This window comes from Lampris incognitus, chromosome 3, assembly GCF_029633865.1.
Source record: "Lampris incognitus isolate fLamInc1 chromosome 3, fLamInc1.hap2, whole genome shotgun sequence".
NCBI lineage: Eukaryota > Metazoa > Chordata > Actinopteri > Lampriformes > Lampridae > Lampris > Lampris incognitus.
This window is the reverse complement of record NC_079213.1, coordinates 101,927,776-101,999,864: the sequence shown is the minus strand read 5'-3', so window position 1 is coordinate 101,999,864 and position 72,089 is coordinate 101,927,776. Positions and strand designations below refer to the sequence as shown.

General features: G+C 47.9%; 1 protein-coding gene across 1 annotated transcript; it reads right to left on the bottom strand.

Annotated features, from left to right (window-relative positions):
- Nucleotides 1–17,516: 17,516 nt before the first annotated feature.
- Nucleotides 17,517–70,688, bottom strand: LOC130109929 (uncharacterized). Its single transcript, XM_056276892.1, has 12 exons — nt 70,501–70,688; nt 67,430–67,642; nt 66,205–66,297; nt 65,854–65,908; nt 61,312–62,235; nt 60,358–60,978; nt 19,182–19,349; nt 18,472–18,748; nt 18,191–18,279; nt 17,976–18,120; nt 17,675–17,784; nt 17,517–17,624 (listed from the first exon to the last, which is right to left on the bottom strand). The coding sequence occupies exons 1-12, from the start codon at nt 70,686–70,688 to the stop codon at nt 17,517–17,519; spliced, it is 2,991 nt and encodes a 996-aa protein (XP_056132867.1).
- Between the last annotated feature and the right edge of the window lie 1,401 nt (nt 70,689–72,089).

The following is a 72,089-nucleotide window of genomic DNA, read 5'->3' as shown; positions in this document are numbered from 1 at the left end:
ACACACACCAGCCACTCCCCTCTCTCCCCCCTCCTTCTTTGTCCCTCTCTCTCTGTCCCCCCCCCCCCCGGTCTATCTGTCTGTCTGTCTGGTGCAGAAGGAGACAGCAGTGCTACAAACATGAGAAATTCTGTGAATTTTCCACCCTGCTGCCCGCCTCAAATCCTCACATACAGATTTGGTGCTCTGGTCTTCTCCAAGTCTAATTCCCCCCCTTCCCGTCCCGACACACACACACACACACACACACACACGCACACACATCCTGTTTTGGATGCAGCTCAATTGGAGAAATCATGGCGGAGTGGTCGGCTATGGATGATTAGGACCTTTCAAACAAATTCTGCACCGGCTCAGATCAGCAGCAATCTGCGATCTGCACTACAGTCCATGTGAATCCAGCAGCAAGGACCAAACACACGACACGGTGGAGGAAAAGAAGGCAGGAGTGAACAGATGTAGATGTACCGACAGACAGACAGACGGATTACTTCTTTAATCTCCTTCTTGAGGAGCTCTGTTGCACCAGCCTGCACATTAACACACAAGTTCACCTCCACGCAAATGTACACATTATACACGTACCTACTTGCATACCCTCACATGAGTACACAGGCACAGTTACATCATCATTGTTATCGACAGTCACTCGGGGTCGAGTATGACCGTCCTCCCTCTGGGGCCCCAGGTGGGTGTAGAGGCCGACCCTGGAGCCGCATCATGGGAGGACGCCTGTGCGTGACAGCTTTTTATGTGGAGTGATTGATGCGTCTGCAGCCACCACACGGTCCTTGGCAGGGGGTGGTCAGAGTCCAATGGCATGGAGAACCAAGACGATTGGGGACCACCCTCTGTTAGAGCCTTCATCCACCTCCACTGCCGTTGTGACCTGGAGACACCTTCCAGCAGTTCCACCGTTGAGGTCTTTGTTGGTTCGCGCTTCATCTGGAATCTCCCCCCTTGACCTATCTGCCCCGGGTGACCCTGCCAGGAGCCACGCTCTGGATGGCATAGCTCATGGGATCGTTTGTACACGCAAGCTTCTCCACCACAGCAAGGTGGCGATCCAGGAGAAGAGGTACAATTACACACCACAACATCCACACGGTGGGACGCAGGGGCCGTGGGTGGATGCGTGTGGATGTTCAGCGGGGTAGTTTGTTTAAAACGAGGGATAAACATCAGCCTGCATCTGCAGAGGTGAGAGGAGAGTCTGTCCTTTGGTCATAATGTGTGCACAGTGCTCAGAGCTTCTTTATCTATTGCGAGGACAAACTTCCTCATGAAAAGAAAATAGTCTCGTCTCTCTGAGAAAGTTTAATTCACAGGAAATTGCATGTACGTGGTCTCAGTCTCGCCAAGGCCAGAATGAGCCCAGCGCATTAGATACGTCCCCCCCCCCCCCCCCATCTACAGGTGCAAACTACTTCCCCTTCTACCATGCGAAGGCCACATACCAGCCATCTTTGTTGTGGGGAAGAGCACTTCTAGACTAAGGTACACATGGAGAAAGCAGACAGTATCTCAGCACCAAGGACGCGCCGACGGCAACGGAGGGGTCGGTTGTAGGCAAAACACGAGTCGAATGCAAACGCACGTGAGCAGTTCGTGACTTCCAACTGGAAACAAGCGGCTGTGTTTGTCTCAGTACCAAGGTTACAGCAGAACCTGTGTAAGTTTGTATTTTTCCATTACACTATCTATCTATCTATCTATCTATCTATCTATCTCTCATGGTGACTTCACCCTGAAAAAGCTCTGGTCGGCGTTTGCTGTAGAGATGGGCCGCAGGTCGCTGACCGTATCTGGGGACTCTCATGCACCTTGATGCTGCAGCACCCTGGGGTTGTGTGTGTGTGTGTGTGTGTGGGGGGGGGTAAACAGGGGTCCTGAACTAACGCACAGGTCATTCTGTCTCCCACATGGGAGACAAAGTGAAGTAAATCCTAATAAGCATCATGGATTATGAAACATCTGACTAATTCTGCTACACATCCTCCGCACCCTTTCTGGCCCACGTAGGGCGACGCTGTTCAGTTACCCCAGATTCAGACCACGTTAAAAAAAATAGATATTAAGGGCGTCCGGGTGACATGGCGGTCTATTCCGCTGCCTACCAACATGGGGATCGCCGGTTCGAATCCCCGTGTTACCTCCGGCTTGGTCGGGTGTCCCTACAGACACAGTCGACTCTGCATAACTGTAGTCCACAGACTTCCTGTTTCTACTGCAGCGGTCATACCAGTTTCCTGTTTGTTGGCGTGTGCTATTGACAACGGCATAATATTTTCGCGATGCCTGCGAGATTTACCATGGATAAATGTCAACGACATGCACAGAACTGTCGACAAACTTTCACCTGCACCTACCAGCATCGCGAAAAATACGCCATTGGCAACAGCACGCGCTAACGAACAGGAAACTGGTATGGCTGCTGCCGTAGAAACCGGAAGTCGGTGGACTACAGTTATGCACAGAGTCTATTGGCTGTGTCTGCCAATGGGAAGCCGGATGTGGGTATGTGTCCTGGTCGCTGCACTAGCGCCTCCTCTGGTCGGTTGGGGTGCCTGTTCAGTGGGGGGGGGGGCTGGGGGGAATAGCGTGATCCTCCCACGCGCTACGTCCCCCTGGTGAAACTCCTCACTGTCAGGTGAAAAGAGGCGGCTGGTGACTCCACATGTATCGGAGGAGGCATGTGGTAGTCTGCAGCCCTCCCCGGATCGGCGGAGGGGGTGGAGCAGTGACCGGGGTAATTGGGCGGACACAGCTGGGGAGAAAAAGGAGAAACATAATAATAAAAAAGATATTAATCAGAATACTTTATTCATCCCCGAAGGGAAACTGAGTAAAAATATTCACATGGCGTTTGCAATACACTGTTGTTAGTTGGGGTATTCAATGGTGTTGTTCATGACTAGAAATAATCAACTTCAAACTGCTTTGTGCAGTAATTCATTTGCCGTTTTAGTAAATGAGGAAAGAAACTTGGCTTTTATCGTTCTTGGAAATTAAATGCGTTTCTGCATAAAAGTTCTGACTTTCCACACACGTTTTAAAGTGTCTGGAAGTTCCCGCATGTGAGGATAGTTTGGTGTGTGTGTGTGTGTGTGTGTGTGTGTGTGTGTGTGTGTGTGTGTGTGTGTGCGTTCACCGGGGGAAAAAAACAGACGTAGGAATAAGAGCAGTTTTACAGCTCAGGGTGACGGTGCTAGCTTCGCACGGCGTGAGTGTTTTGCTGCAGGGAGGGTTGGAGGTGCGTGGAAACACGGGAGTCCACCGTCACGTCGTGTGATTTGCAGGTCGCTGGCGGGTTCAGGGCTGGTTGTAGATCACTGCTACATGCTGTGTGACATATTTACTGGGCCGCGGGACGCATGAGTGCAGAACCAACCTCAGAGGTTTCTGGTCAGACGCGCAGAGCCAAGAATCCCAGACAGCACCGCAATCCCCAGTTCAGGAGAAGAAGAAAAACATATTCAGGATGTATGTGAGATACCGGATCAGGGAAGCTGGCCGACGCCAGGTGAATAAAAAAGCCTTTGTGTTTGTGGAGTCCTGGACTGTCCTGGTTCCAGTTGGATGTCGTCAGACAGGCCGCTGGGTTTTGATTCAGGAGCTGGATTTGTTTTCCACCATGCCGGTAATTAACTGATTGATAATTTCTGGGTTGGTTCCTCTTAATTACGGGTCTGGTTGTAAATCTGAATGGCAGCTGAGTGAGTTGGGAGGGAGCGCCACCTTGTCCAGGTCGGTGCCAGACGTGGTTCCCTCCCTCCTCCCCTCTCCTCGGCCCGCTGTCCAGCTTTTATTATACTGACACTATTAATGTCACCCTGGAAAAGGAAATCTCAGCGCCACGGTGAAAAACTCTTTGTTCATTACAAGTCTGTAGTATTATATGAAGTATTATATGTAGTATTGTAGCGAATTCGGGGGACAACGCAACCACAGGAACTGCCGCGGCCGGGAAGCGAACCTGTATCGCCCGCACCGCAGGAGACATCGCTAACCGCTAGACTAAAGGGTCAGACCCGCCCGCCAGCGGCCAGCGTGTCTTCTTATCCATGCACGTTACAGTATCATATATGGCTTATAAGCAGGAGAAAGGTAAAATAGACTCGCTCCAACTCAATCAATGTAGAACTGGTACACGCCGTCTGCAGACACACACACACACACACTCAGTCACTCACTCTCTCATACACACACAAATATATATAAAATCCTGTAAGTCAAGTAAATTCTTTATGAGACACACACACACACACACACACACACACACACATACATATATATGTGTGTATATATACTCACTACTCATATATATATATATATATATAAATATATATATATACGTGTGTGTATATATACTCACTCACTCACTATATCTATATACACACACAAACACACACACACACATATATATATACTACATATATATATATAATATGTGTGTGTGTGTGTGTGTGTGTGTGAAAACTGGTGTTGTATATGGGGATAGTGGGGGCAGTAAATACAGTCTGGTCTGCCGGTGAGTCATGCCGGCTTGTTTCTTTTGTTTTTAGTTGTTTTGGGATCGTTTACTGTGGGCCCATCCCACCTCGGTATGATTTGACACAAATAGCTTTGCTGTGTACTGTCATCGAACATGTTGGCTATAAAGACGTTTCCAGAGCATCACAAGCCACACGCGCTGCCTCCCCATCACAGAAACACGAGCCCAATCCCGAAGGGCAAGCCGTTATAAAGACTGTTCCACGTATCAACAAATAAATATGCTACATTGAGTTTTCATTGAGAAACAGGGGTAGCACGACCCAAACGCTTGCCACCTGTTTTACCTGGGCAGCCGAGCGCAGCCTCTGTAAGGAGGAGTTGCACAAAGACGGAAAACTGTTACCATCTGCAGCGATGATTCAAGGAGAATGCATGAAGAGAAAAATATATTTCTTAAATACGGCAACTCCCAGCGTCACCCTGTCTCGTTCCCGGGGTGGTGGAAGGGCAAGGGGTATGTACTGATGACATGGTGCGACTAGACACCGGGCTGCATGTGTGCCAGACAGATGGCAGGTGAGTGCGACTGACCTGCGATAGCTGCAACCAGGCCTTTACGACGGCCAATACTCCTCCCAGCTGATGGAGGAGGCGCAAACTCCTCATCAGCGGCTGCACCGTGGGAATCAAGGCCGATACCCGGATAGCGAAGAATCTTTGGCCCAAATATGGCCCACATCTGCAGTTATCTTATGGCTCCACACTCAGCAGGTATACCATAGGCCGTGTTATAGGTTTACAACCCCCTTGAAAGATCTAATTAATATTCGTCTGTCTGTGCTATGATTGGTTGAGTACGAATACTGTCATCATACAAAAGAGACGGAGGGGGATTGCTTGTTGTAGCGGTCATGGCTGGTATAAAAATCTCACATGTATCAATAGCTAACGTTAGCCATCGGCGTCAGAAGGGAAGCAGCATGGGTTAGGGTTAGGGTCTTTTTCTGTCTGTCTCTCATACACACACACACTTCCTCTCTCTCTCAACAGTATTCACGCTCAACCAATCATAGCACAGACAGATGAATATTAATTAGATCTTTCAAGTGGGTTACAAACCATAACATGGCCTATGTTATAGCTCACATTTGGCCTTGAATGACGGCGTTGACTCAGGGTGAGTGTGGCTGCCTCAACTCAGCCACACTTGGGCCACATCTGGCCCACATAGCATGTGCTGTAACCCGAAGTCAAGCCCGGTTCATTACATTTGGGCCACGTTTGGCCCACACAACAGTTGCCAGCGCCGTAACTGAGCCCTAAGTATCAAAAGTGCCCCAGATTAGGCTCAAATGTGTCTGCTATCTGGGTAGTGCCTCCCTTCACGACCCCTGGGCGAACCTCGCACTCATATCCCCACTCAAAACAACACCAACAACCAAGAAAAAGAGAGAAGAGCAGGAAAACAAATACGGCAGTCTCTTAAATGCTCTGCTGTGAACGTTTCCTTTCACTTTTACTCCCCCATAAACGAGAAGCAGCCACGAGGCGAACGTGTTTGTTAATAGGCTGTAATAGAAATATCAATTTCAGCACTCAACGTGCTTCAGAGGTACCAGTTGGCTTTTGTCTGGGGCGTTTTACTCCTTGGCAGAGAGCGCCGCTGAGGTACGCGTTGCGGGATTTTCCCTGTGCTGTTCTTTAGTATCTCTTGGAAAGGTATGTGGAAAATCTCTTGATAAACAGAGCCGGGCGGGAGGGTTGAAATTTCTGACTGCTGTATGGTGTATGGTGCAGCATATGTCTGCAATTCTCCTATAAATCCGCATGAAGTCACAATGGACTTTTGTTTACGGTACCATCAGCGCTGAAGTATGCTTTGGCAGCGCTCGCGTATAGCTGCATCGCCATCAGATAATCTGTTTGCATGTGAAAACGTTTTTCTATATCTGAGTTGAGGGAGAATATTTCCAAATGACTCATTGTTTATTGTCTAAAATAATAACAGTAAAGCTGAGGCAGATTTCGGCCAACTTCTACACAGGATCCCCAGTTGCTGCTGCAGCGGCCGGCTGCGTGGAGAAGGCATGGTTGGGTGGAAGGGTTTTCTTGAGGACAGCCCGAGATGCCAAACACTGAAAAACCCTCTGGAGTTGAAATAAAAGCTTTTCCAGACAGCGTGGCAGGGGCAAAATAGATTCATTGTAGACCTATATCTCCGTGAGGCTCAGCCTAAATCTGACACAGAAAGAAATAAAAAAGAAAAGACCTGCCGGTTCCTCTCAATTCTACATGGGGCCGGGGAGACATCCATCACTATGTTCCGCCAAAATGTTTTGTCAGCATAGAGATGAGCTCTCCGAGGCCGGGCCGAGGAGCCGGCCTCCTAAGGACTGTACATAAGGATTGCACATAAAGACTGTAAATAAAGATTGTACATAAGGACTGTACATAAAGACTAAATAAAGACTGTACATAAAGACTAAATAAAGACTGTACAGGCTGACATATTCTGAACACACATCATCATATTGTTGGTTTTAAGGTTTTCCAGACACCTCCTGGGTTTTTAGAGCTATAGAATTTTTTGTGGGTCATTTTTTTAGTTTATTTATTAGTTTGTTTGTTTTCCATTTTGAGGCTGTTTCATGTAATCAGTACCACCTATTCAGTAAAGATTGGCTTTAAGGGCTGATGTTACAGTGATTTTTTTTTGTCCTTCATGAAAACGCTTACTCATTACAGAAGTATCTCTAGTTTCATCTTGACTAATGCAAATGCTGTGACCAATTTAGAACAGGCCAACCAAACAGAACGGATGCTTGTAGATTTTGCAGGATAAAAAGAGCATCAATAAAACAAAACCAACCGACCCAATAAGAAAAAAAAAATCCTGTAATTTTACATTCATAACGTGAAATCCAGCCAAACCCATACAGGTTTCATCCAGGTCGGCAGGTCTCTTTTTAACGTTAACAAGATCAACAGTAAGTTATACACCGGAACCAAGCTCCTACCGAGACCATTAAAAACCCGGCCTAACCTGCAGGTCAGACAGCACACATTAAAACACACGAGCTCGCATCACACCTTTCCTATTTGTGTCAACGCGGATAATAAGAGCCTCGACTCGGGGGTACGACCTGCACGCATTCGGACACGGCAGCGAAACAAAAACGGGGCTGCTGAGCGTCCCTGTCAAGCGCCACAGAATACAAATACAGTCGTTGAATAGCCGTGCACCCAAATCCAGCACCGCTGGGCCCTCAGACAATAGGCATGGGACTAATCCCCCTTCATGGGGTCTGCATCCCCTGTCATGCCTGCTGGCGGATCACGCTGAGACGCCGCATTGGGTAATGACACCTTCACAAAGGCCGCGTTCTAGGCCGCTGTCGGGCCTGTGTGCACCGCACCACTGTGCGTGGAATCTGCTTTGGGTGACTATAAGAGATGAGCAATGTGTTAAACAATGTGCGGCCTGGGTGTTGAGACCCCCATCAGGAGGATCCGTGTGGCCACCCATCAAATTCCTCCCAGCTCCTCTAGCCTGGCAGATAGTCAGACCAACATCCTGCAAATACCCCACCCGCCTCAGTCTAGTAGCCGAGTTTGGCCCGTCTTGGGCCCGCTCCGCTCTGCTCTGCTGGATCTGACAGCTGTTACCGTGGAAGGTTATTTACTGGACGCATCCCTCTTGACACGCACAATGACCCCTTAGCCCCCGCCTGTCTAGCCGACTGGCCCCGACGCCCGGCGGTCGACAGACAAGGTGGAGAAAAAGAGCTGACAGTGTCACTTGTGTGCCACTTGCATTTCACGCTACATATGTGCATGAAGAAGGCACTTGTCCGACCCAAAATAACTGAGGTGAATGAAAGAGTGCCACTGTTTGTGTGCCGTGTGTTATTTTTTGTTTCTTTTAACACATATCGTACAAGCAGAGCTGACAGAAAATAGGTCAAACGTCGCCAGGATGGGCTGGAATTCAAAATGGTTGCCATGATGTGCATGTTCGCCGGCATGGATAAAAAAAGATGCTGCAGAGAGAGATGGTAGCACACTTCTACTTTGCAGCTCGGCATATATACACACACACACACACACACACATATATATACACACACACACACACACACACACACACACACACACACACATATATATATATATACACACACACACACACACACACAGGTGATTGCCCAATTCGTGTCTGGTTAGGAATCCATTTTGTTGTTGAACTCAATACACACCAGGAAGTCAAGCTCATGCAGCAGCATTAGAAAAGAGCTCAAGAAGGAAAGGTATTGGGTTTGTTTTTTTTCCATTTTCAACAATTTCTTCATTTTCAGACCTGCTTGCGTCAATGTCGTATTTTTGTTTTCTATTTCCGCTGCAGATGCATTCTTTTGCTAATATAAACTGACAAGGTTGACCCGCCTGCGCAGAGATAAGGCTAAAATCATGCCGGGTCAGTTTCCTGTTGCTCTCCCCTGACGTTTCCATCCATACGTATATATATTTTTTCATTCTTGCAAGGTTCAGAATTAGCGTCGTCACTCTTTCAAGGTTTGCAGAGTGGTTTTCAGCCCGCCTCCCCAAGCCCTGGATATAGTATCTCCCGGTACGCACTGCGCTCGCCCTCTTCAGCATTACATACATGTTATCCCTGCGCACCCAACCGAACCGGGGTGGTTTCTCAAACAGCTTATTGACAATGATCTGTCCTCTGTCGACTCCCTCGTTTTTCCCTCCGACTCTCTTGTTATTTACAGATAAGAGAGGGGACGCATTTATAATGGCGTATTTATAACGCTCTCTGTGCCGTTCAATGCAAGGTACAGTTTGCCTATTAGAAAATAATGAGTTTAATAACGGCCTTCCTCTTATTACAGTTCATCTGATGAGTGTTTTTTTTATTATTTTTTTTTTAGAGATAGAGATAAATGAGCAGAAGAAATACGTTATTAGAATTTTATCTTTTGTATTGATTGGGTTAAGTATATAAAAATCACTGCTCTAAATGTGAGACTAGAATATCTATATGTTGAATGTGATGTCCTCCAACCCATACGACCACATGGGTCGTTTGTCCTCTAATAAGACCCACAGGAGCGTTTCCTAAATTAGCGCCCCTACCGGCGGCAGGAGATATGCCACGGATACTTTTCGCCTCGGTGCATTGTGGGTTTTTAAAACAACGCGAGAACAATAGAATGTCGTCAGCGCGTTGTTGTGTTGTTTCGCCGTCTAGTAGAGTAACTAAGATTGCTAAGTATGTTTACATATGAATAACGTTATAAGAGCTAACTTAACGTTAGCCACAGGTTAGAAAGTCAGCTAATGTAGACATTATAACCACTATGTGACAAACTTTGCTTTTGTTAATATTCGTTCTCACGAGAGCTTATGGAAGGAGATGCTTATTGTTACAGGGAAAATAACGTGTTATAATTACGGAGGACCGCGAGGAAGCAGCTTAAAACGTAACTATAGGTCGTAATAGGCTGCTCGTACAAACGACCTATGGGGTCGTTTTTTGGTGGAGGACAGTATCCTCTCCAACCCCCCTTCCTTAACACAAACCCGCTCCATCATCGGCCCAGTCTTATTTTCCTGCTCACTTCCTGTTTTTCTGTTTTCATTTCCTCCGTGCACACATCTCACATACATACACGTGCACGCCCATCCAACCGGTCTGGCATTTAGTCTGCAGACCTAACACAAACATTTTTGGATAGTTTGGTGGTCAGGGGTAGCAAAGAGGGATTGCAGCCATCAACGCCTTCAACATGCCTGTTAATACAATAATTTTCATCATCCTCATCATCCTTTTAATTTCATTATCTGTTATCATCACTCCCCACCATAATGATTAGCAACGCTGTTGTATGATGAGCTTAAGGGAAATTCTGCTTGCAGAGTTGGTACTATCTATCACAAGTTGACTCTCTAGCTCTCCAGTCAGCTGGAGGATGATAACTCTGTGCCAAAACCGATTTGCGCGCGCGCGCACACACACACACACACACACACACACACACACACACACACACATGGAAAGAGCACGCACACGCGTGCACACAGACACACAGACACAAACGCAGACAAAAACATACACATTTATTAATTAGGCAACTATAAAGTTCTCAGGACAACCAGCGGCCTCCTTGTTGGCTTTATGCAAGTCCTTAATCCTCCTGCAAATCCGTACTGAGGGACACACGTACGCCCACAACCCCCCCTACACACAACCCCCCCCCCACACACACACGCGGTGAAGCGCATTATACCTATATACACACATGCAGGTATACAGCAGCAGATTGCGTGCACGCGCGCACAACGCATACACACACATGCACGCACACCGCATACACACATGCACATACGTGCACGCGCGCAAAACGCACACACATGCGCGCGCCGTGCACACATGCGCGCGCCATGCATACACGTGAGAGCACGCGCGCACAAACACACACACACACCGTGTAAAGTGGTGTGAGCCGTCGCACATTGTTCTCTGTGGCTCCATCCCCGCCGGCTGCGCTGCGCTGTCAGTTTACCTTGCCCCGGGACATCTGTGGGACGGCCTATCAGCCTTCTCACCGCTGCCAAAGACATGCTGCCCTGTTTATCTCCTAATTGACTCTCAGAGGGAAGCCGAGATTGACGGTGTCACTCCCGCATCACCTGACGTCCTTTCTAGCCTGACGAGCCCTGCACCACTTCGTAAGCCGTTAATAATACATCACAGCGCGCCCGCTTTATTGATAAGCGCCTCGCCTGACCTCGCCCCTTAGTCAAATCCAGCTGAGACGAGTGTAGTCAGAACTCCATCACGTTCTCTCGTTTGAGGAGATAACTTTCTCCGTCACTTTCTCTCTCTCTCTTTCTCTGATCTGAGGACCAGGAGGCAACGGACATCTTGTGAGAGGGGCTGCAGAGATGAATATGTCCTAACAACCTTAAACAAGCCTCGCACTTCATTTGATTCTTTTCTACCCCCTCCAAATAAATGAATGAATAAATAAAAAGCCAAGATGACCAGACAGATGATCAGAGGAGGCTCATTTCACCGTCCATCTTGGCAGCGCAATTAGGGATGAGCTGCTGCTGCTGCCAACCGCTAATAGAAGCACTCAGATAATGCGATGTGCGTTTGAAAGCTTATTCATTATGCGCTCCGCGGATTGGATAGACGGGCTGGAGTTGCCATAACAACGCTTAAACATAAATGACGGGATTGATTGAGGCTAATTGACAGTTAGCATGAGCAACGAAGGAGAGGGATGACAAAATCCGGTCAGTTTGTTTAATTCTTTTCCTTTTCCATTGTCAATTACTTGTCATCACCTGACAGGAAGCGGCTTCTCCCCGGGGATATCTGGATGAAAGCTACGCGCTGCGCATGTGACGCCTCTCAGATAAGAAAAAAGGTCCCGGTCCAACTCTGCTAGCATAAGCGTGGATGAGTTCGGTGGGGTGGATGGGGCAATTGGAGTGGGTGGCGTAGATGAGGTGTATGGGGTGGATGAGGTGTTTGGAGTGGGTGGGGTTGGTGGGGTGGATGAGGTTTTTGGGGTGGGTGGATGGTGTGTGTGTGTGTATGTGTGTGTGTGATGGGCTCAAAAGACACCGGATGTGAGAGCAAGCCAACATCGGCCCTTTTCCTCAGCTGTCAGGAGATTACTTCCTGGGTCACGACTGGCGCGCAGGTTTGCCATGCGTCACTTGCATGTCACCGAGGCCACCCCAGGGGAACCGCCGCCAGCCGGGCAGGGTCACCGGAGCGCCCGTCGCCTCGCCTCCGTTTAACAGTCTCGGTGACGTCCTCAAATCCCCGCGGGGCGGTTATATTAATAGCGCAGCGCCGTCACGTGATCAACCAGGATATTAGAGAATAGTCGGGAACATTAGAGGGTCTGCTCCGAAGGAGGTAAACAAATTACTCAAACTCCAGGCTGCCAAGAGGAGACGGAAAGAGGAAGGGTCGGCATTTAATCAAGGTTTTAATGAGCAAGTAAGCTTCGCATGCACAAAAGCGCCCCGCCACTCCCTTCCTCCCACCCTTTTATCACTTGTTTGATATCCTTGTAATCTTTATCACCCCCCAACAGTCTTGGATACTATTCCAATTTCTGCGCAAAACTCTCCTCTGCCCTGTTTTATGACTCATCCGGTCCCTGCGAGCAGCGAATCAAAGCCCGTTTCTCGTCCCCACGGTACTCGCTGCTCGCCAGTGGCCCGCGTGAAAGGAGCCTCCCGCAGGTATTATTGCCTGGGCCGAGACGCCTCTCCACGTGCGCGCGGCGCGGCACACGCGCGGCTCAGATCCCTCAGTCGTCCCACACGCGGCACGGCGCCGCGGTGCCGGACCAAGGCTTTGTTAAATCCCCCTTCTCACGCGCGCACGGACTCACCTGCGGGGAAGAAATGGTCCTCTGCGGCGACAAGATCCCGATTTCCCTTCTTTCATCCGCGACTAAGCTGTCCCTTCCTGAGAAGCAGCCCCTCTCCCACGGCCAACGGAGCGTCAGCTCATTGCGCGCTAATGAGCGGCCCCTTGTTTTAAAGTGTCCTCTTTCATTAACTGACGCGGACTTGTACGTTCAGAAACCCGACTGAAGTACAGTAGAAACTTTTCCCTTGAGGGGGAAAAAACCCGAGGGACTCCGGGGGTGGGGGTGGGGGGCACAGCCACAAAGGATAAGCTCATCATTAACATTAGCAACAAAAGAGCCCAACGTTCTTCCCCTGCGCCCTCCAAGATGGGGGTGAAACGTAACGTGCGAGGCAAAGGACGTTCCGTCTTTCTCTCTCTGCAACGCACGCGCGCACGCTCTCCAAAGGACCACTTGCCTGACCTTGTGTTTTACGCGCCTGCGCGCTGCTCCTGCAAGTTGGCACAACGGCACGTTGAGTATTCCTGCGAGTGTGTGTGTGTGTGTGTGTGTGTGTGTGTGGGGGGGGTGCCTGTTGGAGCGGGGAGAGGGGGGTAATCTCATTCTCCTTTTCAATCCAGTAATTAACTTGACAGCAAGACAAATGGACGTGATCAACCGTCTGTGTCCATCAGACAAATACGTCATGTTACAGGCTTCAGTGTGGGACTCCACTCGGCAACAACAACAAACAAGAAGACATTAGAGAATAGCAACTCGAGCAAAATTGGTTTGAGAGGGTTCTCTGATATTTAGAGCCTAAGTTCCTTTCTGTGGTATGCTTCTGCTTAAGATATCGAGAGTGGGGCGGGGGGGCGGGGGGGGGAAATTCCAGAACATAAAAGAAAATACCGGGAGAAATTTGAAAACCAGATTCCAAATTTTCTACTCCTGGATGAGAAAGCACAATGACCACTTATTTTAGGAGAGGGCCAAAGTGAACACCTTGTGGCACAATGTGTCAGAATGCCTTGGCCCAAGGGTCAGTGAGTGACCAAAACACTGTCAATGACTATCAGTTGCTGTTCAAGTGCTGTTCCTTTTTGTTTGGTACTCTGTTGGCCTGTTTTGCTGCCACCTGCTTTGACAACATTGTAATTAATGCAGCCATGCCAATAAAGCATCACTGAATTGAATTGGGAGAGAGGCTGAAAAGGAAAGTCTGTAGGAATAAATGTGAATCACCCTTTCACCCACATACAAAATCACGAGAGACTGTCCTCCACCAAAACTCGACTCTATAGGCTGTTTGTACAAGCAGCTTATTACGACCTATAGTTACGTTTTACACTACATACTTCCTCGCGGTCCTCCGTAATTATAATACGTTACTTTCCCTGTAATAATAAGCCATCTCCTGCCATAAGCTATCGTGAGAAGGAATATTAATAAAAGAAAAGTTTAATGTCTCATAGCGGTTCTAACGTTATGGCAGCGACCGGAGCGGAACCAAAAGAGGCAGCGGAATCTTTAGCCACCGGGAGGGCGGATTAATTAACAAAATTAAACAAGGAAAAACACAAGAATAAAGTGTATTGTGCGTTGTTCGTCTTCTGTGAGGGATGTGTGTCTAAACTGTGTGATGACCATCAGGTTGTATAGGCTATGTGTAAGCAGGGTCCGAAATTAACACTTGCCACCCGCCAAAGGCGAGTAGATTTTCTGATTGGCGAGTAAATCTCAGAAGCCTACCCGCCACATGGCGAGTAACAAAAAAAGTGAAATCCAACCACTTAACCCCCCCCCATCTCTCTCGCTCTCTCTCCTTAGCATCAGCAATCAACAATAACAGAAATGAACCAATCAAATTGCATTAGAACAATAACATAGCAACAACAATAACAGAAATTAACCAATCAAAGTGCATTAGAACAATAACAGAAATGAACCAATCAAAGTGCATTAGAACAATAACATAGCAACAACAATAACAGAAATGAACCAATCAAAGTGCATTAGAATGTTGCTAGACGCTACTGGCGGGTAACATTACGCACACTCGAGAGGAACAACGACAGCAGCACCGTAAAACTCGGTACTGGCCTACTCTATTCTTTTAACTGACGTTAGCGAGCAACACCAGCTACGTGGCGATATTTAGAAGGCGCAAAACCACCATCAGAAAGACAACCATGCGCCGAAGAGGAGGGGGAGGAAGACACCATCACCACCAAACCGAAAAAGGAAAGTTTAGTGAAAAGTGGAGGCATGACGATAAAGGAGCTGCGCGAGGCTGGCTGGAGTATAACGCACAGGCCGTGATAATGAGTTGCTCCGTCTGTCGCCAGGATGCCAAAAACCCGCAGCAACTCATTTGTCATCGGTAAGAAGATAATGAAGGTAGAAAACATCAGGGAACATGAGACCTCCAGGTGTCATATTACCTGTATGAAGGCCTCTCGGGCTCAGGCGGAGCCTGTCCTCGCAACATCCTCCGTAAAGCCGCAAACAGCCATGTCCGAGCAGACCAGCATGAGAATCTCTCCGACTTCCAATGGATGTGCGAGTAAGTGAATTTAGTTGTCATCTCAAAATATCCTTATACAGCGTAAACAAAGTGCTGGCTGTAGCTAACGTTAGCCAGCTAGCACTAGCATTTGACACCTAGCTTGCACTAACGTTAGCTGTGTGCTAGCCTCAACACCAGGAAACAGGTTAAAACTGATTGGCGGGTCCACGGTGGTGTAGCGGTCAAAGCATCGGCTTTGTGTCGATGCAGTTGCCCACTGGGGACGAACCCCGGTCTCGTCAGATCCGACCATGGCCGGACTCGATGAAGCAGCAATATTGGCAACGCTGTCTTCGGGAGGGGGGCGGAGTCGGCTTGTGTTCGTCACATGAATGCGTCTCTGGGTGTGTCGGAAAAATCAGTGGTTCGGCCTGGATTCGCCTTGTCACGAAAGTGGCGAGGCGTCTCCTTCGAGACTGACGGCCGGAGAGATGCAGTTGGCGAACGCATGCAGTACGAGGGTGGATGTCTGAACTGAAATAGGGATGTACCGGATGTAACAAATACAATATAGTCAAACTCGTCAATCCTGAATTTCAGCTTCAGATCCAAATCCTTTGCATTATTTTTCAAAATCATGAAACCTTGCCTCCTATGGGACACAACGTTTTTCAAGTGAGGAGACTGGCAACCGGAAGAGACCATTTTTATCGGGGACACTGACTGTCCGTATCTTGCAAGCTCCTTCTCAAAAGCTGCATTTCTCATGAACGGGGGAGCATTAGAAATGGTGATTCTCTTGGCTGGGTTAACCAGCTGCAGAACGGGAGTAAACGTGTCCCTAATCACCACACCACTTTCCACCACCTGGTTGACTTTATCAATACTGTCAAGAAACATGACTACTGCACTGTTCATTCTGGACGCCGATTTGATGCTTCTATATCCCACATGCTCACCTACCGCGAGGCAGCACTCCTCCACCGAGCATTTGACCACCGGAGCCACTTTAATCGCATGCCGGCGTGTCAACTTCTCACTCGCTGTTCCTCCACCTCCCACAGCGGCCATATTGCCCCGCCGGGCCGGTAGCACCGCTACCGAAAATAAAACAACTCCGTCTAAACCTACCATTGAAAAAACTAACTAAAAATAAACAACAACAAACCCACAGAAAGCACGTGAAAAGGACCAGACAAAAGAAGTAAAATTTTTAGAAACTTACTCACCGAAGCAACACGCTGCTTCTCCGTACACTCACTCGCACTTCGCACTCAGAGAGAGAGAGAGAGAGAGAGATCCAAATTCAAAAGCCGGGAGTTCAAAGTGAGAGGTTAGGGAGAGGGCAGAGTTTGAGGGGTTCTTGAGGAGACAGGGAAAACAGGATAAAACAGGGCACCAGAGCACACGAAGGAAAACTTGGGTTGACAATTTGACTTGAAGGCACGAGTAAACTATGTAGGCTAGATAACGTTACCGACTGTCGCTTAGGCACGTTCTGGCGACGACACAATGGGTTGGCTGAGGTCTTGTAGATTGGCGATGAGCTGATCCCTCGCAGGTGTGGTGGTTGTAGATACTGGAACCCCCCCCCCCACGACGGACTGCAAGGAGCTGCTTGACCGACCAGACTGGGTCACCGTCCTTCAGGACATGGGGAGGTGGAGGAGCTGCCACAGGGGGGACAGGGAACTGGGGGACAAAGGCTTGAGCATCGAGACATGGAACACCGGATGGACATTCAGAGATTGTGGCAGAGTGACACGTACCGCAGAGGGGTTGATGATGCGTTCGATGGGGTAAGGCCCCACGTAGCGGGGTGCGAGCATCCGGGAGGGTGTTTGGAGGGTCAGGTCCCTGGCCAGCAGCCAGACCCACTGTCCCGGATGATGGGCAGGGGCCGGGACCCGACGCTGGTTGGTGCCGCGCTGGGGCCGCTCCACAGATCTAACCAGAGTGGTACGGGTAGCCTTCCAGACGCGGCGATACCTGCAGAGATGGGCACTGGTGGATGGAACCACAGCCTCCAACTCCTGACGGGGAAACATACGGGGTTGGTAACCAAGTGAGCGCTCGAAAGGAGACATGCCAGTGGCTGTGCTGGTCATGGAGTTGAGGGCTTACTCCACCCATGGCAGATGTTTGCTCCACGAGGCGGGGTTGCTGGTGGTCACACAACGCAGGGCCGCCTCGAGGTACTGGTTCACCCTCTCCGCCTGCCCGTTGGTCTGGGGGTGGTACCCGGAGGAGAGGCTGACCGTGGCCCCAATCCCCTTACAGAAGGCCTGCCACACCCGGCAAGGGAACGGGTACCACGGTCAGAAACGATGTCCTGGGGGATGCCATGAAGGCGGACGACATGGGTGACCAGGAGGTCCGCTGTCTTGGCTGAGGAGGGGAGTTTGGGGAGAGCCACAAAGTGGACAACTTTGGAAAACGGTCGACGATGGTCAAAACGATGGTGTTACCTTGAGACACGGGGAGACCAGTCACGAAGTCCAGGGCGATTTTGGACCAGGGACGACTTGGAACCGGGAGGGGACGTAGGAGACCCGCCGGGGCCCAGTGGGTGGTCTTACTGCGGGCGCAGGTGGTACAGGCGGTGACAAACTCCTTCGTGTCGGCCTCCATGGAGGGCCACCAAAAGCGACGGCGGATGAAGGACAACGTCCTGTGAGCGCCGGGGGTAAAGGCGAAGTGACTGGAGTGGCCCCACTCGAGTACCTGGGAATGCACGGAGGCGGGCATGAAGAGGGTTGAGCGTGATGGGCCATTCTTACCACGGAGTCCCCACCACTCGGGGAGGAAGGATGGTATCAGGAGTGCCCTGGGCTTCCCCCAGGAACAAACGGGAGAGCGCGTCAGCCTTGGTGTTGCAGGAACCTGGGCGGTAGGTGTGGGGGAAATTGAAACGGCTGAAGAAGAGAGACCAGCACGCTTGGCGGGAATTCAGCCTCTTCGCTGTCCTGACGTAGGTCAGATTCTTGTGATCAGACCAAACAAGGAACGGCTGTTGAGCCTCCTCTAGCCAGTGTCTCCACTCCCCCAAAGCCGCGAAGACAGCCTAGAACTCACGATTCCCTATGTCGTAGTTGCGTTCTGCGGGAGTGAAGCGCCGGGACAGGAAGGCACACGGATGGGTCTTCTGGACCTCTTCCGATTGCTGGAAGAGGACGGCTCCAATGCCCGTGTCCGATGCATCCACCTCCACAATGAACTGCCGAGTTGGAACTGGGTGGATGAGCACCGGAGCCGCGGGGAACAGGCTTTTCAGGGCCTGGAAGGCGGTCTCCGGGTCCAGGAGAAGCGGTGGAGGGTGGAGGTAAGAGGAGCGGCCACTTGGCTGAAGCCCCTGATGAACCGCGTGTAGAAGTTGGCAAACCCCAGTCAGAGCCGTAGCTGCTGACGGTCGTTGGGCCTGCGCCACTCCGCCGCCACCTTGATTTTCCTCGGGTCCGCCCTATCTCCACGATGTGCCCAAGGAACTCCACGGAGGCGGCGTGAAACAGGCACTTTTCTGCCTTGACCAAGAGCCTGTTCTTCACCAGTCGTTGGAGGACCAGGCGGACGTGTTGGTGGTGTTCCCTCTCTGTTCTAGAGAACACGAGGATGTCGTTCAGGTAACACCACCACGAACACGTTAATCATGTCTCTGAGGAGGTCGTTAACCAGATCCTGGAAGACGGCGGAGGCGTTAGTGAGCACGAAAGCCATCACCAAATACTCAAAGTGGCCGAGATACGTGTTGAACGCTGTTTTCCACTCATCGCCTCCTTGATGCAAACGAGATGGTAGGCACTACGGAGGTCCAGTTTGATGAAGATGTTAGAGTGGGTGAGGGGCTCGAAGGCGGCGCTCATGAGGGGTAACGGGTATTTATTCTTGACAGTGATGTCATTTAACTGCCGATAATGTGTAGCCTCGATCAAGAGTATAATGAGGACATCAAAAGTCTAGAAGGGGGAGGGTGTAGTCCAGGTGAGAAAAGGCTGGGTTTAGTACAGTTGTTAAATGCATGTAGTTTTACTGTGTCATTAGGAATTTGCTAATGTCTGAGGTTCGCATCCCATATAGGAGTCGACTCGGCTTTATAGCACGTTTGAAGGACGTGTTTTATTTTCTGTACGACCCCAGTGTTCTTTACGAGTGTCTTGCTAGTCAGATATGCTAGCAAGTAAGCTTATCTGTATCGTCTATACTCTGCCTTGTTTCGGTGAGCCTGTAGCTCGTGGGACTGAGCCATAGTATTCGGCAGTACATCAACCCGGTCACACGCACCACGCATTAAGTTTCGTATACGGCGGTTCATCGTTGGATTTTGATCACTGTTCCCGCTCTGTGCTACATGGGCGTGTGCAGAGCTCTCCTGGACACGGACAGAGTTCCCCTGGCATCATCGTTCTCGCTCTGTGCTACGTGGCCGCGTACAGAGCTCTCCTGGACATGGACAGAGTTTCCCTGGTATCGTCGTTCCCGCTCTGTGCTACGTGGGCGCGTACAGAGCTCTCCTGGACTCGAACAGAGTTTCCCTGGCATCATCGTTCCCGGTCTGTGCTAGGTGGGCGCGTACAGGGCTCTCCTGGACACGGACAGTTTCCCTGGCATCATCGTTCCCGCTCTTTGCTACGTGGGCGCATACAGAGCTCTCCTGGACATGGACAGAGTTTCCCTGGTATCGTTGTTCCCGCTCTGTGCTACGTGGGCGCGTACAGAGCTCTCCTGGACTCGAACAGAGTTTCCCTGGCATCATCGTTCCCGCTCTGTGCTACGTGGGCGCGTACAGAGCTCTCCTGGCCACAAGGCAGCACTACTTGTTCCACACGACCACCCGCGGACATTTGTAAGTACAGTCTCATTCGGCTCTGTTGAGTGAAAGGGCCCATTGTAAGAAGCGCGCGGGTCACCACGCACCCGAGCAAAGACCAGGCCTGCAACATGTATTTGTTTATGCCAGCGTTTAGGGTTATTTTATTTGTGTTATAAAGTGTGTGGGCCCACCACTGTTGTTACATTTGTGATATTGAGCAACAGGTATTTTGTGTTTTGTTTTTACTTGGGGGTATATTATTGTACCGCAAAGGTACGTGCACTTGTTTTAAAGCACAAGGTGAATTACTCTGTTAGGGTACAGCCAATACATTCCTAGAGGTCCATTTAAAGCAGAGTATCTGCCATACTGCTTACAGTCAAAGTAATTAGGCCCAATCTATTTAAAAGCTATAGATAGTTAGCTTTGTTTGAGGTTTACTCACAGCCTGCGTCCTATTGTCCACTAAATAGATATAATATTATTATCATAATCCTGGTCTCGCTTTATACAAATTCTTTCCCACGCTATTCTATTTACATTGAGAATTATATATATCTTCGATAATTTTCCCATCTCAAAAGCACTGGTATACTTGGGATGTACAAAGGTATTGGTTGTGCGACTATTGACTGGAGTCACATTATTCTTTATTTGTATTTTCTTTTTTGAGGTATTTGACATAATTGATAATTATGCGCCTGTTTGCATTGCTGCTGTCACAACTTTACTTTATTCACATTCATAAATTCAATACATGCTCGAGTCGACTCGATCTGTTTATATAAGGAAGTTGTCTGGTCCAGTTATTTTATTCTGAATAATAAGTTGAGTTCATTAAGCATAATTTTGCTGGGTATAGTTAACTCTTATTCGGAATAGTATTAGTATACGAACCCGGAGCCCCACCTTCCTAGTTTATTCCCTTTCATGACGTCTATAGACACAGAGTAGGGGTGGGCGCTACATATGCAGGGTTGGAGATCTCCACCCTTCTTCACGAAGAAGAACCCTGCTGCCACCGGGATGAGGAAGGGCCAATGATACCTGAGGTCAGGGTCTCCATAATGTAGTCCTACATAGCCTGCTTCTCAGGGAAGGAGAGGTTGTATAACCGCCCGGAGGGAAGAGCGGCTCCAGGGAGGAGTTCAATGGTCATAAGGCCGATGTGGAGGAAGCGGGCCAGGTTGTGGTAGATGGAGGGGACTCCAGTGAGGCCAGGGGGAGAAGGCTTGGGCCCACTGGACAGGGAGGGAGCTGACCGGAGGCAGGTGGCGTGGCATCCAACACTTCACCCTAGGATCCTTCCAGTAGCCCAGCAGACCTGGGCGTTATGTCTCTCGAGCCAGGGTCTACCTAACACGAGAGGGGCTGTGGGAGCGTGTAACACAAGGAGCTGGGTAGTCTTGACATGATTGCCGTAGAGAGTGATGGAGAGAGAGTCAGTACTGTGAGTGATAGCCCCAAGGGAGTGACCATCCAAGGCCTGAGCAGTAAGGGAAGTGTCCAGTGGAACGAGAGGGATATCAGCCTGCCGGACCAGATTGGTATTGATGAAACACTCGTCCACCCCAGGGTTCAGGGGAGCGCTGACAGTGAGAGTTTGTTGGTACCATGAGAGGAGAGCAGGGAAGAGCCTGTTGTGAGTAGGCCTGTTCTGAAGGAGTGTTGTCGGGCTTCCTAGGACTCCCCTAGCTAGTAAGCCCTGTCTTTTGGGCGCATAGGACAACCCTGGATGTAGTGCCCAGACTGTCCACAGTACAAGCAGAGGCGGGCCCGAAACCGTTGGTCACGCTCCTCGAGGGAGAGATGCAACCGGCCCAACCTGCATGGGCTCCTCCTCAGCCCTGGACACAGAGGGGACAGGAGGCAGCACGGGATGCATTAGGAGAGCGTTCACGGGAAACAGGGGAATAAGGGCTGCTACTGGACCTACCTAATACGGGGGCTGACTATGCTCACTATGCCACTTGTGCAGGCGCTGATCCAGCGTAAGAGCCAGATAGACTAAGGCATTATAGGAATCGGGTCTGTCTCTCATAATCCCATCCTTGACTGCCTCACTAAGCCCTCGCCTATACACGCTCAGAAGCGCCTTATCCCCCCACCCACTATCAGCAGCGAGAATACGGAATTCAACAGTGTAGTCAGCAACTGAACGAGAATCCTGTTGGATACTATGGAGGCGTGTTGCGGCATCCTGGCCATCTACAGGGTGATCAAAGACATATTTAAACTCCCTACGGAAAGCTACATAGTCAGTGGCTAGCACACTATTCTGTTCTACCGCAGTGGTGGCCCATTTAAGAGCCCTTCCAGACAACAGTGACATTGTGGAGTTAGAAAACAACGAGACAGGAGACGTGAGAGTAGACGTAGTCGAGGTAGTTTACTAGCTCCAACTTAGCATGTCATACATTCGACAACGACACTGAACTGAACTCTCAACCGGAAGCGGAAGTGCATTATCTGACCCCTCGCCTCTTCCCTTAAAGGTACACCATCCTCTTAGGTGAATGTCTCTCGTTATATAGATGTGGGTCACCACACAGGCCCCCCCAGAATTCACCTACACAAAACAATGCAAAACAGCAAAAGTGCAAGTCATGAACACAAAAATAGACTCTACAACAGAACAGTCAATGACATAGTGCAAAGTCACGGGGAAAACAGGTGACGAGTCGGGGGGCGGACCCTGCGGCCATAACGGCTGCGCTTCACAGGAGGGGAAACAGATGGGGCCGAAACCCCGGCCATAGGCGGGGCCGAAGCAGGAACAGAGGCAGGTGCCGGGGCCGACCTAGGAGGGCGCCCCCGCCGCGGGGGTAGGGCCAATTGCACTGGCTCCCCAATGTCCAAGTGAGTGGGCTTGAGACGGTCTATAGCGACCCGCTCCGGCCTGCCCCCCATGTCCACCACAAAGTTCTTATCCCCCGCCTCGAGGACGCGGAAGGGCCCGTCGTATGGGGGCTGCAGCGGGGACCGATGGCTGTCGTGCCTAATGAAGACGTACCTCGCCGATGGCAGATCCTTGGGGACGTAGGACCGGGGGAGGCAGTGTTGAGACATCGGAACGGGAACGAAGGCACCGGCAGCGCTCCGGGACGCACTGAGGTGAGAGGCGGCCGACCAGGGAGCCGTAGCATCCGGAAGAAACTCCCCCGGAACCCGCAGGGGCTGGCAATACACCAGCTCAGCGGAGGAGGTCTGGAGGTCTTCCTTCGGGGCCGAACGCAGGCCGAGCATGACCCACGGGAGCCGGTCCATCCAGTCGCAGCGCCGTAGGGTCGACCGGTAGTCTTGAACGGTCGCGTCTTTGGCTTGGTCCGCTGCCATAGCGGCGTAGTCGAGTCCCAAGTGAACGGCGTGAACAACCGCCCGTGAAAGGCAGTCGGCGACGAAGTTATCCTTGCCTGACACGTGTTGTATGTCCGTGGTAAACTCGGAAACCGCCGCGAGATGGCGCTGCTGACGCCCAGACTACGGTTCTGAGGTTTTGGCCATACAGAACGTCAGCGGTTTGTGGTCCATGAAAGCGGTGAACTGTCGGCCTGCCCCCCATGTCCACCACAAAGTTCTTATCCCCCGCCTCGAGGACGCGGAAGGGCCCGTCGTATGGGGGCTGCAGCGGGGACCGATGGCTGTCGTGCCTAATGAAGACGTACCTCGCCGATGGCAGATCCTTGGGGACGTAGGACCGGGGGAGGCAGTGTTGAGACATCGGAACGGGAACGAAGGCACCGGCAGCGCTCCGGGACGCACTGAGGTGAGAGGCGGCCGACCAGGGAGCCGTAGCATCCGGAAGAAACTCCCCCGGAACCCGCAGGGGCTGGCAATACACCAGCTCAGCGGAGGAGGTCTGGAGGTCTTCCTTCGGGGCCGAACGCAGGCCGAGCATGACCCACGGGAGCCGGTCCATCCAGTCGCAGCGCCGTAGGGTCGACCGGTAGTCTTGAACGGTCGCGTCTTTGGCTTGGTCCGCTGCCATAGCGGCGTAGTCGAGTCCCAAGTGAACGGCGTGAACAACCGCCCGTGAAAGGCAGTCGGCGACGAAGTTATCCTTGCCTGACACGTGTTGTATGTCCGTGGTAAACTCGGAAACCGCCGCGAGATGGCGCTGCTGACGCCCAGACTACGGTTCTGAGGTTTTGGCCATACAGAACGTCAGCGGTTTGTGGTCCATGAAAGCGGTGAACTGTCGGCCCTCCAATAGGAACCTAAAGTGTCTGGTTGCGAGGAAGAGACCCAGTAGTTCCCTATCAAAGGCGCTGTATTTGCGCTCGCTCTCACAGAATTGTTTACTGAAGAACGCCAACGGCTGCCAGCCCCCCCCCAACCCACTGCTCACACACGGCCCCCACGGCGTAGTCGGAGGCATCCGTTGTAAGGGCTATGGGGGCGGCAGGCGACGGGTGAGCTAGCAGCGCAGCGTTGACCAGCGCGGTCTTGGCGGCCACAAAAGCCTCGTCCATCCCCGAAGACCAGTCCAGCTCGGCCTTAGACTTCTTACCCCGCAGGGCCTCATACAGGGGACGCATGATGTGGGCGGCACGGGGCAGGAAACGGTTATAAAAGTTCACCATGCCCAGGAATTCCTGCAGCGACTGTACAGTGCGGGGGCGGGGGAACATGGTGACAGCCTCAACCCTGGCAGGGAGGGGAACGGCCCCCTGTGGAGTGATGTGGTGCCCGAGGAAGGTGATGGACGACTCCCCGAACTGACACTTAGCTGGGTTGATGATGAGGCCGTGTTCGCTGAGCCTGTAGAACAGCTGTCTGAGGTGCGTCATGTGTTCCTCCGCCGACGCGCTGGCCACGAGGATGTCGTCTAAGTACACAAACAAAAATGGCATGTCGCGGAGCACAGAATCCATAAGGCGCTGAAACGTCTGCGCCGCCCCTTTAAGGCCGAAAGGCATACGTAAGAACTCAAAGAGCCCAAAGGGTGTGATGACAGCCGTTTTTGGGACATCCAGTGGGTGGACCGGCACTTGGTGATACCCCTGCACTAAGTCGATTTTGGAATAGATGGCAGCGCCCGCCAGGTGGGTAGAGAAATCTTGTATGTGCGGTATGAGGTACCGGTCAGGGGTCGTGGCATTGTTTAGGCGACGGTAGTCCCCGCACGGGCGCCAACCCCCGTCGGCCTTAGTAACCATGTGAAGAGGGGAAGCCCACGGGCTGTCAGAACGGCGGACAATGCCGAGGCGCTCCATAGTCGAAAACTCCTCCCTGGCTATTGCGAGCTTGGCCGAGTCGAGGCGTCGGGCCCGGGCGTAAACTGGGGGGCCCACTGTGGTGATATGATGTTCCACGCCATGCTTGGCCACCGCCGAGGAGAAGGTGGGTGTGGTGAGCTCGGGGAAATTGGCGAGCAGGCGTTGGTATGGATCCCCGGTGGAGAGTGTGTTAGCGAGGCACAGCGCTCCAGCCCCCCCAAGCGTGCAGGGGTATGACGCAAAAGAGACGGCATCAATCACGCGACAGTTTTTAACATCCACCAGCAGGTTGAAAGCACAGAGGAAATCCGCACCTAGGAGCGGGGTGGATACAGCAGCCATCACAAAGTCCCAGCCGAAACGTCGGCCGCCAAAACACACGTCCACATGTCTGATACCGTACGTCCGAATGGACGTGCCGTTGGCGGCGTCCATCTGGGGGCCGTGACTGTCAGTCATCGTGTCCACAGCTTGCGCTGGTAGTATGCTGCGTTGAGCGCCAGAGTCAACCAGCAGCCGCCGGCCCGACAAGGAGTCTCTGATGAACAACAGCTTGCAGTCACGGCCGGCGCCCATAGCCGTTAACGAGCGCCGGCCTTGGCGTTTCCCTGAACCCTGTAACTGCAGGGTTTGCGACACTGTTTTGCTTTTGCCCCAAACCTGGCATGGTAATAACAGAGTCCGTCGTCAGGTTGGCGGCGGGCTTCACCGCAGCCGCGGTGTCCATATAGTCGTACACAGGTGGTGGTGGGGCGGTCTGGTGGGGTAGCAGAGTATGCACAAACTGTTGCCGGTTGGCCAGGAAAACCCTGTCTGCTTCAGCAGCCAGAGAGCGGTAGTCCTTGGAGGCGGCGAGAGGAGAACTGGCCAGTGCTGTGCGTACAGGCGCAGGGAGCTGCCTCAGAAAAATGTGTGTGAAAAGAAAGGCCGGATCAGCCGATCCCAGCACAGACAGCATTTTTTCCATTAACTCAGACGGTTTGCCGTCGCCGAGGCCATTCAGGGACAGTAAACGGTCTGCCTTCTCCAGCTCCGACAGTTCAAATAGTTTCAGGAGGAATGTCTTTATAGCATCGTACTTGCCAGCAGCTGGCGGAGCTTCCAACAGTGTCATTGCTCATTACGCATTATTGCGTAATGACGCATTATTCCCGGCGTCTTCGTTGTCAGACATACTCGTATTAGTAGTTCGATCACGTCGGGGTCACCAATGTGGAGTTAGAAAACAACGAGACAGGAGACGTGAGAGTAGACGTAGTCGAGGTAGTTTACTAGCTCCAACTTAGCATGTCATACATTCGACAACGACACTGAACTGAACTCTCAACCGGAAGCGGAAGTGCATTATCTGACCCCTCGCCTCTTCCCTTAAAGGTACACCGTCCTCTTAGGTGAATGTCTCTCGTTGTATAGATGTGGGTCACCACAACATAATAAATGCTACCTTGGCTCTATTTGATCTGAATCGACTAGGCTGGTGAGTAAATGCTAATTCACACTGAACAATAAACCTATGACATAAATCGAAATCTCCCTCGAAAGATTTAGGACTACCTAGATTGGGTTTCCTGCTAGCGGGAGCTGCCGAAGAACTGGGGGCTACAGGGAGTATGTCACCCGACTGAGGGTCATGATCAGGAGGAGGTGCTATGGGGGAGGCGCCACCTGGTGGGGACTGGGGGGCAGGTGCGGGAGCTCGAGCCGAGGTGTTGATGTTGAGGGAGGCTACAGCTCTGTCCAGCTGATCGAGCCTCGCTGTAACCTGAAATAAAGGCTGTCTCGAGCTGAGCTGTTAGGCCGGTCAGGATAGTTTCATGTTGCTGGACCGTCGTGATGATAGCGGGGACCTTGGGTCTCGTTGAACCGTCGGAACTGCCAGGTTCTATCTTGGCCAGACGTACTGTTATGGTAAACAAAGTGTATTGTGTACAGTGCGTTGTTCGTCTTGTTTGTGGGATGTCTGTGACTGTTCTCATTTATCCAGGTCATGGCTATCCAAAGGAATTGAATCGAGTGCAACTGGACTTGGTATATATCCGTGAAGACGTTTCGCCTCTCATCCAAGAGGCTTCATCAGTTCGTGCCTTTCTGATTAGACCAGACTAGCAGTCAGACTAGCTTGGTCTAGTCAGAAAGGCACGTTTCGCCTCTCATCCAAGAGGCTTCATCAGTTCGTGCCTTTCTGACTAGACCAGACTAGCAGTCAGACTAGCTTGGTCTAGTCAGAAAGGCACGAACTGATGAAGCCTCTTGGATGAGAGGCGAAACGTCTTCACGGATATATACCAAGTCGAGATGCACTCGATTCAATTCCTTTGGATCGTTTGTGGGATGTGTGTCTGAACTATGTGTGATGACCAGCGGGTTGTGTGTCTAGGCTAAGTGTAAGTATTTACTCCACGTGTGGTGCGGTATGTAAATGGCGTGTCCAATGTATGAAATGTGCGTATAGGCAAAGGTGTCCGTGGTCTGTGGACTGATCCAAGAGAAGTCCGAGCGTGGTTTTCCGGGGTCCGTAATCCGTGAGAGAGAGTCCCTTAGAGGTCCAAATCCAAAAACTGGGAGTTCCAAGTGAGCGATTAGGGTCCGTGGGAGAGGGCAGCGCTCGAGGGGTTCTTGAGGACACAGGGAAAACAGGATAAAACAGGGCACCAGAAGACACGAAGGGAACACGAAGGAAAACTTGGGTTGACAATTTGACCAGAAAACACGAGTAAACTATGAAGGCTAGACAATGTTGCCGACTGTCGCTTAGGCACGTTCTGCCGACAACTGTCGTCGCCAGAACCCATTGTGGTTGGCTGGGTTCTTGTAGATTGGTGATGAGCTGATCACTCGCAGGTGTGGTGGTTGTAGATTGTAGACAGGTGCGTTGTCGTTAATTGTGTCTGCGCGACGCTCTATGAGCGCGCGCAGACGTGCCTGGTGTTTCAGAGACAGATGATGGAGATGTGCTTCGTGACCTCACGGTGGAGCCAGAGAGCCGAGCAGGGGGCTGAACCGCAACATACGTATAATGTCCACGCTAGCTGACTTTCTAACTTTTGGCTAACATTAAGTAGCTCTTATAACGTTATTCATAGGTAAACAAACTGCCAATAGCATCTTGGTTACTATATTGGACGGTGAAACAACACAAAAACGCACTGACTACATATTCTATTGTCTTCAAATTGTTTTAAAAAACCCACAATGCACAGAGGCGAAAAGTATCTGTGGCATATCTCCTGCCGCCGGTAGGGGCGCTAATTTAGGAAAGGCTCCCGTGGGTCGTATTGGAGGACAAACGACCCATGTGGTCGTATGGGTTGGAGGACTTGTTGAAAATCACACACTGTTCATATAATGTGATGAAGGGCTCGGAGGCAGGCTCCGGTAGCAGCTTTCTCTGTCAACTCTCACTTCACTTCAATCTCCCCCAAACTGCAACGTGCTGATCTACTCTATCGACCAGCGTTTCTTTTATTTATTCACGTTTTAATGCCTCTACTCTCTGAATGTGCTGAGGTTTTGTTTTAAAGCGCAACTTTAATGTTCGTTGTTGTGATCGTGGAACTTATTATGCTGCCGTCTCGACCTGGGCGCACGTGCAAATGAAAGTAAAAATCCACCCCCGTTTAAATAAAGCTTGACAACTGAATAATACACACATACACACATATACAAGGACGCTCGCATAAAAGTTTACACCATCACACATGCATGCACGCACAACGCACACACACGCATGCACATTTGCACCTACACACGCATGCATGCACTGTGCACACACATCCACACACACGCACACGCACACACACATATACACACACCAAACACATGACAGCCATTCCTCTTTCTGTGATGCAGGTTGTGTGTTTTACTTGTCAGGGTGAAGTCTGGACTCTCTCTCGGTCACACCTCCCTTTTAGGGCTAATGGCATGGAGCAGTCCACTTGTGTAAGTAGAGCCTATATCTCTACTCTCTCTCTGCCATCTTTGTTTATCCCTTCCTACCTCGTTTCCTCCCTCTCCATCTCTCTCCCTCGCTCTATGTTAGAGAGCCTACCTGGTTCGGCTGAGAGCTTTGCACTCTGCCGTGGCCCTGAATCCTCTTCACACGAGAAGGACTTAGTGCACAGGCAAAAACTTTTTAAAAACATACAAATTACTGGAGGATTATGCACTTAAAACACCCCCCCACACACACACACACGTACACACACACATTTAAGTGCACACAGTAACACACATTCACGTGCCTGCACACACACACACACACACACACATGCTGCAAGCCTTGAAAGCAGCTGATGGTGGCCTTCTATCTCAAAACAGTAATCATGTCTCCTCCACACGACGTCATATTGTGCTGTGGGTCCTATAGATGCCCAGACAGCATCCGGATGTGGGCCACTTCAGGCAGTGATGCGGCACTGATGGCCTTCTTCTGGCCCTGACAAAATGGATGTTGAGCTTGAAGTGGTCCACATGTATAATAGCAAATATGGCCCAAATATGACAAACCAAATGTGGACCTTTTTTGGCAAAGATGTGGTGCTCTCGGCAACATGTAATCTGGATGTGACCCTGAAGTGGCCCGTGTGGTAAATGGTGAATATGACTCAAATATCACAAAACAAATATGGGCCACCTTTGGCAAATACGTGGCACATGCGGCATTGCTATGGCTTGTCCAAAGGAGTTGAATCAAGTGCAACTGGACTTGGTATATATCCGCGAAGACGTTTCGCCTCTCATCCAAGAGGCTTCCTCAGTTCGTGCCTTTCTGCCTAGACCAAGCTAGTCTGACTGGCTGGTGATGAGACTCAGAATTTATCCTCTAGGAGTCGTTGTCAGAGCTATTGATATGCGTGGCTCTTTGTGATCCGATGTTTACCAACGCCCGTCGCTAACAGAGCCATAGATATGAGTGGCTCTTTTGTGTACCGATGTTTGGCCGCGCCCGTCATTATCAGAGCTATTGGTATGCGTGGCCCTCCTGTGCTCCGATGTCCAGCCGCGCCCGTCGCCATCGGAGCTATTGATTTGCATTTGTTTAGCAGCGACGGTCGTTGGGGGTGTTAGTTTCGACTTCATTATTCAGTGGTCATGAGAGTCGTTGGAGCCGTTAGCGACGGGCGTTGGTAAACATCGGATCACAAAGAGTCATGCATATCAATAGCTCTGACAACGACTCCTAGAGGATAAATTCTGAGTCTCATCACCAGCCAGTCAGACTAGCTTGGTCTAGTCAGAAAGGCACGAACTGAGGAAGCCTTTTGGATGAGAGGCGAAACGTCTTCACGGATATATACCAAGTCCAGTTGCACTTGATTCAACTCCTTTGGATAACCATGATCTGGATGAATGAGAACATTCACAGACATGTTGCGGAACAATTTGGGTCTGACACCCTTAAAATGGTGAGGGAATATGAAAGGATGGCTCGGAAGATTGCAGACTACAGAAACCACTTGCGATTCAATCTGAGATGCAGACAACACAGGCTCATACCCACTAGCCTGCGCCTGTGTACCACAATGAAAGGACATAGAGCAGACAGAATCATAGAGAAGGCACAGAATCAACTCCTGAATGAAAGAGTGAGACAGGTCCATTTCACTATTGAAGGGCTGAAGGAGAAATCTGACCAACTACTCCAGCAACTAACATCCCACTTGCCTGGTGCAGTCTTGGAGAGGATCACTGATTTCACCAAGAAAGCCTAACTCAACACCACAAAACCAAAGAAAGGCAGACAAGGAAGTTTCAAAACTTACAGCGACGAACCAACAACATTAGCCAAGTAGATATACTTACCTGGAGACAAAAGACAGAACATCCCACACAAAACGGAACGCAGAACAGATGGATCAAGAATCTGTCAGACAAGGTACTTTCCCAATCAGAGAAGGAGGTCTTAGCCAAAGGACTGAACTTCGCCATGACACCCAAACAACTACCTATAGTTGACCTCATCACATCCACAGAATCAGCCATGAGGAAAAACAAGCTAACGGAAACCGAGGCGGAACAGCTTAGGTTAAAGGTATCAGCAGCTCTGTCCAATGCGAAACTCCCTCCTTCCAACCTAACCATGGAGGAAAGGAAAGCCGTGACAGCCCTGAGCAAGGACGAAAACATCACTACCCTTCCAGCAGATAAGAAGACATGCACGGTTATCCTCAACACAACAGACTACCACGCCAAGATCACGTCATTACTCAGCGACACCGGCACCTATGAACCTCTGAGACGCGATCCTACTAGTGGTTACAAGAGGAGAATAATAGAGTACCTACAGAAAGGAGGAACCATTGATCGGATACAATACCAAGTCTCTACCCACAAGATAACATTCCATGCATATATGGACTCCCTAAGATCCATAAAGATGGAACCCCCCTCAGGCCCATCGTCAGCAGCATAAACTCGGTCACGTACAACATTGCCAAACATATAGCCAACATCTTGACCCCTTTAGTGGGCGAAACACCTCACTATATCCAAAACTCCATTGACTTCGTGGACAAGGTCCAAGGCGTAAAACTAGAACCGGATGAAACCATGGTATCCTACGACGTGACCTCATTATTCACCTGCATCCCAACCATGGAGGCTTTGGAAACCGCGAGGCAATGTTTGCTACGGGACGACACTCTCCACAATAGGACCAACCTCAGCCCAGACCAGATTTACCAACTGCTGGACCTTTGCCTGAACACTACATATTTCCAATTCAGGGGCCAGTTTTACAGACAGAAACACGGCTGTGCAATGGGCTCACCAGTATTGCCCATTGTGGCCAACTTATATATGGAAGAGGTAGAACACAGGGCCCTGAACTCCTTCAGAGGAACACCTCTGAGCCACTGGTTCAGATATGTGGATGAAACATGGATCAAAATCCAAACACAAGAGGTGCAAGCGTTTACCAAATACATCAACTCAGTGGACAAGAGCATTAAGTTCACAAGGGAAGACGTAAAGAACAACAGTTTGCCCTTCTTGGACTGTGACGTCCACATTGGGGAAGACAGGAGCCTCCACATTGGGGTTTACAGGAAACCTACACACACAGACCAATATCTACTTTTCGACTCACACCGCCCTCTGGAACACAAACTGGGCGTCATCAGAATTCTGCAACACAGAGCTGATAATGTGCCCAGCAGCACTCAGGCCCAACGAGAAGAACAGAAACACCTGAGGGGAGCTTTAAAAACCTGCGGCTACCCCAGTTGGACCTTTGTGAAAACTGCAACATGTTCCAAAAAGATCAACCGGGTGAGCGACAAGGAGAAAAGGAACAGAAGGAATAGCACAGTCATCCCGTATGTTTCTGGGGTCTCCGAGAAACTCAGGAGAATTTTCAACAAACACCGCATCCCGGTACACTTCAAACCCAGCAACACACTCCGACAAAGACTGGTTCATCCCAAAGACCATGTACCACACACCCGGAAAAGCAATCTGGTGTATGCCGTACAATGCAATGAGGATTGCACTGACCTATACATAGGAGAAACCAAACAACCACTACACAAACGGATGGCCCGACACAGAAGGCCAAACTCCTCAGGACAAGACTCAGCAGTCTATCTACACCTAAAGGAGAAGACACACTCCTTCGAGGACAGCAACGTACACATTTTGGACAGAGAACACAGATGGTTTGAAAGAGGGGTGAAGGAAGCCATCTATGCGTAACTGGAAAAACCATCCCTCGTCAAGAGGAGGAGGTCTGCGACACCACCTATCTCCCACTTACAGTGCCGTCCTTTCATCTCTACCCCAGGAGACTCAAGAAGCCTAGCCTCCAAGAACAACAGTCGGTCACTAACGGCTCCAACCACTCTCATGACCACTGAATAATGAAGTCGAAACTAACACCCCCAAGGACCGTCGCTGCTAAACAAATGCAAATCAATAGCTCCAATGGCGACGGGCGCGGCTGGACATCGGCGGGTCTGTTAGCGATGGGCGTTGGTAAACATCGGATCACAAAGGGCCATGCATATCTATAGCTCTGACAACGACTCCTAGAGGATAAATTCTGAGTCTCATCACCAGCCAGTCAGACTAGCTTGGTCTAGTCAGAAAGGCACGAACTGAGGAAGCCTCTTGGATGAGAGGCGAAACGTCTTCACGAATATATACCAAATCCAGTTGCACTTGATTCAACTCCTTTGGATAACCATGACCTGGATGAATGAGAACATTCACAGGCATGCTATGGCCTGGTTCTGGCCCAGATCTGGCAAACAGGAGCGGACCGCCCAAGTGCCATCATTTCACACGCTATGTGGGCCCGATGAAGTGTTGGGTGTGGGACGGGTCTGGGCCACAGCAAATTTGCTATCTGGGTGTGCTGTGTGGCTGTGTAGAGTGTCTCTTAAACACAACAGACACGCAAATTCCAGGTTACTATTTTAATGCAGACGTGTGCCGCTTCACAATAAAACAATAATGTATTGTGTCATCCACACAAGGCTTCTGATAATGAAATACATTAGATGCCATCTGGAGAAAGATCCTGTTTTTACATGTGTGTATGTGTGTGTGTTTATGAAAGAATTAGAATAAAATAAATATACAGAATAATCCTTTCCTGGAAAAAAGCAACCCTGCCGTGCTCCGGTTACTGATATTTACACAGTACAAAATAATAACAATGCTAATGTTAATCGAAACACAATAATGTCCCAATCAGATTACGCCCGTGTGTGCATGGCGGGTAGAAAATTAAATTTGAAATTTGAGAACTTGCCTCCGTCTGTAATGTATTGTGGTGGGGACGGGGGCGGGGGTGCAGGGGGGGGGTGTTTGGGCGAGGGAGGGAGGGGCGGGGGATTTAATAAACCCGCCGAAAACTTTTAAAATGCATATTGGCCCCAGATAAGGTGGAGACTGTTCCCCCCTTTTTTCTATCTAAAGTAATTATGAGCTTTTATTCATTTCTGTCATTAGTCAAACTGACAGCCGGTCCCTGCAGGCCGGTCTTGTCCCGCTCGCCTCCCCGGCTCACCTATCTGGAAAGAAGCCCCATAATGAATGTTTACAACGCACAGGTAACAGAGTAAATATTGGACTCATCAATTATGGAGGTGGGGAGAACTGGCAATCAAATCCCATGATTATTGTTAGTGTCCGGGGCGAGTCCTGACAGTTGTAGGTGGTCACACGCACACACACACACACACACACACACACACACACACACACACACACACACACCAAGAGGTTTTGTGGAGCTGTGTCACCGATAGCAGACAGTGGAGAAATGGGAGCTTGTTAACATGGTGTTGAGGAGGAAACGGAGAGAAAGCAGGAGAGAGAGAGATAAACCACAGAAGGAGAAAACAAAAAGGGTGTCCGGGTGGCGTGGCGGTCTATTCTATTGCCTACTAACATGGGGATCGCCGGTTTGATTCCTCGTGTTACCTCCGGCTTGGTCGGGTGTCCCTACAGACACAACTGGCCGTGTCTGCAGGTGGGAAGCCGGATGTGGGCATGTGTCCTGGTCGTTGCACTAGCGCCTCCTCTGGTCGGTCGGGGCGACTGTTTGGGGGGAGAGGGGGAACTGGGGGGAATAGCGTGATCCTCCCACGCGCTGCGTCCCCCTGGTGAAACTCCTCACTGTCAGGTGAAAAGAAGCAGCTTGTGACTCCACATTGATGGGAGGAGGCATGTGGTAGTCTGCAGCCCTCCCCGGATCAGCGGAGGGGGTGGAGCAGCGACCGGGACGGCTCGGAAGAGTGGGGTAATTGGCCGGGTACAATTGGGGAGAAAAAAAGGGGGGGGGGGGAAAAAAACGAGAGAACAAGGGATGAGGAAAGAAAAGAAACTTTTTTAAAGAGAATTTCTTGGGCATTGTTTACTTTATTGGATAGAGGATGGTGAAGTGGCGGACAGCAAACCAGGGAAGACAGAGAGGGGTACGACATGCAACAAAGGTCACCGGCTGGAATCGAACCGGGACGTTGCGGTTATGTGGCCTGCACTGTAACAGGGCGCCAGAAAAGAAACCGTTTAAATGATATTGTTATCATCAAGGGCAGTGGCTTTCACAGCATTGGGCAGGGGAAAAACTGACTGTATGTGGCTCACACTCCAAAGCAGTGAATAAATATGTATTCCCTTCACCAAGTATGGGTGAGCGATGATTACTTCCAAAGAAGGTGACAAATAAAGGAGCCTTGGTTCCTTTTTCCAATGTTACTTTGGTCTTTTGAAAGTTTGGGTGATCAAACGAGCGAGCAAAAAGAAAAAAGAAAACTAAGCTGTAATTGTTTTCAGGCTCAGTAAAAGTGTACTCTCCTTTGCACCGTAATAATCTGGAGACTTCATTTGCACTCCACTCACAACAGCTGCATGTCTTAGCAGACTCTCCATCTCTCTTTCTCTGCTGTTGCATGCTGGGAGTTGGGCGTGTGTGGGTGTGTTTAGTGAGAGCAACCGTTTGCTGCAAGCATTTATATAGTTTTGAGGTTGGTGTTTGGCTTGATAGTTTTCAGTTTATGTTGTATTCCACTTCCGGTGTGGGAAGATGGCGGCGTGAATTCACGTTTGCGGCGGCCTCACCCAGTACCGTCCATGCAGTGTCTTTATCCACGTCTGCGTCTAAGTTTGTCTTATGTAGAGCAACAATCAAATATCTGGTGCACCTGGATCCTAGCATGGGGGAGGGATGTCCTTTCTGTTCTAACAGGGAGTCATTACAGCACATTTGATCTTGTACCCTAAGACTTCAGGGTTTACTTAGTCAGTTCTTTTCATGGTTTCACAGTCTAGGGGGAGGTTTTTCTTTCGAACATTTTATTTATGGTCCATCATTTTCAGCTGCAAAAAATGGTCTGTGCATGTGCTCATTAACATGGTGTCTGGAGTGGCTAAAGTATAACTTTGGAAAGCCAGAACGAACCAGATTAAGAGTCAGGAGTCCGCAGACTGTGATCTGATGATGACTAGACTGATGGCTGCATGACTCAGAGAGGAACTGGAGCACTATATATACCGGCAGGCAACAAAGAACTTTATGAACATCTGAGGTGTTGGGGAGCTGTTGTGTTCCACTGTTGAGGATTTGTTGTTTATTAATTTTGGAATAATTTTAAGTTTTTTTTGTTCCCTCTTTTTTTTTTTTAACACAGGCACTTTGGTTTGGATAGCACGAGTAAATTGTACATAAAGTTTTTTTTTTTTTTTTTTAACCAAATTCTCTCTCCCGGTGCTGATGTCTGCGCCTATCGTTTCATGGCAGTGTCTCTCAGCCCTCCATGCCTATTTGGGACAGAGGGACCCAGGGCACGGAGAAGGTGAACGGACACCTTGCCACAACATCCCCAAAACTCACTCATTAGAGCAGACGACTGCTGACAGGACTTTGAAACCAGCCAATTGTTTAAACTAGTGTTTAGGCGCTCCCCTATCGCCATAGGTTTTAGTTTTTTGTTTTTTTGCTTGGCCCATTAAAATGCTCCTGCAGGTGCACACATGATCTGATAACGGCAGCACCATTAATACCTTTTTTTTGTTGCTTTTTTCCCAAACAAGATGAACACTGTTCACAGATTGCATTTTGCAGGCTAAGTGTCTTCTTGCATCTGTCTTGGCATGTGAACAAAGCTGAGGGGAGTTGGGAGAGGAGCAGGTGCGTGTGATGTGTCAAAAAAACAAAAAAGCCACTTTGTATTACCTGCTCCATTCAAGTGGCTGCCTTGATTGGACCACTGCTACTGACCAGTACGCAGCTGAATACAAAAAAAAGGGGGGCGTCATTAAACATGTAATTACACACATGCTTTTTAAATATGCACTCATTCACACACACACACACACACACACACCATGGAATACATTAGTGCTGGCAGCACTGCAGCTTATGTTTAAGCTCCACCCAAAGGGACCAATCTATATTTTAATGGTGAACACCTGTTACTTACCAGAAATTAGCTGTATGTGCTGGGTAGTACACACACAAACCGGCCAGAGGAGCAGAATTTTACCACGCCTTCAGGTAGATTTAACCTTTAAAAGGCATACACAACATTAATCTTATGTGTGTTTTGAAGGGAGTGGTATTGTCGCATTTGAGTTTATGAATTAACTGCAGGTACGATTAGGACGGCCATAATGACTGCATATTAGAACAGCAGTGCAGCTGTGCCTGGGACATTCAGCGTGCAAAAAGCTGCCAAGGCCTGGACACACACACACACACACACACACACACACACACACACACGTTTGCATACACAGCCTAACGAGCACGTACATATATGCAGCAAACTAATAAGTTGCCCTGACACACCCCTTAGCAGCACAGCACCCTACCACAACCACCTCCCTCTTGCCTAACTCTATAACCATCCATCCATCCATCCATCCATCCATCCATTATCCGAACCGTTTATCCTGCTCTCAGGGTTGCGGGGATGCTGGAGCCTATCCCAGCAGTCATTGGGCGGCAGGCGGGGAGACACCCTGGACAGGCCGCCAGGCCATCACAGGGCCGACACACACACACACACAGTCATACATAGGGGCAATTTAGTATGGCCGATTCACCTGACCTACATGTCTTTGGACTGTGGAAGGAAACTGGAGCACCCGGACGAAACCCACACAGACACGGGGAGAACATGCAGACTCCACACAGAGGACGACCCGGGACGACCCCCCCCCAAGGTTGGACTACCCCGGGGCTCGAACCCAGAACCTTCTTGCTGTAAGGTGACCATGCTAACCACGGTACCACCGTGCTGCCCACTCTATAACCAATCTAATAGATTAAAATGAGAGACAACCCCCCACCCACACACACACACACACAGGGGTTATGGTGCCAAGCAGAAAGAAGGTGTTAGGTTGGATTAAAGCCTTTCTATCAGTAGAAAGTAACTGTTAGCTTAAATTCCACTGACAAAGCGAGAGAAAGCAAGAATGTAAGTGGAGGATGCCCCACATACAGATACATAGCGACAGAGAAAAGTAAAAAAAAAAAAAAAGCTTTCATGGTGCAGCAGGTAGATTTCCATGCAAATATTTACTGAAACCTCCAGTGAAACAAACCTCAACATCTATTTTGTCTCTCTCGGTTTCTCATTTTTATTTATTAGCTTTTAGTCTATTTGACTTTTATTTATTAGCTGTTTTTTTTAATTCTATTCTTTAGCTGTTAACCTGTTGCTGTGACATTAGGTTAGGTTTTGTCTGTTTCAATTTAAACATTTTATTTTGATTCATGTCAGTTTATTAATTCTTAAATATCTTCTTCACTCTGTTTTATTAAGGGAGAATTTTTGAGAATGTTGATGGATAAGTATAGAGGAGGCCAGAAGGAGTTACATTGTGTCTTTGTAGATTTAGAGAAAGCATATGACAGGGTGCCGAGAGAGGAGGTGTGGTATTGTATGAGGAAGTCGGGAGTTGCAGAGAAGTATGTAGGAGTGGTGCAGGATATGTATGAGGGAAGCGTGACAGTGGTGAGGTGTGCGGTAGGAAAGACAGATGGGTTCAAGGTGGAGGTGGGATTACATCAAGGATCGGCTCTGAGCCCTTTCTTGTTTGCAATGGTGATGGACAGGTTGACGGACGAGATCAGGCAGGAGTCTCCATGGACGATGATGTTCGCGGATGACATTGTGATCTGTAGTGAGAGTAGGGTGCAGCTGGAGGAGAGCCTGGAGAGGTGGAGGTATGCACTGGAGAGAAGAGGAATGAAAGTCAGTAGGAGCAAGACGGAATACCTATGCATGAATGAGAGAGAGGACAGTTGAATGGTCAGGATGCAAGTAGAGGTGATGAAGGCATTTGAGTTTAAATACTTGGGGTCAACTGTCCAAAGTAACGGGGAGTGCAGTAGAGAGGTGAAGAAGAGAGTGCAGGCAGGGTGGAGTGGGTGGAGAGGAGTGTCAGGAGTGATTTGTGACAGAAGGGTATCAGCAAGAGTTAAAGGGAAAGTTTACAAGATGGTTGTGAGACCAGCTATGTTATATGGGTTGGAGACAGTGGCACTGACGAAAAGACAGGAGGCGGAGCTGGAGGTGGCAGAGTTGAAGATGCTAAGATTTTCACTGGGAGTGACGAAGAAGGACAGGATTAGGAACGATTATATTAGAGGGACCGCTCAGGTTGGACAATTTGGAGAAAAAGCAAGAGAAGCAACATTGAGATGGTCTGGACATGTGTGGAGGAGAGATGCTGGGTATATTGGGAGAAGGATGCTGAATATGGAGCTGCCAGGGAAGAGCAAAAGAGGAAGGCCAAAGAGGAGGTTTATAGATGTGGTGAGGGAGGACATGCAGGTGGCTGGTGTGACAGAGGAAGATGCAGAAGACAGGAAGAAATGGAAACGGATGATCCGCTGTGGCGACCCCTAACGGGAGCAGCCGAAAGTAGTAGTAGTAGTAGTAGACTGTTTTATTAAGGGTTTATTTATCTATTCATTCATTAATTCTGTGTATTTTCTTCTTCTTTCATTACCTTCTTTTTTTTGTCCAGTTGCACTTTATGTAACAGGCATTGCAATGCATTTTAATTACAAAATGTGCTATCAAATTATAGAAATGAAGTGTGATTGATTGATTTGGTTTTTTGTTAGCTTGTTGTGATGTTTCACCCATCTGGGCTTGGGCACATTTGGCAACGTGCAGTCAGTAGCAGAAAATGAATTAGGTTGTTGCACTCTGTCAGGGGTAAAGACAGCCGGGTAGGGTTAGCCTCAGCATACGGATAAGTTTTACCCTGCTGAAATGTGGACAGCCTGTGTGTGTGTGTGTGTGTGTGTGTGTGTGTGTGTGTGTGTGTGTGTGTGTGAGAGAGTACATATTGTTCAGGGACGGGCGTGAAAGAATAAAGCTGACATGTACTCAAATAGGGTCAAGAGGTTACCTTCAGGGGAAGGTCAGGCATGACCATCAAGGACCATGATGGAAACAAGTCTATGACTTTTTTGTGATATCCCTGACAATTTTACACGCAAATATCGTTGATTCATGTACGTTTAATTGTCCAATAAACTAAACTAAACTAAACTGAACTCTGTCACATGTAAAGCATATGTACAGTATATCCCCCCTGGCCTAGAGATGGACTCCTGTCACCCTCTCTGATTTCCAACTTTCCAGAAAAAAACAAACAAACAAACTAAACAGGTTCAGCTTACTAGTGAAGACCATGGTTGTGTCCGATTACCAGAGGTGGGAGTAATGTGCAAGTCACAAGCAGGCCTCAAGTCTTAACCTTCAAGTCTCAAGCAAGTCTCAAGTTACTGTGGTGAGAATCAAGCAAGTCAAGTCGAGCCAAGCAAGACAAGTAATTTCTCAGGTCAAGCAAGTCACAAGTCAAGTCATATGAAATTCTGATGATCTGCCCCAGTTTCTGCATTTATCAATTATAGGCTCCAGCATCCCTGTGACCCTGAGAGCAGGATAAGCAGTTTGGATAATGGATTGATGGATGGATTAAAAGACAGTGGTCATGAAAAGTTGAGTTTTATTTTCAATATTAATGAAAACTGTTGCAGCCTGCTTACATCTTATACTAAATCTTACTGATATTTGACTTTTTGTGGCACTCAATAACAAGCCTCCTAAATGAACAACAATGGAGCATGGGGCTCTGAAATTACGATGGAAACCAACGACCAGTTTCATATGCAAATATGGGTGTGACCATTAACTAGAGTTTCAATGGCCATGTGTACTATTCACAAAGAATTAGGAAATGTTGCAATAACAGCATTGTGCGTTGGTTTCGGTTGTTATGCTACTGTATTGTACTTTGTTGTTTATAAGGGGTGGGGGTACCTGCAGTCAGTTTAGACTGAAGATGTCACTTAGTTGAGTGAATATACGTATCTGTCAATAAATGTATCCAGATGAACTGATTCAACAGATGAACTGATTCAACCTTCTTTGATTTTCTTACCTGGATTATTGAGCATATATGAAAACAAGGTGGGTAAACATTAGCTGTGTGCGTGTGCATGTGTGTGTGTGTGTGTGTGTGTGTGTGTGTGTGTGTGTGTGTGTGTGTGTGTGTGTGTGTGTGTGAGAACGTCAAGTACGACCATCCAGAAGCTCTTAGATTTAAAAGCTGCATCATCCCTCCTTTAGTACACTGTACAAACAGTACTTAGTTGTTGGAATGGAGGAGTTGGATGCACCTTCCCAAAAAGAAACTCTTACTGTGGTGTTACACCCAAAAAACATATACTTCAACAACCACATCCAAGGATGTAGGGTAGCACTCACCAATTTGAAAAAGGACAGGGACTGTGCCTCATTTTCACCGAATTTTTTTTGGCCAGCAAAACATGCTAACGTTTTGGCCTACTGCTACAGGCTTTCATCAGAGCATGAGTGTAACTAATGGCATGTGATCTATATAGGGCTTCATAGTGGTCACATACAGGACATGAAAGGGTCACATGACAGGTCAGCAAGGTCACATGCAAAGGTTACATGGTCACATGACAGGTCACACATGCAAAGTTTACATGGTCACATGACAGGTCAGAAAGGTCACATGCAAAGGTTACATGGTCACATGACAGGTCAGAAAGGTCACATGCAAAGTTACATGGTCACATGACAGGTCAGCAAGGTCACATGCAAAGGTGACATGACACAGATCAGCAAAGGTCACATGACAGACCAAAAAAGGTAAAAAGGTTCAAACTTAGTTCATACATAATACAAATCTGAGGTAAGATCAACATCCAATTCAGCAGTTATTAATCACAGAATAAAGATTAGGTACCTGGGAAATAGACAATATAGACAAAATTGGAAGAAATACAAAAAACACAGTAGGCTACTGCTATTAACTTACAGAGCATGCAGCAACCCTAGGGGGCCAAGTAACCAATACAAAACCACATAGGAAATAGTGGCCAGCAACAAAGCAACAATTCAAGGGGCAAATCACAGCCATTACTCCCATTGCTGCTGTGGCACACTGGGAAGAAAACATAATCTACAATACTACTACAAACCCCTTCCATGCTAAAATTAAGCTGTGGAAAAGATACTTGGATGAGATCCTCTTCTTTTGGGATGGTACAGTTGAAGAGCTCAAACAGTTTCATGACTATGTCAATTTAAGTAGCTCCTTTTTAAGATTCACTGGAGAATATCATTCCACCTCTATCAGTTTTCTAGATCTCACAATCTTCAAAACTTCTGATGGACACATTGAGACCACCATCTACAGAAAACCAATGGAACACAACACAGTTCTTCATGGCTCAAACAACCATATAAAACATCTGAAAACAAACATACCAAAAGGTTAATTTTTGCGATTGAGGTGGAATTGTTCAAGCACACTGGATTTTGAACAAAAAGCAGAAGACATGAAAACTCGCTTAAGACAAAGAAATTATCCACCTTAAGCAATAAACAAAACTTATCAGCACGTCTCCAGACCTGATCTACTCAAGGCAAAAGAAAGGCCTTCAAAAGCAAATCGATTATGTTTCATTACAGAATTTAATCATTGCCACCAACAATTGCGCAATATCATCACCAAACACTGGCATATTCTGCAAGCTGAGCCTACGCTTTGTGAACAGACTAAAACTCCTCCCCTCTTCACCTTTCGAAAAGCAACTACCATCAAGCACAGTGTTGTTCACACCTTTCAACCAAACACACCACAACGGTCTTGGCTTGACTTAAAGGGCAACTACAGATGCAGTAGATGCAGCCACTGCAATAATACAACAGATGTAAAGTTCTTCACACACCCGCATACTGGGAAAAAGTTCTTTATAAAACACTTCATTAACTGTAGCACCACCTCTGTGGTATATAAACTAACCTCCCCTTGTGGAAAAGCGTATGTTGGCCAGACAAAATGCTGTCTGAAGCACAGGGTGTCTGAGCACAAAACCGCTATATGTACTGGCAACATAGACTATGCAATGGCCAAACATTACCATGAAGCCGGTCCACTCCAGTTAGAGGTGGTAATATTGCAAAGCTACTCTCTCAAACAGAGATGTTTTGGATTTACATGCTAAATACAATGGCTCTAGCTGGCTTAAATGGTGATTTCAGTTTGAATTGTTTCTTCTAAATTTAATTAAAAAAAAAAAACAAAACAAAGGAACTATCAATTATTAACTGTATCACTCAGATTTATTGTATATATTGTATATAGACTCAGCAGCAATGGGAGTAATGGTTGTGATTTGCCCCTTGAATTGTTGCTTTGTTGCTGGCCACTACTTCCTTTGTGGTTTTGTATTGGCTACTTGGCCCCCTAGGGTTGCTGCATGCTCTGTATATTAATAGCAGTAGCCTACTGTGTTTTTTGTATTTCTTCCAATTTTGTCTATATTGTCTATTTCCCAGGTACCTAACCTTTATTCTGTGATAAACAATTGCTGAATTGGATGTTGATCTTACCTCAGGAATGTATTAGTATGAACTAAGTTCAAACCTTTCTTTTTACCTTTTTTGGTCTGTCATGTGACCTTTGCTGATCTGTGTCATGTAACCTTTGCATGTGACCTTGCTGACCTGTCATGTGACCATTTCATGTCCTGTATCATGTGATCACTATGAAGATCACATGACATTAGTTACACGCATGCTGTGATGAAGGCCTGTAGCAGTAGGCTGAAATGTTAGCATGTTTTGCTGGCCAAAATAAATTGGTGAAAATGAGGCACTGTCCCTGTCCTTTTTCAAATTGGTGAGTGCTACCCTACATCTTTGGATGTGTTTTTTGAAGTAGTTAGTTGTGTTGACAGGGTCGGTGCAGTGCTGATGTCAGAGGACACATTTGGAGCGGAGCTGGGCTGGGAGCGATGACAGGTATTAACTGCTGGAGACAGAAACTGATGTGAAACGAGTGAGGTGTGAGGCTGCATTTTTATTTTTCAGGGACACCCCTCCAATCCCTCCTTCTCGCTCTCTGTCTCTCGCTCTCTCACATATGCACACATATACACTTGGTGTGCTTTTTCGGTTAATTATAGCAAGGCAAGGTAGGCTAACTGACTGTTGTCGGGGCCACAATTTAACAAACTTGTAAATGGCCCCATCCAATTTAGTCTGGAAGGGTTAGCAGGGAAAGAGGTTGCTCAGTCTCAGTTAATCTTTTTCCATTGTCGCTATTTCTGAAAGATGTATATGGAAAACGTGTGCACTCTCCACATCTTAATTTAATTCAGACAAAATGATAAGGGAAAGCACAAAGTACTAGGCCTACAATGTACTTGCTTGTGTTAATGTAACTTTTTCAGTCGTGACTGTGTGGGTTTTTTGACAACTAAATGACAATGTGGGGTCAACAGTGACTTAGTGGAGTGAACGTTGATGTAAACATTCTTGTGAAGATTTTTGCCCATTGCCTAGAAAGTGTCTTACCAGACACATCCGCCGATCAGACAGGCTTTATCAAGAACAAGAATCGATTTTTCAGAGTGAGACAACTATTTAACATTATTCATAATACGCCGAATACCGCTATCCCAAAGCTATTAGTTTCCCTAGATGCTGAAAAGGCCTTTGATAGGGTAGAATAGAGTTTCCTATTCTATGCCCTTGAAAGATATGGCTTTGGTGAGAAGTTTCTTTCTTAGATTAGGCTATTATACACATCTACACTCCCTTCAGTGTGCACTAATAACACTATCTCTAGATATTTCCAGGTAAGCCGTAGCACAAGACAAGGTTGCTCCCTCTCATCCTTACTTTTTGCTATAGCCATTGATTCCCTATTTCTCTCACTGACATATTACACAAATAACAGGTGTCATCAGGGAAGGGCAGGAACAAAAAGCTTCACTCTATGCCGACAACCTGCTTTTTTGCATTTCTGGCCCTGCCAAATCTTAGCCATGTTTTTCATATCCTCGACCAATTTCCTGACCTCTCAGGCGATAAACCAAGGTGAGTTGTTCCCTGTTAATGAGGCTGCCCGTCAGCTCCGATTCACTTCTCTCCCATGTAAGGTGACACACACGTTTGTGTACTTGGTGTATGTATTACAGATAAATTTTCCAAGCTTCTCTCAGGTAACTTTCTCCCCCTAATCGCTCAGATACAACTCCAACTCAAATGCTGGATGTCTTCACCTCTCTCTGCTGCAGTTCATATCAATTTGATACAAATGAATATTCTCCCAGAATTTACCTATTTATTTCAATGCATCCCTATACTCATTCCCAAATCATTTTCCCACAGGCTTGCTACCATTATTTCTTCTTTCATTTCGAATCGAAAAGGCCCTAAAATATCCTGCAATATCCAAAATTTCTCAGAGGTATGGCAGTGTCAAACTTTTCAACATACTAGGGGTATCCAATATCCGTCTAATTGTGCATTAGCTGTATGAAAACCCTGGTGAAGATGCTCCATCATGGTACACTCTCGAATCCTTGTCATGTCGACCCTTCTCTTTGCTAGCCTTAGTTTACTCCTCCGTCTCTACATTCCTAGCAGGATTTATTAAAAATAAAATAGTGAAATCAACCACAAGTATCTGGACACAGATACGATGCCATTTTGGATGGTTGTCCTTTTCTCTAAAATCCCCTATCCACTCAAACCATGCTTACAAACCTTTCCTGCTAGATAAAACTTTCAAAGATTGAAAAAATTTGGGTATTAAAACATTTATTGATCTCTGCTCAGATGGTGTCTTTTCTTCATTTGAACAACTTTTCTCTAAATTCAATCTGTCTAAAAGTAATTTCTTTGACGTAGAAGACCGAGATTTTGCACATAAAATGCCCCCAGTTCCCTTCTCTATCTCTATCCAAACCATGTGATGTTCTAGTATTAGAGCACCCATCAACCTTTAGAGGTATAATAACACTGTGTAGTAAGATTTCTCGAGTACAGTATTGTTCCTCTTTCTCTACAAAGACAGACTGGGAAATAGATCTGTGCAAGGACATAACAGAGGAACTGCAGCAGTCCATCTTAAAGAGTTCTTACCTCTTCAATTTATGCCAGGCATGGTCTAATGCAGTGCAAAATCATACACCTACCCACTGGACAAAACAAAGATGTCAAAATACTTCCCAGATGTGAGCCCTGCTTGCAATCACTGCAATTTTATTCCAGCTACTCATGTCCATATGCGGTGAACTTGAAGAATTTTGGTCTCTTATCTTTAAAACCGTTTCAGATTGCCTGAAAAAACACATTGCCCTGTACTCACTCAAAGCTATCTTTGGCACTCCTCCAGACATACTCATACTACAAAAGGCAGAGGCTGACTGTGTTGCCTTTGTCACCTTGCTTGCCAGGCACCTAATATTTTTTAGATGGAAAGATGCATGCCCACCCACCTTTGCACACAGGATACGAGACGTATTCTATTTTTTGAAACTAGAGAAAATAAAGTACTCGTTGAGAGGCTCCAAAAGACCTTTTATAAAGAATGGAATTCCTTCCTGAACCATATTAAAGAAAAGATTCAACTGCCTGCTGTCCCATAGTCAATATGTTTAAGACCTGCCCACTCAATTTAAAAACCACCATTCTTCCCTGATTTCCAAGTATCTCTTATGACATCGCCTACTTGCCTTTTTTTGTTTTCATGTTTTTCCATTGTAGGACATTACTGTTCTTTATTGTATATTGTCATCTTCTTTTTACATTATTGTCGTTTTTTCTTTCTTTCTTCTTTTCTCTGCCATTTTATCTGTTTCATGGTCGCAGAAGGTGACCATGAATGTATTGTACTTTTGTATCAGATTTTGAGAAACTAGCAATAAAGTACAAAAAAGTGACTGAATGGGACAAACATATTTCAGAGGTTATTTAAAAAATGATGCCTTTAACCTAATCCTTTGGACGGTAAAAATCCACGTACGCACTCATTCAGCATTTTGTTATCATGCAACACAGACCTGGAATAACCTCCCAGATGATATTAGACAAGTCCCGACTCTGGCCACCCTTAAGCAAAGTTAAAGACATTGCTATTTTACATTGCCTACTCTACCTTGTAATGGCTAAAAACTTATCTTTTTAGTCATTACAGGGTAGAATAGGCCTTTATTTTAATTGTTTCTGTTCAGGATTCCAACAGAGCTGACACGGGCAAGTACGTCTTTTCATTAATCTTGTCTGGGTAATGCTTACTTGCGCATGAGTGAACACTATATGCAGGGAGGGCAGAACTTCACCCGTTATGATTCTCATCCATCTGTGAATGGTGATATTTTTGACTGAGGGAAGAATTTATGCACAATGTGCATTTAAAAGTGGGAGTATTTGTTGTGTTCTTTTATCTTTCTATTTCATTTATTTGAACTGCACTAGTTTACTTTTTAAGTATGTTATCTTTTGTCTCGTTTCTACTTTTGCACTTTTTAACTGTAAATCTCTTACCTTTACGGAATTTTTAATGGTCTGTAAAGCACTTTGACTTGCCCCAATATATGAAATGTGACCCCCCTCACACACATCTTTTGTTTCTCTGTTCTTATATGAAGTGACAGCCAAGTAAGTGACATCACCAGAAGCGTAGGGCCCAACGCTAAGATCCAGACCTCATGGGTACTCATGTCTAATAAATTTATCACCAATTGCAGCTTTTGGGGACATTTGCTCTTGACTTAATTAGTCCTCAGCAACCCCGGGCTCCGGCAAATGAGTGAGAAAACACAATTCACTCACCAACACCCTATCTCTCATGGTTCTCCAAAAAAGAGACGGAGTGACAGACGTGGTCATTTTTCCTGCCATTTCCTGTCATTTATCAATGACATGACACCATCAATCCATCCCCTATCAATCAATGAGAGGTAATATTCCTGCTTTACACAAAACCCTCCCCTTGAACTGTGACACCCCAGGCGAGGTTATCCGACAACGAAACAAGGAAGCCCCGTGTTATTTATGACATGCTAAACACACACAAGGGAAAAAAAGAGAGACAAATCAATAAAACCCCTCAAAGTGCGTTAAGTCAACCATCAAGTGTTCTGCCATTGTGGATGTTTTTTTTTTCTTTTCCCCTTGTCCACTAAAGTAACAAATTATTTGAGAGGGTGGAGGAAGGAGTTAGGGGTTTGAGTGTGACTAATCCTTATTCAGAGAGACTGAGCTGAATCATAAGGATGGAGAAGGAACACTGTTGAGTGCAAATGCAGAGAATTGGCATAGCAGGGTGCACATGTCTGGACTGGCTTCGATAGAATGAGTCCTGTGTAGCTGGATGGGCAGAGGATGCCACAAAAGAGGCCATCACTTTCAGGGTATGATGCCCGTTGAGGCCGCATATACTGTAGTAATTTTAACCATGGTTAGGAAGATAAATGATAGCTATTAGAAGTTAGGGAGAGAAATGATGACAAACTAATGATTCATGTGAATAATTGAGAATAAAGAGCTCATACAATTGAAGCACTATTTGTATCAGACTTTAATGGTTATTCTAACGTTAATGAAAAACTGAAACCAAGGGGAACACAATCAATAAAAAAAATCAATTTGTTAGCTAAAATAGAAACTAAAACTAAGCTTGTGTGAAAAAGGAAAACTAAATTGAAATTAAAATATCATCCTTAAAGCTAAATAGAAATTGAGGCAAAATTGCATTTGTTTTTCTGTTGTCAATCAACAATACCTCCAGCTTCCACCTTAGTGAGATTTGGCTTTGTGGGATCGATAAGTGCTGTTTATTCTCTTACTCTCTCTTCTCCTCTATATTCTGCTGTAACCTCTTCAATTATCCTATTGATTTCAGTATTTTCTGTGAGTATTTTAATTATCGCTAGATTCACTAGTTTTGCTTCTCAAACCACTCTTGTGTTAGTAGGTAGCCTTTCTTTCCCAGTCTGTTTCCTAGCTTTGAGCTTAGCCTAGCTTAGCATTTAGCTTTATTGCAATTGCAGTCACAGCAGCCTCGTTAAAACGATGGTGTGTGGTGACTTTTCCACAGTACAGATAAGTTATCTCTACTACAGAGACGCGTTCGTGGGTTAGAGCAGCTTCTTTCGGCTATGATTAAGTTAGACGTGATGAGCACTCCAGATAGCCTTAGCCCCGGGCCTGACAGCAGACCTGCTATTGTTAGCACTAGCTGAGCCTCGTCGGCCGATGTGGCAGAGTTTGTCTCTGTGTGCCAGCGTGGGAAGGCTCGTGGCCTGGTCTGCAGTCACCTCTCCCAACTGTAAACCGTTTTTGCCACTCACCAGCCCTGTTGGAAGACCTACTGTACAGCATGCCTTTCCTGCTCCTGTCAACAGAGTGAAGCAATGCACGCTAGTGATAGGAGACTCCATTACCTGCAATATCAGATTAGCTTTGCAAGCCTTGGTTCAATGTTTACCTCGAACCAGAGTCTCAAACATAGAGGATAATATTAGGGTGCTGGCATCACGGAGCGAGAATCAGGGAACCCAGGCACACAGCACCACTACTTTCAGCAACGTTGTTATTCATGTCAGCATCAATAATGTGAGGATAAAGCAATCAGAGATCACAAAAGCCAGCCTAGCCAGGACGCCTGAGTTGGCCAGAAAGATGTGTCGGCATCGACTGTCTCTGGTCCCTTACCCGTGAGGAGTAATGATGAGATGTACAGTAGGTGCACCTCAACAAACTGCTGGCTGGCTCATTACTTTAATGAGCAGGGATTTAGTTTTGTTGATAACTGGCCTTCTTAATGGGGGCAACCTTTGCCTGCTAAAAGTAGATGGCATTCACCCTACTATACTTGTTAATATGTCTAGTCAGGGAATTTCTCATAGTACAGATTATCAGACTGACAGCTTGGTCTATAACATTGAGGCTGTCTTCCTTACTTGCTGTCTTGAACCCAAGCTCTCCTCTCCCAAAGGTGTGAATCACAATAATCTAATAATCATTTCTACCACTGGTGGTGGTTAATGTGTAACAAAGCACCTAATAATCTACAGAACCAAACACCTAATGTTACCAAAAGCGTGACCACATATTGTCCACAGCGTAGGTCTTCAAAATTGTCAACTAATACAAGGTGTCTAATTCCAATTAATATTTCATCTATTGGTAGCTCTAAAAATCTGATTACTACTGATCACTTCAACAAGACGCTTAAATTTTGTTTCATAAATATCATCACTGTCTACCAACGCCTTACTGATAAAATGATCTGATTCTTAAACATAATATAGATATGATTGGGTTATGTGAAACATGGCTAAAACCAAATCTTTCCCTGCCCTTAAATGAAGCTTCCCCACCTGACTATACTTATGCTCATGTAGCTCGGGCAAATAAGGTGGGGGTATCACCATAATATTTAAATCTATATTCAATTTAACTTCTAAACTTGAACTTAAATTCAAATCTTTTGAGGCTCTTATTCTAATTCCATCTCCCTCAGCCACAAACACACTCTGCTCAGTCCACATTGTGATACTCTATCGACCTCCTGGCCCTGACTCAATATTTTTTGAAGAATTTGGAGAATTTATCTCTGGTCTTATTACTCATTCTGATGAGTACTTCTTGGTGATTTCAATATTCATTTGAATGAGGCTGGTGATCCTCTAAGTAAAGCCTTTCTAGTGCTTGCTGATACTTTTGGTTTTGCTCAGTTTGTTCAAGAGTTGACTCATTGCAGTGGTAACACCTTTGATTTGGTTTATGTAAAGGGATAGCTGTTTCTGATCTAACTGTCTTACCAAACAAATCTGCTGTGTCAGATCATTTTTTCATTACATTTGAAGCATCATTGGCCTGTCCTGTTAAAGTCAGAACAGATGTAATTGCCACTTGCCACATTGGTCCGTCCACTGCAGCTGCATTTGGCCAGCATCTGCCTTAAGTCTTACGCCTTCCCTGTAGAGACAGACTCTATTGAGAATCTCACTAGTGACTTAAATGTGGCTCTCTCTTGTCTCCTTGATTCAGTTGCACCTCTCACTACAAGAGCTAGGTGACTAAAGAGGCCTACACACTGGTTTAATGATGAGACACATGCTTTTAAGCGGGCCTGCAAGAGACTGGAATGTACATAGTGAAAATCAAAATTGGAAGTTTTCTAACCATCTTGTGTGATGACCCCTCCGCTCCACTAGGGGCGCCTATGATTTTGTGTTCTTCTTTGTCTTGCAGGATCTTGGTCAGGGGCGGAGGCTCGTCATAATTTTGGTCAGGGGCGAAGGCTCACCCCTTTTTGCTCATGAGCTGAGTGCGGACTACCACGTTTATTTCGTTGCTCTATCGTTTTTTTAAAAATAAATAAATAAATGTACTTCGGCAAAATTGCAAACTCGTCTGATCTCCCATCTTTGTCGCAGCCTACGAGCCGGGCTGTGACATATGGGGGCTCGACCTTTGTTGAACCCGTATTGGTGTGATTTCAGGTCAGCTGTAGCATAGCAAACTGGGCGCCTCGTTTTGGAGAATGAGTTGTGCAGTCTGTTATTGGGAGACATTGACGAGTGTGGTAAGTGGTTGTTTTGAGTTACTGTAAGCAGCTATACTGGGTAAAGAGCCGTTGATTTGTTATGGGGTGTGTCTGTGCTTGTGTCGCCATGCTGGTTATGCTGGTGTTTTTGTGGCATTGAGTTCTGTCGGTCCTACGCACGCCATAGCGCATGCCGTAGTAAATTGCCGTTGTTCTGTCCCTGGTTAGGTCTAAGGGCGGGTTCCTTTGGAATTTGGTTGGGGGGTTGTTAGTGTGGCGAGAACGTGGTTGGAGCAGTTGTCTTGGGGGCACGTCCAAAGCTGCAGGTAGGCTGCCATTTTATGGTTGCTTCACTGGGTTTTTGGGTTTGAATGCGTAAATGCCTACCACAAGCAGCACCTGAAGACTGGGGGGAGCTTAGTTAGACTCTGGATAGGCAGTTAGAGGGATGGTGCTGCAGTGATCATTTTAGGCTGTGTGTTGGGGCTGTGTGAGCTCAGTGTGCTGCGGGTAGGATTTGTAACCTGTTTTTTTTATGCATCGGCAGTTTTGGCGTGGTTTGGGCGGGTAAATTGTGTTTAAGTCATGGCTAGTGTGGAGGATTTTTTGAGAGCTCCGTCGCAGGAGTTTTTGGAGCACTGTTCGCAGGAGCAGTTGTTGAAAATCGCCGAGCGTTTTAAATTGGAAGTCGGTAATACGAGAATGGAGGAGAGCATTAAAGCTATTATTAAAGCTAACTTGACTGAACTGGGAGTCGGTACACCCAAGTTGCATGCTGTTGGTCCTGGGCTGGAAACGTTCACTGCGCCTGGCCCTGGTGAGGCTGGTTTAACTTCCGAGCAGAGGAAAGAGCTGCTTCTGTTACTGAGAGAAACTGAGAGAGATGGTGCTCAAATTGAGAGAGGAACTGAGAGAGAGCGTGCTCAAATTGAGAGGGAAAAACTGGCTGTCGAGTTGACGAGGGAGGCAGAAATGAAAAGACTTGAGGTGGAGGAGCAGAGGTTAAGTTCGAGTGCATCTGTTACCGGAGTGGGCCATGCCTCTTTTCCTGTTCCTGGTAGATCTAACAGTACCTCTGGTTCTTTTGATGTTGCCAGTAATCTGCGGTTGGTTCCTCAGTTTTGCGAACGGGACCCAGATACTTTTTTCTCCCATTTTTGAGCATGTAGCCGAGAGTAGAAAGTGGTCAGACTCTCACTGCACACTACTTTTGCAATGCATGCTAACGATTAAAGCTCAGGAGGCTTATTCTGCTCTCACTGTGGCTGAGAGTAAAGTTTAACCAACCGTCAAGGCTGCAGTGTTGAGGGCTTACGAGTTGGTGCCTGAGGCATACTGCCAGAGGTTTCGGACACGGGAGAAGTCTGGGAAGCAGATGCATGTTGAGTTCGCCGGGGAGCTGGTTACCCATTTTAGTCGATGGTGTACAGCTTTGAAAGTTGATACTTATGATGCTTTGTGTGATTTGGTCGTTCTGGAGCAGTTCAAAAATTCTGTTCCGAGGCACATTGCCATATACACTCACCGGCCACTTTATTAGGCACACCTGTCCAACTGCTCGTTAACGCAAATTTCTAATCAGCCAATCACATGGCAGCAACTCAATGCATTTAGGCATGTAGACATGGTCAAGACGATCTGCTGCAGTTCAAACCGAGCATCAGAATGGGGAAGAAAGGTGATTTAAGTGACTTTGAACGTGGCATGGTTGTTGGTGCCAGACGGGCTGGTCTGAGTATTTCAGAAACTGCTGATCTACTGGGATTTTCACGCACAACCATCTCTAGGGTTTACAGAGAATGGTCCGAAAAAGAGAAAATATCCAGTGAGCGGCAGTTCTGTGGGCGAAAATGCCTTGTTGATGCCAGAGGTCAGAGGAGAATTGCCAGACTGGTTCGAGCTGACAGAAAGGCAACAGTAACTCAAATAACCACTCATTACAACCGAGGTATGCAGAAGAGCATCTCTGAACGCACAACACGTCGAACCATGAGGCAGATGGGCTACAGCAGCAGAAGACCACACCGGGTGCCACTCCTGTCAGCTAAGAACAGGAATCTGAGGCTACAATTCGCACAGGCTCACCAAAATTGGACAATAGAAGATTGGAAAAACGTTGCCTGGTCTGATGAGTCTCGATTTCTGCTGCGACATTCGGATGGTAGGGTCAGAATTTGGCGTCAACAACATGAAAGCATGGATCCATCCTGCCTTGTATCAACGGTTCAGGCTGGTGGTGGTGGTGTAATGGTGTGGGGGATATTTCCTTGGCACACTTTGGGCCCCTTAGTACCAATTGAGCATCATGTCAACGCCACAGCCTACCTGAGTATTGTTGCTGACCATGTCCATCCCTTTATGACCACAGTGTTCCCATCTTCTGATGGCTACTTCCAGCAGGATAACGCGCCATGTCATAAAGCTCGAATCATCTCAGACTGGTTTCTTGAACATGACAATGAGTTCACTGTACTCAAATGGCCTCCACAGTCACCAGATCTCAATCCAATAGAGCACCTTTGGGATGTGGTGGACCGGGAGATTCGCATCATGGATGTGCAGCCGACAAATCTGCAGCAACTGCGTGACGCTATCATGTCAATATGGACCAAACTCTCTGAGGAATGTTTCCAGTACCTTGTTGAATCTATGTCACGAAGGATTAAGGCAGTTCTGAAGGCAAACGGGAGTCCAACCCGGTACTAGCAAGGTATACCTAATAAAGTGGCCAGTGAGTGTATATCAACGAACATAAGGTGCAAACTGCTGCGGAGGCAGCTAAGCTGGCAGATGAGTATGTGCTGATGCACGGGGCTATCGTGAGCATCATGCTCGTGATGATGGCAGCAAGTTTCATGTAGCAGGTAAGTGGGAGGAAAGAACTAGTCCTTGCCTGATTAGGCCAGAACGGGCTACACGTGGCCAGATGTATTTTGACGCAATCAAAATTTGCAATTATTGCAAAGGCAGGAGACATTGGAAAGCTGACTGTCCTAGACTTGGGAATAGTGGAGCGCCGGGGAAGTCTGCTGCGTGTGCTTTTTCTGTGCAACATATCAGTCCTGTAATTTCTCCTTGTCACCAGGTGAGAGCTGAGGCAAGTTGTAAGTTGGAGGAGTCAGCGTTCGTGTCTGACGGCTGCGTGTCACTGGTGGGGAGTGACGTCACCGTGCTGATAAAAATTCTGAACGATACTGGGGCTTTTGATTCATACACCGTGAGCCCTGTGTTGCCTTTTTCTCAGGAAACCGATACGGGAGATTATGTTTTGATGTGGGGGATGGGGTTAACTGTGTTGCCTCCTGTTCCACTGAATAGGCTGGTGCTTAACTGTGGTTTGGTCCAAGGTGAGGTTGCCATGGGCATCCGTCCTGCACTGCCAATTGAGGGCGTGGACATCATTTTAGGGAATGACCGTGTTGGTAGGCAACGGAATAGACAGCCACACCACCCGGACAGCCCTTTCAGTTCCTTCTTGATAATCCAACACACCTCCTGATTCACTAGTCCCACATCACACACATTGGGCGGCACAGTGGCTCAGTGTTTAGCGCTGTTGCCTCACAGCAAGATGGTCCTGGGTTCGAACCCTGGGGTTGTCCAACCTTGGGGAATCATCCCAGGCCATCCTCTGTGTGGAGTTTGCATGTTCTCCCTGTGTCTGCGGTGGGTTTTCTCTGGGTGCTCCAGTTTCCCCCACCATCAAAAGAAACATGCATGTTAGGGTTTACACTCCTGTCTGTGCCCCTGCCCAAGGAATGGGAAAAGAACTGGGGTTGGTCCCCATGCGTAGCATAAAGGCGGCAGCCCACTGCTCCTAGCTACACAGATCACAGCTAGGATGGGTTAATTTGCAGTCACTGAATTTCCCCAAGGGGATTAATAAAGGAAACTTAATCATTCAACCTTCTCTCTAATTTTCTTCATTCATCAGCCCCTCAAATACTCCTTCCATCTTCTCTACACACTCCTTGCTTGTCAGCACATTTCCATCTCTATCCTTCATCGCCCTAACCTACTACACATCCTTTCCAGCTCAATTCCTCTGTCTAGCCAGTCGGTACAAGTCCTTTTCTCCTTAAGTGTCCAACCTCTCATACAACTCACCATACGCCTTTTTCTTTGCCTTCACCACCTCTCTCTTCTTTTAAAGCCACATTTCCTCTTACTACTGTCCACTTTATTCATCTCTCTGATTATCCCACATCTTCTTCGCCAACCTCTTCCTCTGTATATTTTCCTTTACTTCCTCATTTCACCACCAAGTCTCCTTGTCTTCCTTCCTCTGTCCAGATGACACACCAAGTACCTTCCTAGCCTGATGCATGCTCAACAATCCAGGTAAGAAAATCAAAGGCGGTTGAATCAATTTATCTGGAGACAACGTTTATTGACAGATATGTTTCATCACTCAACTAAGTGACATCTTCAGTCTAAACTGACTGCAGGTATCCCCGCCCCTTATAAACAATACAGTACAATACAGTTGCATAATGACCAAAACCAACGACCAGTTTCATATGCAAATATGGGTGTGACTATTAATTAGAGCTTCAAAGAACATGTGTACTATTCACAGAGGACTAGGGAATGTTGCAAATGAATGTTGTTGAATGTTGCTACAATGCTGTGATTGCAACATTCCCATACAATACAGTACATATGTACTGTATTGTACTGTAATGTTTATAAGGGGTGGGGATACCTGCAGTCAGTTTAGACTGAAGATGTCACTTAGTTGAGTGATGAAACATATCTCAATAAACGTATCCAGATGAACTGATTCAAACTTCTTTGATACCTTCCCAGTTGTTTCCCTCACTATTTCTGCAGTAGTTGCCCAGCCATTCGGCAAGTCTTCACTACCACCCAGTCTTAACTCCTCCCTGAACTCCACACAACAGTCTTCCTTCCTCAACTTCCACCATTTGATCCTTGGCTTGCCTTCACTCTCTTCCTCTTTTTTGTTGTTGTAGGATCTTTCCCCCTTTTTCTCTCCAATTGTACTTGGCCAATTACCCCACTCTTCCGAGCTCTCCCGGTTGCTGCTCCACCCCCTCTGCCAATTCGAGGAGGGCTGCAGACTACCACATGCCTCCTCCATTACTTGTGGAGTCGCCAGCCGCTTCTTTTCACCCGACTGAGGAGTTTCACCAGGGGGATGTAGCATGTGGGAGGATCACGCCAATCCCCCCATTTCCCCCTCCTGCCTGAACAGGTGCCCCGACCGATGAGAGGAGGCAATAGTGCAGCAACCAGGACACATACCCACATCCGGCTTCCTACCCGCAGACACGGCCAATCGTGTTTGTAGGGACGCCCGACCAAGCCGGTGGTAACACGGGGATTCGATCCGGTAATCCTCGTGGTGGTAGGCAACGGAATAGCCCAGTACGCTACCCGGATGCTCGTCTTCTCTCCAAAGTCTAGCTACGTTCACTCCTGTCACCACCTAGCAGTCTTTAATCCCTTTCAGATCATGCCTCGTTCATAAAATATAGTCCACTTGTGTGCACTTTTTTCCCCACTCATATATCACCCTGTCCCCCCCCCTTAAAATATGTATTCACCACAGCCATTTCCATCCTTTTTGCAAAATCCACCACCATCTGTCCTTCCATATTCCTCTCCTTGACACCATACCTGCCCATCGCCTCCTTATCACCTGTTCTCATCACCAACATGCTCATTGCAGACTGCTCCAATCACCACTCTCTCTTCCTTAGGTACACTCTCCACCACTTCATCCAACTCACTCCAGAATTCCTCTTTCTCTTCCATCTCACACCCAACTTGCGGGGCATATGCGCTGGTAACATTCATCATCACACTTTCGATTTCCAGCTTCATACTCATCACTCTGTCCAACACTCTCATCACCTCCAACACACGCTTGACTCTGTCCAACACGCTCTTCACCTCCAACACACGCTTGACATATTCTCCCTTCAGAATTATCCCTCCCCCATTTTTCCTCCCATCTGCACCATGGTAGAGTTTGAACCCACCTCCGATGCTCCTGGCCTTACTCCCCTTCCACTTGGTCTCTTGCACACAGAGTCTATATATCTTCCTCATCTCCATCATATCAGCCAGCTCTCTCCATTTACCAGTCATAGTGCCAACATTTAAAATTCTGACTCTCTCCTCCACACTCCTACTGTTCCTGCTCTCCCACTGCCACTGAGGATACATAGGCCAGTGCATTCTTAGTGCCTGTCCCAAGCCCAGATAAATGGGGAGGGTTGCGTCAGGAAGGGCATCTGGCGTAAATCCTTTTCCAAATCAAATATGTGGATCATAAATCATATTTCCCCATCATTGGTGTCTGATCTCCTTAAACCATATATTCCATCTCGATCTCTCCGCTCTCAAGGTAAAAAGGTTAAAAAGAAGGCAGGTGATGGCAAGGCCTTTTTCTATTGGCCCCGTTCTTGTGGAATAACCTGCCTGCTGCCATCAGACAATCAGAATCTGTTGAGTCCTTTAAATCCAAACTTCAAACTCATCTTTTTGCCTTATCTACAATTAGTTGCCTTTAAATTTAGTACTTCACGACCTGTACTGCATGGCGGGTCAGTTTCTGTGTCAATGAATTTACCAAGCACTGTTCTGCCAATTAGATTATAGAGATAAATTATTGACTATTGCAACTGTTCTCTTCTCTCATGTCTTTTCTCTTTGGAGATGGCCTTTGCAACTGTCTTCAGCACCTGGTTGTGTTGCCAGCAGTAGCGGCCCTCCCCCATGGCTATTGGGTAGCTGCTGAGGATGTGCTTGAGTAAACCTTTTCCAGGGTACAGAGGACATGATGGAGAATCAATCTTGCCCTAGACATGGAGATTTGCTGGGCTAGGTAGAACATCATATGCAGCTCTGACCATGAACTTGATCCACTGGGGTTCTGCCTGCCAGATCAGGGGCGTCAATTGGGTATGGCAAGGTATGGCAACTGCTATACCTTGGCTGCCGGGTCAATGTGAAATAATATATTTCAGTTACACATTTCTCAGTGCTTTAAATTATCCTAATACTGTAGCAAAATTGTTATGGTTTGTAGAACGAACCCAATAGCGACAACACAAGACAAAGTAAAGCACCAACCTGGCAGGACTCGTAGAGGAGAGCCGGCCGGGCCTGGACAGAAGGGGAAGGCGCTTCAGGCGGAACTTGAGAATAGCTTCTTAAAAATGGGAAAACGTAAACTGCCCCCTTAATCCGAAAAGGAAAAAACGTAAACTGCTCCTTTAAAGTCCGAAAGGGAAAAAACGTAAACTGCTCCTTTAAAGTCCGAAAGGGAAAAAAACGTAAACTGCTCCTTTAAAGTCAGAAAGGGAAAAAACACAAACTGCTCCTTTAAAGTCCGAAAGGGGAAAAAACACAAACTGCTCCTTTAAGGTAGAAGTCCAACCGAGTAATAAGATCCACAGTGAGAGAGGAGAAATTAGAATATCAAAAACTTGATCTCAACTAGAAAATCACGATGGGAAAATCCAATGGGGAAAACACAAAGAGAGTTCTTCTCCGAACAAGCTCTCAAGGAGAACTGACACAAGGGAATAGTCAAACAAGCAAAAACACGGAGAATACTACAATCTGTACTCCACCGGGAGACACAGAAATGTCACAAAACTCGAGACGAAGAATTTACTCACGGGACTGTTCAGGACGAACTCGCGACGAGTTCTGGAAAGCAAACAAACTTATACTAGAGTGGTTAACGAGTAGATAGGCTGCAGGTGTTTCAGACGCGCCCTTCCCCCGCTCTCATTGCTGGTTGCCAGGTTGGTCAACAGACCGAGCCCTAACAGTACCCCCCCCTCTACGGGAGCCACCAGGCGACCTGCCAGGCTTGTCAGGGTGACGGCGATAGAACTCAGCGAGCAGACCAGGGTCCATGATGAGCTGGCGGGACACCCAGCTTCGTTCCTCCACCCCATAGCCCTCCCAGTCAACCAAATACTGGAACCCCCGTCCCCTGCGTCGGACGTCCATCAGCCGACGGACCTTCCACTGTGGATGCCCATCCACAATCTCAGGGGGAGGCGGAGCTGGGGCCGGAGGCATAAGGGGGCTCTCGGAGACAGGCTTTACTCGGGACACATGAAAAACCGGATGGGTCTTCATGGAGGCCGGGAGCTTAAGACGCACAACTGCAGGACTGGGTACTTCCTGGATCTCGAAGGGTCCAACGAACCGGGGATTCAGCTTCTTGGCAGAGGACTGAAGGGGGAGATCCTTGGTGGACAGCCAGACTCTCTGTCCGGGTTGGTAAGCTGGTGCTGTGGATCGGCGACGGTTAGCTCCTCGTCTGGCACGTTCCGTAGCACGGAGCAGCGCAGCCCTGGTGATCTCCCAGACACGACGACAGCGGTCCAGATGAGTCTGCACGGAGGGAACCTCCACTTCGGACTCCTGTGCAGAGAAGACGGGCGGCTGGTAACCCAGGGATGCCTCAAAGGGCGAGAGGCCGATGGCGGAGCTGACCAAGGAGTTGACCGCATACTCAACCCAGGGGAGAAACTGACTCCAGGAGGTTGGCTTCTTGGCAGCGACGCAACGGAGAGCAGATTCCACACTCTGGTTCATCCTCTCAGTCTGTCCGTTAGTCTGCGGATGATATCCCGACGAAAGGCTGACCGAGGCGCCCAACCCCTTGCAGAAAGCACGCCACACACGGGAAACAAACTGGGGCCCTCTGTCTGACAAAATGTCCTTGGGAAGTCCATGCAAACGGAAGACGTGGCTCATCAGGAGGTCAGCGGTTTCTGAAGCAGAAGGAAGCTTAGGCAAAGCCACCAGGTGAACACCCTTGCTGAAGCGATCCACCACCGTCAGGATCACTGTGTTGCCCTGAGACGGAGGAAGTCCAGAGACAAAATCCAACGCCACATGGGACCAGGGCCGACTGGGAATAGGAAGGGGCTGCAGCAGACCAGCCGGTGCCTGGTGAGAGGCCTTGCTGCGGGCACAGATGGTGCAGGCCATGACGAACTCCTTGACGTCCCTCCTCATAGTGGGCCACCAGAACCGTCGAGCTATGAAAGTGAAAGTGCGGTGGACTCCAGGGTGGCAAGCGAGCTGACTGGTGTGGCCCCATTTGAGGATCCGAGACCTCACTGAGTCCGGAACAAACAGTCGGCGAGGCGGCACGTTGCTCGGGGCTGGACTGGAGCGCAAGGCGCGCTTGACCACCGTTTCAAGGCCCCAGGTCACCACGCCAACGACCTTGGTCTCAGGGAGGACGGGACTTGGCTCCACCGTTACAGGTTCCTTAAGGTGTTGACGAGACAGAGCATCTGCCTTGGTGTTGCGGGAGCCAGGACGATAAGTCAGTGTGAAGTCGAACCGACTGAGGAAACTGGCCCACCGTGCCTGCCGACCATTGAGACGTTTGGTTGCCCGGATGAACGTCAGGTTCTTATGATCAGTCCAGATGGTAAATGGATGCTCTGCCCCCTCCAGCCAATGGCGCCATTCCTCAAGTGCAGCCACTACAGCGAGAAGCTCCCGATTACCAACATCGTAGTTCTCCTCGGCGGGAAGGAACCGGCGGGAGAAGAATGCGCAAGGATGAACCTTCTGGTCGGCCTCTGATCGTTGGGAGAGCACAGCCCCCAATCCGGTGTCCGAAGCGTCCACCTCAACTATGAACTGCCTCTTGGGATCGGGATGGAGTAGGACGGGGGCACTGGTGAACCTCTCCTTGAGCGACAGAAATGCAGAGCGAGCAGCTGGGGACCAGACGAACGGCTGAGAGGGGGAGGTTAGACGGGTGAGGGGTTCTGCTACAGAGCTGTAGTTTCGGACGAACCTCCTGTAAAAGTTCGCGAACCCGAGGAAGCTCTGCAGTTCCTTACGTGACTTAGGATCCGGCCATTCCACCACCGCTTTGATCTTGCGAGGATCAGCTCGAGTCTTGCCTCCCTCCACGATAAAACCTAAGTAGTCCACTGACTCAGAATGGAACAGGCATTTCTCAGCCTTGACGAACAGCCGGTTACGAAGGAGGCGTTCGAGAACCTGCCGCACGTGCTGGACATGCTCCTCGAGGGACCTGGAGAAGATGAGGATGTCATCAAGGTAGACGACAACGAATTGGTCGAGCATGTCGCGAAGGATGTCATTCATGAGTGCCTGGAACACCGCCGGGGCGTTGGTGAGGCCGAACGGCATTACCAGGTACTCATAATGACCACGGGGAGTCTTAAAGGCTGTCTTCCACTCGTCCCCTTTCCGGATCCGAACGAGATGGTAGGCGTTCCGGAGATCCAGCTTAGTGAAGACAGTCGCCTGGGTCAGGGGTTCGAGGGTGGAGCTCATCAGAGGCAGGGGGTATTTATTCTTGATGGTGATGTCGTTGAGTTGGCGATAATCAATGCAGGGTCGGAGACCACCATCCTTCTTCTTAACGAAAAAGAAACCAGCTGCCACCTGGGAGGATGAGGGTCGGATGAGCCCTGCCGCCAACGATTCTGAAATGTAATCGTCCATAGCAGCCTTCTCGGGGATGGAAAGGCTGTAAAGACGACTGCTAGGGAGAGAGGCCCCAGGACGGAGGTTGATAGCACAATCATATGGCCAATGCGGAGGGAGAGACTGAGCCCGCGTCTTGCTGAAGACCTCCCCGAGATCATGATACTCGGGAGGAACAGAGGAAAGATCGGGAGGAGGGGCAATCGGAACAGTCTGGACTGCTGGACCAGGTGCGGCCTGAAGACACCGGGCGTGACAGGAGGAGCTCCACTCCAAAATGTTACCAGACGACCAAGCAATGTGTCGCTCATGCTGAGCCAACCAGGGACGCCCCAAGATCACAGGAACTAAGGGAGACTGGATGACGAAGAACTGAAGGCTCTCCACATGGTTTCCAGCGATAGTGAGAGACACGGGACAGGACTGTCGGGTAACACTGGCCAGGCGGCGCTCATCCAGAGCAAAGGCCTCTATTGGCCTCTCCAATTCCTCACATGGAATGTTAGCTTGAGCAGCAAACGTAGAGTCCAAGAAACACCCATCAGCTCCCGAATCGATGAGTGCGCCTACAGTGAGCCGCTGGTCTGCCCAAGCCAGGGTAACGCTCACAAGATGGTTAGCCGGAGCAGGATGGCGGGAACAGGAAAGACGGCTCACTAGGATCTCCCGGGGTCCCAGTGAGCCTAATCTTTTGGCCGCGTAGGACACTCGCTGATCCGGTGTCCCTTAAGACCGCAGTAAAGACAGACACCTGCCTTGAACCGGGCCTCACGTTCAGCGGGAGTCAGTCGTGTACGCCCGAGCTGCATAGGTTCCTCCTCTGTCACTGTCTGGGAGGAGGAGAGGCTTGCCACAGGGGAAGTGGAGTGCGACGAAGAAGAGCCCCCTTCGGAAGCTCTGGATGGCTGAGAGGTAGAAACGGTTCCCCGTAGACCTCGCTCGCGCCTTCTCTCGCGGAGACGTCCGTCGATGCGGATGGCAAGGCTGATAAGGTCGTCGAGAGAGGTAGGATCCTCCCGGGTGGCTAGCTGATCCTTGACGGCATCGCTGAGGCCCCTACGGAAGGTTACCCGAAGTGACTGGTCGTTCCAGCCACTCTCAGCCGCAGCCAGCCTGAACTCGACTGAGTAGTCAGTGACACTGCCACTGCCCTGCTGGATCCTGCTCAATCGGACACCCGGATCCTGACCGTACACTGGATGATGGAATACCTTCCGAAGCTCAGCCACAAAGTCATCGTAGGAAGAGCAGAAACTGGCCCCCATGGACCAGGAAGCAGTGGCCCACTGAGCAGCGCGGCCAGTCAGCAGGTTAGTCACGTAAGCAACTTTTGCAGCATCTGTGGTGAACCCCCTGGAATGGTGGGCGAAGACAAGCTCACACTGCATGATGAACGTGGCACAGGTCTCAAAGTTGCCATCAAAAGGCTTGGGATTGGAGATACTGGGCTCCCGGAAATCCGAAACATAAACGGTAGGATTGTCTAAGGCAACGGCTGCGGGCACTGCTGGAGGAGGGGCGGCCGGAACTGGTGGGACAGCTGGCTGGATGGTGATAGCCGCTGTGAGAGTTTGCAACTGCTTAAGAACCTCCTCTTGTTGGCTCGCGAGCGCCGCTTGCTGGGCCGAAAGAGAATCCACCGAAGCCTGGAGGGGCTGCACCTGAGCCCGGAGGCCCTGCATGGCAACAGCAGCCTCTTGTAGTTGCTGGCCGTGGGAGGCTGTAAGCTGAATCTGCTTATAGAGAGCAGCCTGGACAGGATTGGCGTCTGGGTTGTCTGGGTTCATAGTGAAGGCGAGTTCGTACTGTTATGGTTTGTAGAACGAACCCAATAGCGACAACACAAGACAAAGTAAAGCACCAACCTGGCAGGACTCGTAGAGGAGAGCCGGCCGGGCCTGGACAGAAGGGGAAGGCGCTTCAGGCGGAACTTGAGAATAGCTTCTTAAAAATGGGAAAACGTAAACTGCCCCCTTAATCCGAAAAGGAAAAAACGTAAACTGCTCCTTTAAAGTCCGAAAGGGAAAAAACGTAAACTGCTCCTTTAAAGTCCGAAAGGGAAAAAAACGTAAACTGCTCCTTTAAAGTCAGAAAGGGAAAAAACACAAACTGCTCCTTTAAAGTCCGAAAGGGGAAAAAACACAAACTGCTCCTTTAAGGTAGAAGTCCAACCGAGTAATAAGATCCACAGTGAGAGAGGAGAAATTAGAATATCAAAAACTTGATCTCAACTAGAAAATCACGATGGGAAAATCCAATGGGGAAAACACAAAGAGAGTTCTTCTCCGAACAAGCTCTCAAGGAGAACTGACACAAGGGAATAGTCAAACAAGCAAAAACACGGAGAATACTACAATCTGTACTCCACCGGGAGACACAGAAATGTCACAAAACTCGAGACGAAGAATTTACTCACGGGACTGTTCAGGACGAACTCGCGACGAGTTCTGGAAAGCAAACAAACTTATACTAGAGTGGTTAACGAGTAGATAGGCTGCAGGTGTTTCAGACGCGCCCTTCCCCCGCTCTCCTTGCTGGTTGCCAGGTTGGTCAACAGACCGAGCCCTAACAAAAATAATTCATTGCACAAAGTAGAATAAAATCGAGTGAATCGGCACCTCACTCGGCTCAACTCGTCTTTTGGTCATCACTGACTAAATAGTGAGAGGAGCTGTCTCTCTCTCTCTGCGCGTGTCACGTGTGTTGCTAACTGACGCGGGCGCCAGAAACAGAGAGGGAGAAGAGCGTGTGTACTGTGTAGCTAGCTAATAACTGTAGCATACGCAATGGATGGCTTTGAAATTAAACAAAAACTGTCAAAGGGAGAGCTCCTTAAAATCCCAAATGAGTCGGGCAATGCTTCGTTATGGAAACAGAATGACCTCGTTGCGACAACAGTAATAGTCTAACTTGTTTTAACTGTTGCCTTGATCAAGTTCAGTTGGCGATGATGATTTCTGAACTGTTACTCAGCCATGTTCATTTGGCAAAGATTGGATTATTGAACCGTTGCCATGTCAAGTTATTCGGTGGGTGATGTTTCAGTGCTTTATTGGAATTGCTGCGAACAGGTAAGATGAAAAAGTGGTTTATTATTATACTGCTGTGTTGTTCTGTGTTGGCCGCCGTGCCTAGCAGTGCGTAGGCTACTACCATTCTATGTGTTGCTGATTTGGACCACTGTGTGTAAGAAGTAGCCTAATTAGTTGGTTTGGTTTTCTGTGATTTATTTTTATTTCTGTATGCTGGTTGTGGGTGTTATTAGCTAAGCCTGTCTGAAGATGTAAGTGAACTCATGCCGTTATTGTCACATAAAATCTCATTCCAGTTAGATCGATTACGGCTTTTATGTTGATAACTTATTCACTTGTATTCAAATACTGGTAACAAGTATTCCGATTCTTGTAAAATATACCAATTTAGCTCAGCAGCACAAGACAATTTGTATCCATCAACTCACGCGCACAGCAGCCTAGCAGCGCATTGTATAACTGCGAGAATCTGTGTGTATGTGTATGCGCGCTCCGAGAAAGAGAGAGAGACAGAGACAGAGATGGGGGGGCAGCGCCGCAAAGCAGTTATCTATCACAAACTAACCAAACGTTTCTGATTTCGGCATATTATAATCTGTAGCATGGCCAAGGCGTTACACCTGTGGCGGGGGATACAAATTCCATTGCGAGCGATGAGGAATGTCTAGGTGAACCAGTCAAGGCCCTGATTAGGGTGGCGTGATTGTATAAATGGTTGTAGCTAACTACCGGCACAGAGCCACATGGTTGAGATGGAATGAGAATTTGAGGGACCTGATTTGATGTCACGTGATGTCAGATGTGACATCATCTGACTTTGCCATACCTTGGCTTCTGGTGAATTGATGCCCCTGTGCCAGATATCTCTCGAGAATATCTTCCCCTCCAGTGCACCCCCCCCCCCACACACACACACCTTGTCCATGCTCCCTGCTGCTGCATGCCCACCATCCTACTGGTCTGTTCCTCCTCCATACCTGCTTGCATCTCCTCCAGGACTAGATGGCACCTGTCATTGCCATGGGTCTTATCATAGCGGGTTTGTGGGATTGCTCCCTGCCCTACCCGTCCAGTTGCCATCATGCCCAGCAAAACCCTGTGTCTCAGCTGAGACTCAGCTTTCTCCAGGCCTTCCTGGGATCTTCACTTTCTTCCTGCCCACACCATAATGCCCGCTGACGCCATTCTAAAGACATTGGAGTCCCAATACAGCAGTGCCTCTTTGGTGTGAGAAACCCTGAACTCCTGTCAAAGCTGCTGATAGGGAGTTGGAGTTTGTTACTCCTCCCATACAGTGCTTCACTGCTAAGGCTGCACAGCAGACCCAACCATCTGCGGAGGTGGCTGATCTTCCTCTCCACTGTCGACAGGGCTACCTTGTACACCAGCAGAGGCCAGAGGACTCAAGGTAAGATTCCATGTTGGTAAAGCCAAGCCTTCAACCTGCCAGGTAGGCCAGACTTGTTTACTGGGGTGACCAGAGTCTCGAGCTCCTTCATGGTTGCTTGGATTGCCACTGCATCGCTGAGGCTACAGTCAAAGACCTTGCCTAGTCTCTCAACTTGTTTCTCAGGGTGATAGATGGAATTGCAATGCCATCCAAAAAAGAAGAAACCACTTTTTCCCTCTTCAAACACTATGGTCCTGGATTTGGCTGGTTTAAAACTCATCATTACCACCAGGAGATTAGCTTTTCCAGCCCTGGAGGATCCACCTACCATCAGGCACTGATGATGTGATGACAGTGAGGTCGTACATAAAGGCTCTGATGGGGGGCTGCCAGACTTGGACAGAAGGTCTCTGCACTTAGTTTCAGCTGCTTTGACCACCATATTCATGGCAAAGGTGGAGAGTATAACTGAGATGGTGCATCCAGTTATAATCCCCTTCTCGAGCCGGTGCCAGTCAGATGTTTATTCCCAGAAGTGACTCTGAGCCTGAAGTTCCTGTAGTATGTAGTTCAGGATGAGGTCATTGATCTTATTGATTACATGGTGCCTGTCCAGGGTAGTCTCGACCAGCTTGGACTATTTTAGCTACTATATGCGTTGGTGAGGTCAAACAAAAGCACACCTAGGTCACCCTTCCCTTCATGTGCCTCCCTGATCAGCTGGGTGACAACTCCAGTGTGTTCTAGCTACATTGGAACTCCAGGAATGCCACCTTTCTCAATCAAAGTGTCAATGTAGGCATTCTTCAGGAGGAAGTCTGTCATCCTTCTGTATAGAACACTGAAGATCTTCCCCTCCACACCGAGAGGCGAAATGGCTCTGAACTGCTCCAGCTTATTTGAGTTCTCTTCCTTTGGTATCAAGACTCCCTCCGCCTGGCTCCACTGGTCCGCTATAGTTCCCCTGTGCCAAGTCACCCCCAGAATCTTTCAGAGGATTCTGAGAAACTCTGAGCAGTGCTTGTACACCTTATAGGGTACTCCACTGGGTCCCGGAGCAGAGCTGGCTCTGGATGCAGTAACCATCTCCTGGACATTCTTCCAGGTGGGCTCTCTGGTGTTGAACTCCACCGTGGGAGATGGTATATCCAAAAGGGCTCTGAGGGGCCCTAGCTCTTGTTCTCTATCAGGGTCACTCAGAGTGTTGTGCAGGAAGAGCTCTACCTGCACTTCTGCCCTAACAGCTGCTTTGTGACTCCAAATGGATCAGCTATATATGCAGTTCTCTTCCTGGATCTCTCTCTCCTCTGTGTCTCCTGTGCCATTCTGCTCTGCACAGGGTCATGAGCCCCTTCCTAATGATGTAACAGAGCTCAGCTAGTGGCGGTTTCTCCTCCTCAGTTGCTACCTTGAACTGTCTTGCCAGAATTTGAAGCTCTTGCCGCAGTTGGTAGATCTTTTCTGCCCTTCGGTTGATGGTTTAGTTGGGTCTGGTGGACTTGCCCTCTTCAACACTGAACCTCTCTGCCGTAAAACTGACAATGATGGTTGTTATCATCTGAAGCAATCCAACTCAATGATGATTAAGGCAAGTTTCATTATTCTTATTTTAGTTAGTGTAGGTCTGGTCTTGTCACAGCTCAGCGTCAACTAATCAAGTATAATATAAAATTAGGCACTTTAAATCTTAATGCAGCAAAAGATGACATGAAAAGAGCTGCTGTGTTTAAACTTGTTGAGTTTAAGAAAATAGATGTTTTGCTCATGTAAGAAACACAGCACCCTAGGTAATGAAATTGAATGGAAGAGAGAATTGACTGGAGAAATTATTCCCATTCATAAATCAAATATTAGTGGTGGGGTTGGGATTCTTTTTCAAAACATTTTATGCCACATTCTCTTGAAGTCAAGGAAGAAGTCAAAGGTTGATTATTGAAAGTAAGTGTGCAATATGAAGGTATAAAAATATTTTTTGTCAATGTTTATGTTCCAACCCTTGGATCTGAAAGAATAGTTTTGTGTTATTTGATTTAATCAGTAAATGGGACAGTGAGGAGCATTTATTTCTTGGAGGGGATTTCAACTGTACATAAAATTACAAGCTAGACAGAAATCATCAGGAACCACATCCTGCATCTCTTAGTCAGCTCACACATTTAATTAAATCATGTGAACTAAAAGTCGTTTGGAGAGCTTTTTATGGAAACCAGAGGCAGTATACATGGACACAATCAAAAGATAATGTGTTATCCATGGCAAAGCTTGATCGCTTTTATTGTTTTAAACATAATTTTAATGTGTTTAAACAATGTAACATAATTCCAGTTGGTTTCTCTGATCATTCCCTTGTACAGTGTTCGTTTTTTTTTTAAGCAGTGTTAAGACAAACAGTGCTTTCTTGCATTTTAATACAGCCCTTTTACATGATAACAATTTTAGAGAAGTTTTCTGGGGTCAATACAGAAACAGAGGGTCTGATTTTATTTTTTTACACTAGTGCTGGGAGATTTGGAAGTGCCAGATAAAGTAGTTTTGCCAGCAGTACACTCGCAATGTCACCAGAAACGTAGCCAGATCTATGAGAGATTTAGAGATTTAAATCGTGGAACCACAGAATTCAGAGGATCCCACAGGAGATCAAGGCCATTTTGAGGTTCAGGATGCGCTGGGGGCTGAATCATTCTATGATGGCCTAAAAATCATTGAGGAGATGCTCAATACAGTGCTTGAGGCACAACTGTCCCTTGAAGAACTCCATGATTTCCTACAAAATCTGGAGAGTAGCAAGGCACCCAGCATAGATGGTTTACCTGTTGATTTTTACAAGTCTTTTAGGCCGGTGCTTGGAGAGGATTTGTTGACTGTTCTGAGGGACAGTGCAATTGCGGGGCGGTTGCCTCAGTTTGAGCAGGGTCATCATTTCTTGTTTGCCAAAAAATAAAAGAAGGGAGGGGGGTTTGCAAGACATAAAGAACTGGCAGCCGGTGTCTCTGCTCTGCATTGATTACAAGTTCTTAACAAAATAGCACAACCCCTTACTATTATGCAATTGCATACTGAGCACGTGCACCAAAATGTTGTTTTATATCAGCATCTGCCATAGTCTGAGAGATACACCAAATAAAACAAGAAAAACACAGAATTGACATTCAAAAATCAAACATAGAACAACAACAGAGACTGGAAACTCCAGAAAATAATTGAGCTCTAAACATGACCCATGACCCTTAGATATAAGCTGCCTTCAAAATCAAATCAGCGTGACTGGGCTGTTGCAGCCAGTAGACAAACACTTAATAAGTGTTCAGAGGGAAATGTAAGACACCCACTCTTGTTTATACAAAGTTAATAACCATTAACAAGTGTTAAACACTAACACTATGCAGAACAGCAATTAATATCCCTTCAGAACAGGATGCTCTGACAAAACAGGCCTTTCAGGGCCTGGTTGCATCCTTATGTCTAACAGCAGATGGGCTATGGGCTAATACATATCCCAAGCCAGACAATGATTGCCGCCTAATGGTTGTGGGCTATACTACCGAGAAGGATAGACATATCACAGCAGGGCGGACTGATTTGCTTGTGCTTTGGTCCACTGGATGGGAAAAACAGTGACCCAAATATTATGCACTAATAATAACATTTCTAACAAACATGGTCGTTACCTGGTTTTGTTTAGTGTGAATAACAGTCAGGTATTCTGTCCATCTTGGAGGAGAAAGCTGTGTTCACATAAGCCATGTGTGGGCAAGTAATGTTTATATATATATATCTCAAATGTCTGCTCAGTGGGTGAGTTTTCTGGGCTATGCCAGTCACAGGGTTCCAATGTATTCTAGGGCTTTCTTTGGGTTGTCAGGCTCCCGGCACCATCCTCCATCTGCTTTGGGGTTGATGACCAACACAGCAGGGAAGCGCAGGGAAAATTCTATGCAGCGTTCATGAAGCATTTCTTTGAACAATTTATGCTTGTCCTTCACCGCCTTGTAATAGTTAGGAAAGATCATGATGCAGTGTCCTTTCCATCTCAGCTTCCCCTTGTTTTGCGCTGCTTACATGATCTGGTCCCGGTCTTGATAGCGCAGGAACCTAGCCACTATAGCCCTGGGTGGCTGGCCATCTGGTCTGCATGGGGCTAGCACCTAATGGGCTCTGTCTAATTCCAAGCCCTTAGGAAAGTTGAGCCCCAAGATACCTGGGATCACCTTGGTTAAAGATGTAAGGGTACCAGTGTCCTCAAAGGACTCAGGGAAGCCCACAAAAATCAGGATGTTGCGGCGGCTTCTAGAGTCTAGATCAGGGGTGGGCAAGCTTATCCAGAAAGGGCCAGTGTGGGTGAAGGTTTTTGTTCCAACCAAGCAGTTACACACCTGATCCCACTAATCAACCAGTTGCTGAGGAACTTGATTAGGGGACAGGTGTGTAATTGGTTGGTTGGAACAAACACCTTCACCCACACCGGCCCTTTCTGCATAAGATTGCCCACCCCTGGTCTAGATCATCCACCCACTGGCTGTAGGTGGATCAGCTTTCAGCACCTTATCACTGTCCACCAGAAAGTCTAGACAATTTTCTATGTCAGAGAGGCCCGTGGTAATAGCAGTCAGTTTGGACTCCATGGATGTGGTGGCTCTGTGGATTTCATCTAGTCTGTTGTTGTGTCCACTTGACAGGAGGCTGTATATATAGTAGCGATATCAGTGGCAACCCTGCCTGGTTCACTGACTGGCTGTAGCTGCTGTTGGATTAGGGCTGCTAGCTCGTTCTGGGGTAGGCAAAGGGGGATTTCTTGAAGTCATGTTCCTTCCTGCGATACTCTTGCTGCTTGGTATTTTGACCAAGTTTGTTTTAGCCCAGAGTGTTTCAACATTGTGTCATTCCAATATTGTTTTAAGCAGATTTTAATGCCATGATGGCCGGAGCTGATTTTCAAGCAGCCATTCTCAGACTCTGCGTCACATGACTCCCCTATTGCACCTTTAATATTCTGATATTCCATTTTCTAATATCAAAGGAAATCTTTGAGTCCATACTTAAAATGTAAACCTTCTTACATTGATCCCATGTTGCTCAGCATGTAATAGCTTCTAATAGACCACATCATCCAGTCAGTCTATTTAATTCAACAAATCAAATAAACATGGTATCAGGTTCAGTCCTTTCATTTGCTAGTTCAGCTGATTACAGCCAATGGTTAACTGAATCCCTTCTAATACCAGGACCAAGGTGACCATTTCAGAGTGAGCCAGGTATGTGCACCACCCAAACCTTGACTTAACCATTTTGAGCGTGTGTGTTTCTCTAAATATAACGCTACGCTGCAGTGGCATTAGCAAGGAGGCCTGTTGCTGGTCACACCTTTAACATCCCAGTAACAGAGGAGAGAAAACAGTGACATGTAGGTTGAA

What these genes read in the sequence shown, in the direction of transcription:
- LOC130109929 (XM_056276892.1), bottom strand. Translation starts at nt 70,688, where the DNA reads ATGATCTTTCCTAACTATTACAAGGCGGTGAAGGACAAGCATAAATTG. An exon ending in CAGCAGGGAGCATGGACAAG is followed by an intron (nt 65,909 to 66,204) that starts GTGTGTGTGTGT and finishes CCCCCGCCACAG; the next exon opens with GTGTAACGCCTTGGCCATGC. An exon ending in TCCGTAGTGCCTACCATCTC is followed by an intron (nt 18,749 to 19,181) that starts GTTTGCATCAAG and finishes GCGGTTCATCAG; the next exon opens with GGGCTTCAGCCAAGTGGCCG.